The following is a 72,089-nucleotide window of genomic DNA, read 5'->3' as shown; positions in this document are numbered from 1 at the left end:
CATTCCGCCAACGAATGCCAAAGGAAATATACCGCCGATATGGGTCGGCGGGCTTCAAAGGGTCTCAGGGATGAGACTTCGCGTGTCAGTGGACCGCATCACTCTAGTGTTGGGAGCAACCATACCCCAACAACTTTTGATGAATTACCAAGGCTGAGGGATTTTGATTTGAACTTCCCTGCGGAGGTCTATCACTCGCCAAGCTACCATCCGGCATCACATACGCCGAGCTTAAATGGCAGGAACAAAAGAGGGGATTCTTTCTGTTCGCCAATCATTATTCCAGACTCCCAGAGTCTTGATCTTGCTGACTGGGAAAGTGGACTGGAGTCTCTCATATATCCCCAGTATTCGCTTGCTAGTGCGGAAGTGCCGCCCAAGCCAAAGCTAGTAGTGCCTGCACCAAGGCCATGTGGCAATAGATGGACCTTTTGGAGTTCGTCTTCATCAAAGAAATCCAAGTCTTAAAAAGACTGGTGATGTTGTGGAGTCAATAGACTCATGTATATAGTTTCTCAACGCCTAAAGTCTGCCAGTGCGGCATGACGTTTTGTTTAAGGCGATGCTTGTGTAAATGTGATGTATATTAAGTAAATAAGGCTTTTACTTCCTCATATACATCGAGAAACTAAAAACAAGTGCTTGTGTGTGCATAGATAAATGGCTCCTACGACGAGGAGAACCATACCAAGCGAGGAGTCTCATACGCAAGGATTCCTGTTGGAGACACTCAACAACCTGGTTACCGCCATCCGTGAAACGAGGCCAGAACCAGTCGCACCACGAAACGAGCACCTGGGAGGAGTGACTTATGAGAAGTTCCTCAAGCTTGACCCGCCAGTTTTCATTGGCAGAGCCGATCCTGAGCTCGCGGAGAGTTGGATCGAAGAGACAGAACGTGCCTTCTCAGTACTGGGAGTACCAGAAGAGAAGAAGACCAACTTTGGCACGTATCGATTAAAAGATAATGCACGGAAGTGGTGGGATACCACTAAACTTATCCAGTTCTCACAAGTCGAAGTCATTCCTTGGACTGACTTTCGGAGGACTTTTATGGATAACTACTTCCCGTTGCATTCCAGAAACAAGAAAAAGATGGAGTTTCTGGAGTTGGAACAGGGCGGTATGAGTCTAATGGACTATACCACCAAATTTCAGAATCTAGAGCGCTACTGCTCTCGATTGTTCGAAACAGACCAAGAAAGGGCCGACAAATATGTGAATGGTCTGCGCGAAGGGCTGCGATCTCGAGTGATAACAAGCATGCCTTCGACTTTTCAGGCTGCGGTAGCAGCAGCTTCAAAAATCCAAGAGGACTGGGCACGATCTAAAGTGATCGTAGCAAAGAAGCCCATAGTGAATGGTGGGAATCGTAAAAGGACGTTCCCAAGTGGCCAGGGTTCACGACAACCCTTTCAAAAGAAGAAGTTTCAAGGAGGGAACAACACTCAACAAGTAGTGAGGCCAAGACAGAACCCAACTCCGAATGGTCAGCAGTCCAACTTCAGCTGCCCAAGGTGTCGTATGAACCACCCTGGAAAGCCATGTCCTCGTGACATTGGTGGGTGCTTATATTGTGGCAAGATGGGCCACTTTATAAGGGATTGCGCCAAGAAGGCTGCAGATGAACAGAGGGGTAATGCCGGATCTGCCGGATCCTCTCGACCAGCACCACAACGTTCTCAGTTTCCACGACCTCCACCTAGAATAGAACAAAGGCCTGCTGCAGGTCGTGTATATGCTGTAACGACTGAACAAGTCGAAAATGGTGACCTGATTGAAGGCACCGTACCTGTTAATGGACATGCAGCTTACGTCTTGTTTGATTGTGGTGCTACTCATACGTTTATCTCTGACGATTTCACCGAACAACTCCACGCTTCGGTGCAACCGATTGATAAAATGATCGAAGTATATAACCCGTTGGGTTCACGCACCAAATGTATCCGGTGTGTGAAAAATTTGGATATTGAGATAGCAGGGCAACACTTGCCTACTGACGCCATCCTGATCGATATGATACAGTACGATGTCATTCTGGGAATGAATTTGGTTGGCTCAGAATAATGCCAAGATTCTGTGCCGCGAGGGCAGAGTGATTCTATCTCGACCCGGATTGCTTAAGATGGAGTACCGATTATCCAAACCAGTTCCACAGAAAAGGCTCATATCAGCACTTAAGGTACAAAAATACCTTAGGAAGGGTTGTGTGGCCTTCCTGTTGAGTCTCTCGGTGGAAAAATCCAATGACCAAACCCTTGAGAGTTTGGAAGTGGTGCGGGAGTTTCCCGATGTGTTTCCTGAGGAATTGCCAGGACTTCCGCCACTTCGTGAGGTTGAATTTGGAATTCAATCCTTACCTGGAACAGCGCCGATATCCAAAGCCCCGTATCGAATGGCGCCAGCTGAACTCAGTGAGTTGAAGTGTCAGTTGGAAGAACTGATGGAACAAGGGTTCATCCGTCCTAGTGTGTCACCGTGGGGAGCCCCGGTACTGTTTGTAAAGAAGAAGGATGGATCCCTTCGGTTATGCATCGATTATCGGATGCTTAACCAGGCAACTGTTAAAAATAAGTACCCGTTGCCTCGGATTGAGGACTTATTCGATCAACTCAGAACAGCGAGGGTGTTCTCCAAGATCGACCTCAGGTCTGGGTACCATCAACTCAGAGTAAAGGAAGAGGATATACCCAAGACAGCCTTCAGAACGAGATACGGCCATTATGAGTTCGTAGTAATGCCCTTCGGACTCACTAATGCGCCTGCTGCCTTTATGGATCTAATGAACCGGATATTCAGACCATATTTGGATAGCTTTGTCATCGTCTTTATTGATGACATTCTCGTATATTCTGAGAACAAGGAACAACACGTGGAGCACTTGAAAATCGTCTTGGAAACCCTTCAAGATAACCAACTCTATGCTAAGTTTTCAAAATGTGAATTCTGGCTAGATAAAGTGATGTTCCTTGGTCATGTGATCTCGAAAGATGGAATCGCAGTAGATCCTGCGAAGGTGGAAGCTGTGATGGACTGGAAGCAGCCAGAAAATATCACTGAGGTTCGTAGCTTCCTTGGACTTGCCGGATATTATCGGAAGTTCATACAAGACTTCTCCCGAATCGCCGTACCGATGACGAAATTACTTAAAAAGGGAGTCAAGTTTGAATGGACTGACCAGTGTAAGGAGTGCTTTGAGGTTCTCAAACAGAGGCTTACCACTGCCCCTGTCCTTACCTTACCTTCTGGTCAGGGAGGCTTCGTTGCTTATACCGATGCCTCAGGAACAGGTCTGGGTTGTGTGTTGATGCAGCATGGCAAAGTAATCGCCTATGTATCACGACAGTTGAGGGTCCATGAGAAAAACTATCCAACCCACGACTTGGAGCTTGCCGCGGTAGTGTTCGCGCTTAAAATCTGGCGACACTACCTGTATGGAGAGAAATTTGAGGTCATGTCGGACCATAAAAGCCTAAAATACCTCTTTTCTCAAAAAGAACTCAATATGCGGCAACGGCGATGGCTGGAATTCCTCAAAGACTGTGAATTCACGCTTTCCTATCACCCTGGAAAGGCGAATGTTGTAGCAGATGCCCTTAGTCGTAAGACTGTTGGCACTCTGGCCAGCCTAACCGGACAATGGAAGTTGATGGAGGATTTCGTCAAGTGGAAGCCATTTTTGGCTGATTCAGGTAGAATCCAAATGTCATGTTTGACAATCCACATTGAGTTCCTCGATCGCATCGTAGCCGAACAGTTCAAGGATCCCCAGTACTTGGAATTGAAAGCTCGTGCTGAAAAAGATGATACTTTCTTTCATTTGAAAGAAAATGGAGGAATATGGATGGAAGAAAGGATTTGGGTTCCAAATAACCCTGAGCTAAGACAGGAAGTACTCCAGGAGGCCCATAGTAGCAAATATACTATCCACCCTGGGGGTACGAAGATGTTCCGAGATTTGCAGAGAAAGTACTGGTGGAAGGGTATGAAGCGTGATGTGGCTACGTTTGTCTCGAAGTGTTTGATCTGCCAGCAAGTTAAGATCGAACATCAGCGCCCTGGTGGAAAGATGCAACGGATCGAGATTCCAGAATGGAAATGGGAAGGCATTACGATGGATTTCATCGTTGGATTGCCTCGATCCAAGAGACAACATGACTCAATATGGGTGATCGTGGACAGACTCACCAAGTCTGCTCATTTTCTGCCAATCAACACTCGATACTCAACTGAACGATTGGCGAAGAAGATCTACATTCGGGAAATCGTTAGACTCCATGGAGTGCCGATTTCGATCATATCTGATCGTGACCCGAAGTTCACCTCTCACTTTTGGGAGCAGCTTCAGAAAGCCCTGGGGACGAAACTCAAGTTCAGTACAGCATTCCATCCCCAAACAGATGGGCAATCAGAACGAACCATACAGACTCTTGAAGATATGCTCAGAGCCTGTATGCTGGAATGGAAAGGTGATTGGGATTCCCACCTAGCGTTGGCTGAATTTGCTTATAATAATAGCCACCACGCTAGCATTGGGATGGCGCCGTATGAAGCCTTGTATGGACGACCCTGTAGATCACCGATCCATTGGGGTGAAGTGGGTGAGCGAACCTTGGACTCGCCCATTGTGTTGCAGCATTATACTGAGCAAGTCCACATGATCAGAAAGAAGCTACTGACTGCTCAGAGTCGACAGAAGAGCTACGCCGATCAGCGGCGTAGGGAACTCACTTTTGCGGTTGGAGATAAGGTTTTTATCAAGGTCTCTCCAACCAAGAGTGTGTTTCGTTTTGGAAAGAAGGGGAAGCTCAGCCCCAGATTCGTTGGTCCTTTCGAAGTGTTGAGTCGAATCGGAGAGACTGCCTACCGAGTAGCATTGCCACCACAATACGCGCAAATACATGATGTATTTCACGTATCAATGCTTCGTAAATACGTTCATGATTCTTCTCACGTCATTCAACATGAAGACATTGACATTCGAGAAGATATGACGGTAGAAGAAAGGCCAGTGGAGATCATGGACCGACGGGAGCAAGTGCTAAGAACGAAGGTCATTCCACTTGTTAAAGTGAGGTGGCAGCATCATGGAATAGATGATTGCACTTGGGAGCCCGAATCAGATATGCGGGATAAGTATCCTGAGCTCTTCACTTTGTAACCTTAACTGAATTTCGCGGACGAAATTCCTTTAAGGGGGTAATGATATAAGACCCGCAATTTTTCAGAAAATATCTGAATAAAATTCATGAGGCATTCACCGGTAAAAAATAGCATTTTTTCTCATAATGCGAAACAGAGCAATTCCTGCGAGCCAGTTATACTTAGGATATTCGTTGATTCACGAATATATGCTCAAATACTCTGGAAGCCATAACTTCCTACCTGAATAAAATCAAAGGATTCCTGCGAGCCAACTTTCTTAGTTACGTCAATACGAAGGGAATGGCGTACTCAGAATTTTTCGGAAAAAAAAATGCCGAAAAGTCGACATTTTTGCGGGACCCACGAGAATCTTGGTGGGACCCACGAGAATCTTTTCTCAGAAAATATCTGGAATATTCCCAGAATATTCCCAGAATATTCCAAGGAATATTCCAAGGAATATTCCAAGCATATTCCAAAGAATATGCCAAAGCATATTCCTTTTTAAAAAGCATATTCCATGGAATATGCCTTTTAAAAAGATATAAATAGGGGCCCTCCCCCTTTAAAAAAATCGACCCCCCCCTCCTCTTGCCTCCTCTTTCTCTCTCCTACTTTCTGAAACCTCCCCCAGTAGGCTTGAGCCCACTTGACCTGGTCTTAGCCAGCCTGACCTGGTCTTAGCCAGCCTAACCTGGTCCTAACCCACCTAACCTAGGTCTGAACCCACTTGAACTAGTTCAAACCCAGTTGACTTGACTTAAACCTGGTTTGGTTTAAAGTCAAAGTCAAAGCCCTTTTTGGTCCAGATTCCGGTTTGGATTTCTGAACCCAGACTTAGCCTACTTGAGCTGAGTTCGAACCTGCTGAACCCAGTTGACTTGGACCGAACCCTGTTTGGTTCAAACCACTTAGGTTGAGTAGCTTGACCTACTCTACCTCTTTCTCAACTAAGTCAGCTTTATCTGACTTAGTCTGACCTTTCGAAGGAAGGCTCGAAGCCAAAGGAGCACCCCGGAGCCGTTTCTTCCACGATTCGAAGTAAGTTCGCTTCGTTGATCCATCTCCCTCAAGTATTTGACTGTTTGTATATAGAATATACTTTCTGAAGTAGTATCTTGCTTTAGTTCTTGATTGAGCCCTTTTTGGACACTTCGGTGTTCACCCGCTCGTCTCGTAACTATCGTCGGATATATCTATGTTCAAACACGCAGTATATGCGTTCTTCAAAATGGTATCTTGCTTTAGTTCTTGGTTGAGCCCTTTAGGACACTTCGGTGTTCACCCGCTCACCTCGTAACTATCGTTGGATGCGGATCTAGGTGTATATCTGCTGATTCTGCCGACGCGTCTTATATCGCACAGGCTATGTAATTTACCTTTGCCGTCGCGTCGTATGATGCCAAGGCTCCCTGTTTTCTGCACTTCCGATTATGCATTTACTTACGCCGTCGCGTCGAACGATGCCAAGGCTCCTGCTTTCTGCAATGTCTTTACTTACGCCGTCGCGTCGAACGATGCCAAGGCTTCTGCTTTGTTATATATGTAGAATATTTCGTTCAGTTACACACCCTGAACAATAGTATATGCATTTCTTTACGCCGCCGCTGTATAAAGCACAGGCTTCTGCTTATACTACATATATAGCGCATAAATGAGCGTTCAAATGGAGATCAACTCCAAATCGCCCATGCGATTCCTTGACCGCTCCTCGTTCAAGATTCTGCTTGACGAATGAAGCCCCTATTGGAAAGGCTTCGGTTTTTGGCAAAATGCTCTTTACGTAATGACTAAGTCAATTTCGTATGGCCTGGCTATGGCCAAGGGTTCCTACAACCTTGATGGATGCAAAGTACGCACAACGGTGGGCATCCATTTCCCGAATTAAGCGTGGCGATTTCCTACCAAAGAGGGGAGATGCCGCTGAAATGGATAAAAGAAACGCACGCTTTCTCCGTAAAAGAGAGGAAGTGCTGCTGAAATTTCTGAAGAAGCTAAGAATAGCTTAGAAAGAACGTAGCAGGATACTCTGACATATAGCAGAGTGCTACCCAGTTCATGGTTTGCCCTCTACAACGTAGAAGGGTTCGTCGCACCACTGCCGGTAGAGCAGGGGAGGTGCTGACGAAATGGTTGGCAGAAGAGCTGCCGGAACCAATGGAACGGCATAATGATGTCCGTTGATGGAACGATGCCAGATCGGCTCGTATCCTTGTGCCTGCAAGGGCACCTTGCTCGTAAGGGCCGCTGAGCCGGAGTAGAGGTTGCGCCTTGGCTAGGTTTGGACTCGTTGCGTAAAAATACGCCGAGTAGCCGATCTATTTAGATCGAGTCATATGCATGCTCATTGAGAACGGTTACACAACCAGACTCGTAAGGGCCGAAGAGCCAGAGTGTGTTGTTTCCACCCAAAGAGGTGTGATGCTCGTGGTGGCCGAAGTGCCAAAGAGCGGTGTTCTGCATGCATATGAATAAGACTTAAGGTCGCACATACCCCGCGGTTGAAGATCGTGTTAGGGGTACCCCCTCAGTAATGACTGTGTTGGGGAAGACTGAATGGGGTCGGGTACATACTCCCGTAGTGCTGAAAGCACGGGCTGCCTAAATGGCATGCAGATTCTGTCCAAGTAATTGTAAGACTGGCAGACCCCTTCAGGAATTATGCTCACTGTGGAATGGCAGTGATGGTACAGCCTTGAGTGACACGTATTTTACTTTGGACCTGATAGAGTCCACGATGGCCTCAGTCACTCATGGGTTTTGGGGTCGTGGTTATCCTTAAGATCTAAGGATTGAACCCAACTACTGCAAGTAGAGGATGCATCCGAATATGGGCCTAGTAGGGACCTCCCAGTTGAAACACACTGCCCTACTATGGATAGGGTCAACAGGCCTCTGGGGTATCTAAAATACATAGAATAATCAACCCCCAGAACGTCGCGTTGATGCCCGGACAATAGCTCTACCTGCGTACCAAAGGCGGGAGCGGTTAATTATCAAAACAATGCATTAGTTCTAGGTTCAGCGATGCTTTGAATGTATGAGTGGATGACGTGTTGAGTCAGTCCTGCATAACCTTTGTGAAGGTGTCATGTTCGGTATACTACTGGACCGACTGGGCAAAGACCCGTGTTGTATCCGCACGACTAAGCGAAGCTCGAGGAGTTGTCCTTAGATGCGTGGGATACGGATGTGCCAAGTATGAAGACTTGAGCTAGACATCACTTTAAGACCCGGAAGAGGTCATGGCTAAGTCATGGAGACTTATGCGGCTATTCAAATCACAGCTATTGAAAAGGCTTGCTCTAAGTCATGAGGACTCGAGCGGATGTTCAACTCATAGCCCTGAGGAGGCTCTTGCGATATACGCTAAGTCTTGGAGGCTTGAGCGTCGTTATTGCGCATTGCGACCCTGAGTGGTCATTATCGTATTTGAGTTGAATGGATGTATGACTGCATACTTACCAGACCATCAGTGTTTCTGACCCCGTTTTATGGGGATTTCAGGTGTTGGACCTGCGTGGCGATATGCGGAGCAAGGCGGCATCGAGTTCCAGGGTTTCTCTAGACAGAGTTGTACTGCTTCCTTTATTGAACCTACACTGCTTTTCTAAGCAGTAGTGTTGTAATAAACATGAGTTTTCGATAAAATGGAACACCTTGGTGGTCAATGAATTGCTTGGCCACATACCTGCAACGTGCTCGGAGTTTTCTAAAACCGACGACTCATTATCGTCTTATTCCGCTGCTAAAAGCTTTTCTAAGTTCCGCTGCAAAGAAAAAAAAAAAAAAAAAGAAATTCATGAAAATTTTAACTTAGCTTTGTTTTGAAAATCCGGGGCGTTACAGAATTGGTATCAGAGCATGAGTCTGAGAAACCTGGTTCAAGATCCGTCATGGTCCCGATATCGCACTGTAAGTATATGTTTTTATACTTTTTCTGATCTGGGTGCATCTTTGTATAGATGGCAACTCATGACTCGCGTGGATATTGCTATCGCTGCAAGGTCATGCACGATGAGTGGATATGCCCGTATGAAGTCCAAGACTGCCAATATTGTGGCGAAGATGGGCATTCCGCCAACGAATGCCAAAGGAAATATACCGCCGATATGGGTCGGCGGGCTTCAAAGGGTCTCAGGGATGAGACTTCGCGTGTCAGTGGACCGCATCACTCTAGTGTTGGGAGCAACCATACCCCAACAACTTTTGATGAATTACCAAGGCTGAGGGATTTTGATTTGAACTTCCCTGCGGAGGTCTATCACTCGCCAAGCTACCATCCGGCATCACATACGCCGAGCTTAAATGGCAGGAACAAAAGAGGGGATTCTTTCTGTTCGCCAATCATTATTCCAGACTCCCAGAGTCTTGATCTTGCTGACTGGGAAAGTGGACTGGAGTCTCTCATATATCCCCAGTATTCGCTTGCTAGTGCGGAAGTGCCGCCCAAGCCAAAGCTAGTAGTGCCTGCACCAAGGCCATGTGGCAATAGATGGACCTTTTGGAGTTCGTCTTCATCAAAGAAATCCAAGTCTTAAAAAGACTGGTGATGTTGTGGAGTCAATAGACTCATGTATATAGTTTCTCAACGCCTAAAGTCTGCCAGTGCGGCATGACGTTTTGTTTAAGGCGATGCTTGTGTAAATGTGATGTATATTAAGTAAATAAGGCTTTTACTTCCTCATATACATCGAGAAACTAAAAACAAGTGCTTGTGTGTGCATAGATAAATGGCTCCTACGACGAGGAGAACCATACCAAGCGAGGAGTCTCATACGCAAGGATTCCTGTTGGAGACACTCAACAACCTGGTTACCGCCATCCGTGAAACGAGGCCAGAACCAGTCGCACCACGAAACGAGCACCTGGGAGGAGTGACTTATGAGAAGTTCCTCAAGCTTGACCCGCCAGTTTTCATTGGCAGAGCCGATCCTGAGCTCGCGGAGAGTTGGATCGAAGAGACAGAACGTGCCTTCTCAGTACTGGGAGTACCAGAAGAGAAGAAGACCAACTTTGGCACGTATCGATTAAAAGATAATGCACGGAAGTGGTGGGATACCACTAAACTTATCCAGTTCTCACAAGTCGAAGTCATTCCTTGGACTGACTTTCGGAGGACTTTTATGGATAACTACTTCCCGTTGCATTCCAGAAACAAGAAAAAGATGGAGTTTCTGGAGTTGGAACAGGGCGGTATGAGTCTAATGGACTATACCACCAAATTTCAGAATCTAGAGCGCTACTGCTCTCGATTGTTCGAAACAGACCAAGAAAGGGCCGACAAATATGTGAATGGTCTGCGCGAAGGGCTGCGATCTCGAGTGATAACAAGCATGCCTTCGACTTTTCAGGCTGCGGTAGCAGCAGCTTCAAAAATCCAAGAGGACTGGGCACGATCTAAAGTGATCGTAGCAAAGAAGCCCATAGTGAATGGTGGGAATCGTAAAAGGACGTTCCCAAGTGGCCAGGGTTCACGACAACCCTTTCAAAAGAAGAAGTTTCAAGGAGGGAACAACACTCAACAAGTAGTGAGGCCAAGACAGAACCCAACTCCGAATGGTCAGCAGTCCAACTTCAGCTGCCCAAGGTGTCGTATGAACCACCCTGGAAAGCCATGTCCTCGTGACATTGGTGGGTGCTTATATTGTGGCAAGATGGGCCACTTTATAAGGGATTGCGCCAAGAAGGCTGCAGATGAACAGAGGGGTAATGCCGGATCTGCCGGATCCTCTCGACCAGCACCACAACGTTCTCAGTTTCCACGACCTCCACCTAGAATAGAACAAAGGCCTGCTGCAGGTCGTGTATATGCTGTAACGACTGAACAAGTCGAAAATGGTGACCTGATTGAAGGCACCGTACCTGTTAATGGACATGCAGCTTACGTCTTGTTTGATTGTGGTGCTACTCATACGTTTATCTCTGACGATTTCACCGAACAACTCCACGCTTCGGTGCAACCGATTGATAAAATGATCGAAGTATATAACCCGTTGGGTTCACGCACCAAATGTATCCGGTGTGTGAAAAATTTGGATATTGAGATAGCAGGGCAACACTTGCCTACTGACGCCATCCTGATCGATATGATACAGTACGATGTCATTCTGGGAATGAATTTGGTTGGCTCAGAATAATGCCAAGATTCTGTGCCGCGAGGGCAGAGTGATTCTATCTCGACCCGGATTGCCTAAGATGGAGTACCGATTATCCAAACCAGTTCCACAGAAAAGGCTCATATCAGCACTTAAGGTACAAAAATACCTTAGGAAGGGTTGTGTGGCCTTCCTGTTGAGTCTCTCGGTGGAAAAATCCAATGACCAAACCCTTGAGAGTTTGGAAGTGGTGCGGGAGTTTCCCGATGTGTTTCCTGAGGAATTGCCAGGACTTCCGCCACTTCGTGAGGTTGAATTTGGAATTCAATCCTTACCTGGAACAGCGCCGATATCCAAAGCCCCGTATCGAATGGCGCCAGCTGAACTCAGTGAGTTGAAGTGTCAGTTGGAAGAACTGATGGAACAAGGGTTCATCCGTCCTAGTGTGTCACCGTGGGGAGCCCCGGTACTGTTTGTAAAGAAGAAGGATGGATCCCTTCGGTTATGCATCGATTATCGGATGCTTAACCAGGCAACTGTTAAAAATAAGTACCCGTTGCCTCGGATTGAGGACTTATTCGATCAACTCAGAACAGCGAGGGTGTTCTCCAAGATCGACCTCAGGTCTGGGTACCATCAACTCAGAGTAAAGGAAGAGGATATACCCAAGACAGCCTTCAGAACGAGATACGGCCATTATGAGTTCGTAGTAATGCCCTTCGGACTCACTAATGCGCCTGCTGCCTTTATGGATCTAATGAACCGGATATTCAGACCATATTTGGATAGCTTTGTCATCGTCTTTATTGATGACATTCTCGTATATTCTGAGAACAAGGAACAACACGTGGAGCACTTGAAAATCGTCTTGGAAACCCTTCAAGATAACCAACTCTATGCTAAGTTTTCAAAATGTGAATTCTGGCTAGATAAAGTGATGTTCCTTGGTCATGTGATCTCGAAAGATGGAATCGCAGTAGATCCTGCGAAGGTGGAAGCTGTGATGGACTGGAAGCAGCCAGAAAATATCACTGAGGTTCGTAGCTTCCTTGGACTTGCCGGATATTATCGGAAGTTCATACAAGACTTCTCCCGAATCGCCGTACCGATGACGAAATTACTTAAAAAGGGAGTCAAGTTTGAATGGACTGACCAGTGTAAGGAGTGCTTTGAGGTTCTCAAACAGAGGCTTACCACTGCCCCTGTCCTTACCTTACCTTCTGGTCAGGGAGGCTTCGTTGCTTATACCGATGCCTCAGGAACAGGTCTGGGTTGTGTGTTGATGCAGCATGGCAAAGTAATCGCCTATGTATCACGACAGTTGAGGGTCCATGAGAAAAACTATCCAACCCACGACTTGGAGCTTGCCGCGGTAGTGTTCGCGCTTAAAATCTGGCGACACTACCTGTATGGAGAGAAATTTGAGGTCATGTCGGACCATAAAAGCCTAAAATACCTCTTTTCTCAAAAAGAACTCAATATGCGGCAACGGCGATGGCTGGAATTCCTCAAAGACTGTGAATTCACGCTTTCCTATCACCCTGGAAAGGCGAATGTTGTAGCAGATGCCCTTAGTCGTAAGACTGTTGGCACTCTGGCCAGCCTAACCGGACAATGGAAGTTGATGGAGGATTTCGTCAAGTGGAAGCCATTTTTGGCTGATTCAGGTAGAATCCAAATGTCATGTTTGACAATCCACATTGAGTTCCTCGATCGCATCGTAGCCGAACAGTTCAAGGATCCCCAGTACTTGGAATTGAAAGCTCGTGCTGAAAAAGATGATACTTTCTTTCATTTGAAAGAAAATGGAGGAATATGGATGGAAGAAAGGATTTGGGTTCCAAATAACCCTGAGCTAAGACAGGAAGTACTCCAGGAGGCCCATAGTAGCAAATATACTATCCACCCTGGGGGTACGAAGATGTTCCGAGATTTGCAGAGAAAGTACTGGTGGAAGGGTATGAAGCGTGATGTGGCTACGTTTGTCTCGAAGTGTTTGATCTGCCAGCAAGTTAAGATCGAACATCAGCGCCCTGGTGGAAAGATGCAACGGATCGAGATTCCAGAATGGAAATGGGAAGGCATTACGATGGATTTCATCGTTGGATTGCCTCGATCCAAGAGACAACATGACTCAATATGGGTGATCGTGGACAGACTCACCAAGTCTGCTCATTTTCTGCCAATCAACACTCGATACTCAACTGAACGATTGGCGAAGAAGATCTACATTCGGGAAATCGTTAGACTCCATGGAGTGCCGATTTCGATCATATCTGATCGTGACCCGAAGTTCACCTCTCACTTTTGGGAGCAGCTTCAGAAAGCCCTGGGGACGAAACTCAAGTTCAGTACAGCATTCCATCCCCAAACAGATGGGCAATCAGAACGAACCATACAGACTCTTGAAGATATGCTCAGAGCCTGTATGCTGGAATGGAAAGGTGATTGGGATTCCCACCTAGCGTTGGCTGAATTTGCTTATAATAATAGCCACCACGCTAGCATTGGGATGGCGCCGTATGAAGCCTTGTATGGACGACCCTGTAGATCACCGATCCATTGGGGTGAAGTGGGTGAGCGAACCTTGGACTCGCCCATTGTGTTGCAGCATTATACTGAGCAAGTCCACATGATCAGAAAGAAGCTACTGACTGCTCAGAGTCGACAGAAGAGCTACGCCGATCAGCGGCGTAGGGAACTCACTTTTGCGGTTGGAGATAAGGTTTTTATCAAGGTCTCTCCAACCAAGAGTGTGTTTCGTTTTGGAAAGAAGGGGAAGCTCAGCCCCAGATTCGTTGGTCCTTTCGAAGTGTTGAGTCGAATCGGAGAGACTGCCTACCGAGTAGCATTGCCACCACAATACGCGCAAATACATGATGTATTTCACGTATCAATGCTTCGTAAATACGTTCATGATTCTTCTCACGTCATTCAACATGAAGACATTGACATTCGAGAAGATATGACGGTAGAAGAAAGGCCAGTGGAGATCATGGACCGACGGGAGCAAGTGCTAAGAACGAAGGTCATTCCACTTGTTAAAGTGAGGTGGCAGCATCATGGAATAGATGATTGCACTTGGGAGCCCGAATCAGATATGCGGGATAAGTATCCTGAGCTCTTCACTTTGTAACCTTAACTGAATTTCGCGGACGAAATTCCTTTAAGGGGGTAATGATATAAGACCCGCAATTTTTCAGAAAATATCTGAATAAAATTCATGAGGCATTCACCGGTAAAAAATAGCATTTTTTCTCATAATGCGAAACGGAGCAATTCCTGCGAGCCAGTTATACTTAGGATATTCGTTGATTCACGAATATATGCTCAAATACTCTGGAAGCCATAACTTCCTACCTGAATAAAATCAAAGGATTCCTGCGAGCCAACTTTCTTAGTTACGTCAATACGAAGGGAATGGCGTACTCAGAATTTTTCGGAAAAAAAAATGCCGAAAAGTCGACATTTTTGCGGGACCCACGAGAATCTTGGTGGGACCCACGAGAATCTTTTCTCAGAAAATATCTGGAATATTCCCAGAATATTCCCAGAATATTCCAAGGAATATTCCAAGGAATATTCCAAGCATATTCCAAAGAATATGCCAAAGCATATTCCTTTTTAAAAAGCATATTCCATGGAATATGCCTTTTAAAAAGATATAAATAGGGGCCCTCCCCCTTTAAAAAAATCGACCCCCCCCTCCTCTTGCCTCCTCTTTCTCTCTCCTACTTTCTGAAACCTCCCCCAGTAGGCTTGAGCCCACTTGACCTGGTCTTAGCCAGCCTGACCTGGTCTTAGCCAGCCTAACCTGGTCCTAACCCACCTAACCTAGGTCTGAACCCACTTGAACTAGTTCAAACCCAGTTGACTTGACTTAAACCTGGTTTGGTTTAAAGTCAAAGTCAAAGCCCTTTTTGGTCCAGATTCCGGTTTGGATTTCTGAACCCAGACTTAGCCTACTTGAGCTGAGTTCGAACCTGCTGAACCCAGTTGACTTGGACCGAACCCTGTTTGGTTCAAACCACTTAGGTTGAGTAGCTTGACCTACTCTACCTCTTTCTCAACTAAGTCAGCTTTATCTGACTTAGTCTGACCTTTCGAAGGAAGGCTCGAAGCCAAAGGAGCACCCCGGAGCCGTTTCTTCCACGATTCGAAGTAAGTTCGCTTCGTTGATCCATCTCCCTCAAGTATTTGACTGTTTGTATATAGAATATACTTTCTGAAGTAGTATCTTGCTTTAGTTCTTGATTGAGCCCTTTTTGGACACTTCGGTGTTCACCCGCTCGTCTCGTAACTATCGTCGGATATATCTATGTTCAAACACGCAGTATATGCGTTCTTCAAAATGGTATCTTGCTTTAGTTCTTGGTTGAGCCCTTTAGGACACTTCGGTGTTCACCCGCTCACCTCGTAACTATCGTTGGATGCGGATCTAGGTGTATATCTGCTGATTCTGCCGACGCGTCTTATATCGCACAGGCTATGTAATTTACCTTTGCCGTCGCGTCGTATGATGCCAAGGCTCCCTGTTTTCTGCACTTCCGATTATGCATTTACTTACGCCGTCGCGTCGAACGATGCCAAGGCTCCTGCTTTCTGCAATGTCTTTACTTACGCCGTCGCGTCGAACGATGCCAAGGCTTCTGCTTTGTTATATATGTAGAATATTTCGTTCAGTTACACACCCTGAACAATAGTATATGCATTTCTTTACGCCGCCGCTGTATAAAGCACAGGCTTCTGCTTATACTACATATATAGCGCATAAATGAGCGTTCAAATGGAGATCAACTCCAAATCGCCCATGCGATTCCTTGACCGCTCCTCGTTCAAGATTCTGCTTGACGAATGAAGCCCCTATTGGAAAGGCTTCGGTTTTTGGCAAAATGCTCTTTACGTAATGACTAAGTCAATTTCGTATGGCCTGGCTATGGCCAAGGGTTCCTACAACCTTGATGGATGCAAAGTACGCACAACGGTGGGCATCCATTTCCCGAATTAAGCGTGGCGATTTCCTACCAAAGAGGGGAGATGCCGCTGAAATGGATAAAAGAAACGCACGCTTTCTCCGTAAAAGAGAGGAAGTGCTGCTGAAATTTCTGAAGAAGCTAAGAATAGCTTAGAAAGAACGTAGCAGGATACTCTGACATATAGCAGAGTGCTACCCAGTTCATGGTTTGCCCTCTACAACGTAGAAGGGTTCGTCGCACCACTGCCGGTAGAGCAGGGGAGGTGCTGACGAAATGGTTGGCAGAAGAGCTGCCGGAACCAATGGAACGGCATAATGATGTCCGTTGATGGAACGATGCCAGATCGGCTCGTATCCTTGTGCCTGCAAGGGCACCTTGCTCGTAAGGGCCGCTGAGCCGGAGTAGAGGTTGCGCCTTGGCTAGGTTTGGACTCGTTGCGTAAAAATACGCCGAGTAGCCGATCTATTTAGATCGAGTCATATGCATGCTCATTGAGAACGGTTACACAACCAGACTCGTAAGGGCCGAAGAGCCAGAGTGTGTTGTTTCCACCCAAAGAGGTGTGATGCTCGTGGTGGCCGAAGTGCCAAAGAGCGGTGTTCTGCATGCATATGAATAAGACTTAAGGTCGCACATACCCCGCGGTTGAAGATCGTGTTAGGGGTACCCCCTCAGTAATGACTGTGTTGGGGAAGACTGAATGGGGTCGGGTACATACTCCCGTAGTGCTGAAAGCACGGGCTGCCTAAATGGCATGCAGATTCTGTCCAAGTAATTGTAAGACTGGCAGACCCCTTCAGGAATTATGCTCACTGTGGAATGGCAGTGATGGTACAGCCTTGAGTGACACGTATTTTACTTTGGACCTGATAGAGTCCACGATGGCCTCAGTCACTCATGGGTTTTGGGGTCGTGGTTATCCTTAAGATCTAAGGATTGAACCCAACTACTGCAAGTAGAGGATGCATCCGAATATGGGCCTAGTAGGGACCTCCCAGTTGAAACACACTGCCCTACTATGGATAGGGTCAACAGGCCTCTGGGGTATCTAAAATACATAGAATAATCAACCCCCAGAACGTCGCGTTGATGCCCGGACAATAGCTCTACCTGCGTACCAAAGGCGGGAGCGGTTAATTATCAAAACAATGCATTAGTTCTAGGTTCAGCGATGCTTTGAATGTATGAGTGGATGACGTGTTGAGTCAGTCCTGCATAACCTTTGTGAAGGTGTCATGTTCGGTATACTACTGGACCGACTGGGCAAAGACCCGTGTTGTATCCGCACGACTAAGCGAAGCTCGAGGAGTTGTCCTTAGATGCGTGGGATACGGATGTGCCAAGTATGAAGACTTGAGCTAGACATCACTTTAAGACCCGGAAGAGGTCATGGCTAAGTCATGGAGACTTATGCGGCTATTCAAATCACAGCTATTGAAAAGGCTTGCTCTAAGTCATGAGGACTCGAGCGGATGTTCAACTCATAGCCCTGAGGAGGCTCTTGCGATATACGCTAAGTCTTGGAGGCTTGAGCGTCGTTATTGCGCATTGCGACCCTGAGTGGTCATTATCGTATTTGAGTTGAATGGATGTATGACTGCATACTTACCAGACCATCAGTGTTTCTGACCCCGTTTTATGGGGATTTCAGGTGTTGGACCTGCGTGGCGATATGCGGAGCAAGGCGGCATCGAGTTCCAGGGTTTCTCTAGACAGAGTTGTACTGCTTCCTTTATTGAACCTACACTGCTTTTCTAAGCAGTAGTGTTGTAATAAACATGAGTTTTCGATAAAATGGAACACCTTGGTGGTCAATGAATTGCTTGGCCACATACCTGCAACGTGCTCGGAGTTTTCTAAAACCGACGACTCATTATCGTCTTATTCCGCTGCTAAAAGCTTTTCTAAGTTCCGCTGCAAAGAAAAAAAAAAAAAAAAAGAAATTCATGAAAATTTTAACTTAGCTTTGTTTTGAAAATCCGGGGCGTTACAGAATTGGTATCAGAGCATGAGTCTGAGAAACCTGGTTCAAGATCCGTCATGGTCCCGATATCGCACTGTAAGTATATGTTTTTATACTTTTTCTGATCTGGGTGCATCTTTGTATAGATGGCAACTCATGACTCGCGTGGATATTGCTATCGCTGCAAGGTCATGCACGATGAGTGGATATGCCCGTATGAAGTCCAAGACTGCCAATATTGTGGCGAAGATGGGCATTCCGCCAACGAATGCCAAAGGAAATATACCGCCGATATGGGTCGGCGGGCTTCAAAGGGTCTCAGGGATGAGACTTCGCGTGTCAGTGGACCGCATCACTCTAGTGTTGGGAGCAACCATACCCCAACAACTTTTGATGAATTACCAAGGCTGAGGGATTTTGATTTGAACTTCCCTGCGGAGGTCTATCACTCGCCAAGCTACCATCCGGCATCACATACGCCGAGCTTAAATGGCAGGAACAAAAGAGGGGATTCTTTCTGTTCGCCAATCATTATTCCAGACTCCCAGAGTCTTGATCTTGCTGACTGGGAAAGTGGACTGGAGTCTCTCATATATCCCCAGTATTCGCTTGCTAGTGCGGAAGTGCCGCCCAAGCCAAAGCTAGTAGTGCCTGCACCAAGGCCATGTGGCAATAGATGGACCTTTTGGAGTTCGTCTTCATCAAAGAAATCCAAGTCTTAAAAAGACTGGTGATGTTGTGGAGTCAATAGACTCATGTATATAGTTTCTCAACGCCTAAAGTCTGCCAGTGCGGCATGACGTTTTGTTTAAGGCGATGCTTGTGTAAATGTGATGTATATTAAGTAAATAAGGCTTTTACTTCCTCATATACATCGAGAAACTAAAAACAAGTGCTTGTGTGTGCATAGATAAATGGCTCCTACGACGAGGAGAACCATACCAAGCGAGGAGTCTCATACGCAAGGATTCCTGTTGGAGACACTCAACAACCTGGTTACCGCCATCCGTGAAACGAGGCCAGAACCAGTCGCACCACGAAACGAGCACCTGGGAGGAGTGACTTATGAGAAGTTCCTCAAGCTTGACCCGCCAGTTTTCATTGGCAGAGCCGATCCTGAGCTCGCGGAGAGTTGGATCGAAGAGACAGAACGTGCCTTCTCAGTACTGGGAGTACCAGAAGAGAAGAAGACCAACTTTGGCACGTATCGATTAAAAGATAATGCACGGAAGTGGTGGGATACCACTAAACTTATCCAGTTCTCACAAGTCGAAGTCATTCCTTGGACTGACTTTCGGAGGACTTTTATGGATAACTACTTCCCGTTGCATTCCAGAAACAAGAAAAAGATGGAGTTTCTGGAGTTGGAACAGGGCGGTATGAGTCTAATGGACTATACCACCAAATTTCAGAATCTAGAGCGCTACTGCTCTCGATTGTTCGAAACAGACCAAGAAAGGGCCGACAAATATGTGAATGGTCTGCGCGAAGGGCTGCGATCTCGAGTGATAACAAGCATGCCTTCGACTTTTCAGGCTGCGGTAGCAGCAGCTTCAAAAATCCAAGAGGACTGGGCACGATCTAAAGTGATCGTAGCAAAGAAGCCCATAGTGAATGGTGGGAATCGTAAAAGGACGTTCCCAAGTGGCCAGGGTTCACGACAACCCTTTCAAAAGAAGAAGTTTCAAGGAGGGAACAACACTCAACAAGTAGTGAGGCCAAGACAGAACCCAACTCCGAATGGTCAGCAGTCCAACTTCAGCTGCCCAAGGTGTCGTATGAACCACCCTGGAAAGCCATGTCCTCGTGACATTGGTGGGTGCTTATATTGTGGCAAGATGGGCCACTTTATAAGGGATTGCGCCAAGAAGGCTGCAGATGAACAGAGGGGTAATGCCGGATCTGCCGGATCCTCTCGACCAGCACCACAACGTTCTCAGTTTCCACGACCTCCACCTAGAATAGAACAAAGGCCTGCTGCAGGTCGTGTATATGCTGTAACGACTGAACAAGTCGAAAATGGTGACCTGATTGAAGGCACCGTACCTGTTAATGGACATGCAGCTTACGTCTTGTTTGATTGTGGTGCTACTCATACGTTTATCTCTGACGATTTCACCGAACAACTCCACGCTTCGGTGCAACCGATTGATAAAATGATCGAAGTATATAACCCGTTGGGTTCACGCACCAAATGTATCCGGTGTGTGAAAAATTTGGATATTGAGATAGCAGGGCAACACTTGCCTACTGACGCCATCCTGATCGATATGATACAGTACGATGTCATTCTGGGAATGAATTTGGTTGGCTCAGAATAATGCCAAGATTCTGTGCCGCGAGGGCAGAGTGATTCTATCTCGACCCGGATTGCCTAAGATGGAGTACCGATTATCCAAACCAGTTCCACAGAAAAGGCTCATATCAGCACTTAAGGTACAAAAATACCTTAGGAAGGGTTGTGTGGCCTTCCTGTTGAGTCTCTCGGTGGAAAAATCCAATGACCAAACCCTTGAGAGTTTGGAAGTGGTGCGGGAGTTTCCCGATGTGTTTCCTGAGGAATTGCCAGGACTTCCGCCACTTCGTGAGGTTGAATTTGGAATTCAATCCTTACCTGGAACAGCGCCGATATCCAAAGCCCCGTATCGAATGGCGCCAGCTGAACTCAGTGAGTTGAAGTGTCAGTTGGAAGAACTGATGGAACAAGGGTTCATCCGTCCTAGTGTGTCACCGTGGGGAGCCCCGGTACTGTTTGTAAAGAAGAAGGATGGATCCCTTCGGTTATGCATCGATTATCGGATGCTTAACCAGGCAACTGTTAAAAATAAGTACCCGTTGCCTCGGATTGAGGACTTATTCGATCAACTCAGAACAGCGAGGGTGTTCTCCAAGATCGACCTCAGGTCTGGGTACCATCAACTCAGAGTAAAGGAAGAGGATATACCCAAGACAGCCTTCAGAACGAGATACGGCCATTATGAGTTCGTAGTAATGCCCTTCGGACTCACTAATGCGCCTGCTGCCTTTATGGATCTAATGAACCGGATATTCAGACCATATTTGGATAGCTTTGTCATCGTCTTTATTGATGACATTCTCGTATATTCTGAGAACAAGGAACAACACGTGGAGCACTTGAAAATCGTCTTGGAAACCCTTCAAGATAACCAACTCTATGCTAAGTTTTCAAAATGTGAATTCTGGCTAGATAAAGTGATGTTCCTTGGTCATGTGATCTCGAAAGATGGAATCGCAGTAGATCCTGCGAAGGTGGAAGCTGTGATGGACTGGAAGCAGCCAGAAAATATCACTGAGGTTCGTAGCTTCCTTGGACTTGCCGGATATTATCGGAAGTTCATACAAGACTTCTCCCGAATCGCCGTACCGATGACGAAATTACTTAAAAAGGGAGTCAAGTTTGAATGGACTGACCAGTGTAAGGAGTGCTTTGAGGTTCTCAAACAGAGGCTTACCACTGCCCCTGTCCTTACCTTACCTTCTGGTCAGGGAGGCTTCGTTGCTTATACCGATGCCTCAGGAACAGGTCTGGGTTGTGTGTTGATGCAGCATGGCAAAGTAATCGCCTATGTATCACGACAGTTGAGGGTCCATGAGAAAAACTATCCAACCCACGACTTGGAGCTTGCCGCGGTAGTGTTCGCGCTTAAAATCTGGCGACACTACCTGTATGGAGAGAAATTTGAGGTCATGTCGGACCATAAAAGCCTAAAATACCTCTTTTCTCAAAAAGAACTCAATATGCGGCAACGGCGATGGCTGGAATTCCTCAAAGACTGTGAATTCACGCTTTCCTATCACCCTGGAAAGGCGAATGTTGTAGCAGATGCCCTTAGTCGTAAGACTGTTGGCACTCTGGCCAGCCTAACCGGACAATGGAAGTTGATGGAGGATTTCGTCAAGTGGAAGCCATTTTTGGCTGATTCAGGTAGAATCCAAATGTCATGTTTGACAATCCACATTGAGTTCCTCGATCGCATCGTAGCCGAACAGTTCAAGGATCCCCAGTACTTGGAATTGAAAGCTCGTGCTGAAAAAGATGATACTTTCTTTCATTTGAAAGAAAATGGAGGAATATGGATGGAAGAAAGGATTTGGGTTCCAAATAACCCTGAGCTAAGACAGGAAGTACTCCAGGAGGCCCATAGTAGCAAATATACTATCCACCCTGGGGGTACGAAGATGTTCCGAGATTTGCAGAGAAAGTACTGGTGGAAGGGTATGAAGCGTGATGTGGCTACGTTTGTCTCGAAGTGTTTGATCTGCCAGCAAGTTAAGATCGAACATCAGCGCCCTGGTGGAAAGATGCAACGGATCGAGATTCCAGAATGGAAATGGGAAGGCATTACGATGGATTTCATCGTTGGATTGCCTCGATCCAAGAGACAACATGACTCAATATGGGTGATCGTGGACAGACTCACCAAGTCTGCTCATTTTCTGCCAATCAACACTCGATACTCAACTGAACGATTGGCGAAGAAGATCTACATTCGGGAAATCGTTAGACTCCATGGAGTGCCGATTTCGATCATATCTGATCGTGACCCGAAGTTCACCTCTCACTTTTGGGAGCAGCTTCAGAAAGCCCTGGGGACGAAACTCAAGTTCAGTACAGCATTCCATCCCCAAACAGATGGGCAATCAGAACGAACCATACAGACTCTTGAAGATATGCTCAGAGCCTGTATGCTGGAATGGAAAGGTGATTGGGATTCCCACCTAGCGTTGGCTGAATTTGCTTATAATAATAGCCACCACGCTAGCATTGGGATGGCGCCGTATGAAGCCTTGTATGGACGACCCTGTAGATCACCGATCCATTGGGGTGAAGTGGGTGAGCGAACCTTGGACTCGCCCATTGTGTTGCAGCATTATACTGAGCAAGTCCACATGATCAGAAAGAAGCTACTGACTGCTCAGAGTCGACAGAAGAGCTACGCCGATCAGCGGCGTAGGGAACTCACTTTTGCGGTTGGAGATAAGGTTTTTATCAAGGTCTCTCCAACCAAGAGTGTGTTTCGTTTTGGAAAGAAGGGGAAGCTCAGCCCCAGATTCGTTGGTCCTTTCGAAGTGTTGAGTCGAATCGGAGAGACTGCCTACCGAGTAGCATTGCCACCACAATACGCGCAAATACATGATGTATTTCACGTATCAATGCTTCGTAAATACGTTCATGATTCTTCTCACGTCATTCAACATGAAGACATTGACATTCGAGAAGATATGACGGTAGAAGAAAGGCCAGTGGAGATCATGGACCGACGGGAGCAAGTGCTAAGAACGAAGGTCATTCCACTTGTTAAAGTGAGGTGGCAGCATCATGGAATAGATGATTGCACTTGGGAGCCCGAATCAGATATGCGGGATAAGTATCCTGAGCTCTTCACTTTGTAACCTTAACTGAATTTCGCGGACGAAATTCCTTTAAGGGGGTAATGATATAAGACCCGCAATTTTTCAGAAAATATCTGAATAAAATTCATGAGGCATTCACCGGTAAAAAATAGCATTTTTTCTCATAATGCGAAACGGAGCAATTCCTGCGAGCCAGTTATACTTAGGATATTCGTTGATTCACGAATATATGCTCAAATACTCTGGAAGCCATAACTTCCTACCTGAATAAAATCAAAGGATTCCTGCGAGCCAACTTTCTTAGTTACGTCAATACGAAGGGAATGGCGTACTCAGAATTTTTCGGAAAAAAAAATGCCGAAAAGTCGACATTTTTGCGGGACCCACGAGAATCTTGGTGGGACCCACGAGAATCTTTTCTCAGAAAATATCTGGAATATTCCCAGAATATTCCCAGAATATTCCAAGGAATATTCCAAGGAATATTCCAAGCATATTCCAAAGAATATGCCAAAGCATATTCCTTTTTAAAAAGCATATTCCATGGAATATGCCTTTTAAAAAGATATAAATAGGGGCCCTCCCCCTTTAAAAAAATCGACCCCCCCCTCCTCTTGCCTCCTCTTTCTCTCTCCTACTTTCTGAAACCTCCCCCAGTAGGCTTGAGCCCACTTGACCTGGTCTTAGCCAGCCTGACCTGGTCTTAGCCAGCCTAACCTGGTCCTAACCCACCTAACCTAGGTCTGAACCCACTTGAACTAGTTCAAACCCAGTTGACTTGACTTAAACCTGGTTTGGTTTAAAGTCAAAGTCAAAGCCCTTTTTGGTCCAGATTCCGGTTTGGATTTCTGAACCCAGACTTAGCCTACTTGAGCTGAGTTCGAACCTGCTGAACCCAGTTGACTTGGACCGAACCCTGTTTGGTTCAAACCACTTAGGTTGAGTAGCTTGACCTACTCTACCTCTTTCTCAACTAAGTCAGCTTTATCTGACTTAGTCTGACCTTTCGAAGGAAGGCTCGAAGCCAAAGGAGCACCCCGGAGCCGTTTCTTCCACGATTCGAAGTAAGTTCGCTTCGTTGATCCATCTCCCTCAAGTATTTGACTGTTTGTATATAGAATATACTTTCTGAAGTAGTATCTTGCTTTAGTTCTTGATTGAGCCCTTTTTGGACACTTCGGTGTTCACCCGCTCGTCTCGTAACTATCGTCGGATATATCTATGTTCAAACACGCAGTATATGCGTTCTTCAAAATGGTATCTTGCTTTAGTTCTTGGTTGAGCCCTTTAGGACACTTCGGTGTTCACCCGCTCGCCTCGTAACTATCGTTGGATGCGGATCTAGGTGTATATCTGCTGATTCTGCCGACGCGTCTTATATCGCACAGGCTATGTAATTTACCTTTGCCGTCGCGTCGTATGATGCCAAGGCTCCCTGTTTTCTGCACTTCCGATTATGCATTTACTTACGCCGTCGCGTCGAACGATGCCAAGGCTCCTGCTTTCTGCAATGTCTTTACTTACGCCGTCGCGTCGAACGATGCCAAGGCTTCTGCTTTGTTATATATGTAGAATATTTCGTTCAGTTACACACCCTGAACAATAGTATATGCATTTCTTTACGCCGCCGCTGTATAAAGCACAGGCTTCTGCTTATACTACATATATAGCGCATAAATGAGCGTTCAAATGGAGATCAACTCCAAATCGCCCATGCGATTCCTTGACCGCTCCTCGTTCAAGATTCTGCTTGACGAATGAAGCCCCTATTGGAAAGGCTTCGGTTTTTGGCAAAATGCTCTTTACGTAATGACTAAGTCAATTTCGTATGGCCTGGCTATGGCCAAGGGTTCCTACAACCTTGATGGATGCAAAGTACGCACAACGGTGGGCATCCATTTCCCGAATTAAGCGTGGCGATTTCCTACCAAAGAGGGGAGATGCCGCTGAAATGGATAAAAGAAACGCACGCTTTCTCCGTAAAAGAGAGGAAGTGCTGCTGAAATTTCTGAAGAAGCTAAGAATAGCTCAGAAAGAACGTAGCAGGATACTCTGACATATAGCAGAGTGCTACCCAGTTCATGGTTTGCCCTCTACAACGTAGAAGGGTTCGTCGCACCACTGCCGGTAGAGCAGGGGAGGTGCTGACGAAATGGTTGGCAGAAGAGCTGCCGGAACCAATGGAACGGCATAATGATGTCCGTTGATGGAACGATGCCAGATCGGCTCGTATCCTTGTGCCTGCAAGGGCACCTTGCTCGTAAGGGCCGCTGAGCCGGAGTAGAGGTTGCGCCTTGGCTAGGTTTGGACTCGTTGCGTAAAAATACGCCGAGTAGCCGATCTATTTAGATCGAGTCATATGCATGCTCATTGAGAACGGTTACACAACCAGACTCGTAAGGGCCGAAGAGCCAGAGTGTGTTGTTTCCACCCAAAGAGGTGTGATGCTCGTGGTGGCCGAAGTGCCAAAGAGCGGTGTTCTGCATGCATATGAATAAGACTTAAGGTCGCACATACCCCGCGGTTGAAGATCGTGTTAGGGGTACCCCCTCAGTAATGACTGTGTTGGGGAAGACTGAATGGGGTCGGGTACATACTCCCGTAGTGCTGAAAGCACGGGCTGCCTAAATGGCATGCAGATTCTGTCCAAGTAATTGTAAGACTGGCAGACCCCTTCAGGAATTATGCTCACTGTGGAATGGCAGTGATGGTACAGCCTTGAGTGACACGTATTTTACTTTGGACCTGATAGAGTCCACAATGGCCTCAGTCACTCATGGGTTTTGGGGTCGTGGTTATCCTTAAGATCTAAGGATTGAACCCAACTACTGCAAGTAGAGGATGCATCCGAATATGGGCCTAGTAGGGACCTCCCAGTTGAAACACACTGCCCTACTATGGATAGGGTCAACAGGCCTCTGGGGTATCTAAAATATATAGAATAATCAACCCCCAGAACGTCGCGTTGATGCCCGGACAATAGCTCTACCTGCGTACCAAAGGCGGGAGCGGTTAATTATCAAAACAATGCATTAGTTCTAGGTTCAGCGATGCTTTGAATGTATGAGTGGATGACGTGTTGAGTCAGTCCTGCATAACCTTTGTGAAGGTGTCATGTTCGGTATACTACTGGACCGACTGGGCAAAGACCCGTGTTGTATCCGCACGACTAAGCGAAGCTCGAGGAGTTGTCCTTAGATGCGTGGGATACGGATGTGCCAAGTATGAAGACTTGAGCTAGACATCACTTTAAGACCCGGAAGAGGTCATGGCTAAGTCATGGAGACTTATGCGGCTATTCAAATCACAGCTATTGAAAAGGCTTGCTCTAAGTCATGAGGACTCGAGCGGATGTTCAACTCATAGCCCTGAGGAGGCTCTTGCGATATACGCTAAGTCTTGGAGGCTTGAGCGTCGTTATTGCGCATTGCGACCCTGAGTGGTCATTATCGTATTTGAGTTGAATGGATGTATGACTGCATACTTACCAGACCATCAGTGGTTCTGACCCCGTTTTATGGGGATTTCAGGTGTTGGACCTGCGTGGCGATATGCGGAGCAAGGCGGCATCGAGTTCCAGGGTTTCTCTAGACAGAGTTGTACTGCTTCCTTTATTGAACCTACACTGCTTTTCTAAGCAGTAGTGTTGTAATAAACATGAGTTTTCGATAAAATGGAACACCTTGGTGGTCAATGAATTGCTTGGCCACATACCTGCAACGTGCTCGGAGTTTTCTAAAACCGACGACTCATTATCGTCTTATTCCGCTGCTAAAAGCTTTTCTAAGTTCCGCTGCAAAGAAAAAAAAAAAAAAAAAGAAATTCATGAAAATTTTAACTTAGCTTTGTTTTGAAAATCCGGGGCGTTACACTTCACCTTGTACTCTTAGCTGAATTTCGCGGACGAAATTCCTTTAAGGGGGTAATGATGTAAGACCCACAATTTTTCAGAAAATATCTGAATAAAATTCATGAGGCATTTACCGGTAAAAATGGCATTTTTCTCAGAATGCGAAACGAATCAATTCCTGCGAGCCAGTTACACTTAGGATATTCGTCGAATCGCGAATATATGCTCAAACACTCTGGAAGCCATAACTTCCTATCTGAACAAAATCAAAGGATTCCTGCGAGCCAACTTTCTTAATGGCATCAATACGAAGATAATGGCGTACTCAGAATTTTTCGGAAAAAAATCGCCGAAAACCCGAAATTCTTGCGGGACCCACAGAAATATGGGTGGGACCCACAGAAATATTTCTCAGAAAATATTCTAGAAGATTCTAGAATATTCCAGCACCTTCCAGAGCCTTTCAGCTCCTTCCAGCACCTTCCATGAAAGGGATTCTCAGAAAAGCCCAAGGGTAAAGAGGGGATTCTGAAACTTGGGGCCCAAGTTTCAAAACCTATAAATAGAGGACCCCCCCTCCTTTAGAAAATCGCCAACCCCTCTCTCTCTCTCCTCCTTTTCCAAACCTCCCCTACCTAGCCTAGCCCACCTGAGCCCACCTGACCTGGTCTGAGCCTGCCTGACTTAGCCTGAGCCTGCTTGACCTGGTCTGAGCCTGCCTGACCTGGTCCTAACCCACCTGACCTAGGTCTGAACCTACTTGACCTAAGTCTGAACCCAGTTGACTTGACTTGAACCTGGTTTGGTTCAAAGTCAAAGTCCAAGTCCTTTTTCGTCCGAAGTTTGAAGTTGATCCTTTTTCGAAGTCGAGCCTCGTTCGAAGCGTTTGAAGCAATCAGAGTCGTTTCTTCCTCAAATTGAAGTAAGTTCGCTTCATTAAACCATCTCTCTCAAGTATTTGATTGTTTGTATATAGCATATACTTTCTGAAGTAGTATCTTGCTTTAGTTCTTGGTTGAGCCCTCTAGGACACTTCGGTGTTCACGCGCTCGCCTCGTAACTATCGTCGGATATATATGTTTGAATACGCAGTATATGCGTTCTTCAAAATAGTATCTCACCCTAGTTCTTGGTTGAGCCCTCTAGGACACTTCGGTGTTCACTCGCTCGCCTCGTAACTATCGTTGGATACAGATCTAGGTGTATATCTGCTGATACTGCCGACGCGTCTTATATCGCACAGGCCATGTAATTTACCTTTGCCGTCGCGTCGTATGATGCCAAGGCTCCCTGCTTTCTGTACTTCCGATTACTGCACTTCCGATTATGCATTTACTTACGCCGTCGCGTCGAACGATGCCAAGGCTTCTGCTTTCTGCAATGTATTTACTTACGCCGTCGCGTCGAACGATGCCAAGGCTTCTGCTTTGTTATATATGTAGAATATTTCGTTCAGTTACACACCCTGAACAATAGTATATGCATTTCCTTTACGCCGCCGCTGTATAAAGCACAGGCTTCTGCTTATATTACATATATGGCGCGCGTAAGTGAGCGTTCAAATGGAGATCAACTCCAAAATCGCCCATGCGATTCCCTTACCGCTCCTCGTACAAGATTCTGCTTGACGAATGAAGCCCCTATTGGAAAGGCTTCGCCTTTTGGCAAAATGCTCTTTACGTAAAGACTAAATCAATTACGTATGGCCTGGCTATGGCCCAAGGTTCCTGCAACCTTGATGGATGCAAAGTACGCACAATGGTGCGCATCCATTTCCCAAGTTAAGCGTAGCGATTTCCCACCAAAGAGGGGAGATGCCGCTGAAATGGATAAAAGAAACGCACGCTTTCTCCGTAAAAGAGAGGAAGTGCTGCTGAAATTCCTGAAGGAGCTAAGAATGGCTCAGAAAGAACGTAGCAAAAGTGCTACCCAGTTATGGAACGCCTTCTACGATGTAAAAAGGTTCGTCGCACCACTGCCGGTAGAGCAGAGAAGGTGTTGACAGAATGGTTGGCAGAAGAGCTGCCAGAACCAGTTAAGTGGCACAATGATGTCCTTTGTTGGAACGATGTCAGAATGACTTGTCTCCCTGACACCTGTAAGGGCATCATACTTGTAAGAGCCGTTGCGCCAAAGTAGTGGTAGTGCCTTGACAAGGTCCTGAGCTCGTTGCGTAAAGATACGCCGAGTAGCCGATCCGTAGAGATCGAGTCATGTGCATGCTCATTAAGAATTATCAGACAACCAGACTCGTAAGGGCCGCTGAGCCGGAGTGTGTTGTTTCCACCGAAAGAGGTGAAGTGCTCGTCAAGGCCGAAGTGCCGAGAGCAGAGTTAAGCATGCATATGAATAAAACCTTTGTTCCACGGTGAAAACCGTGTGGTTGATTGGGGTCGGGTACATACTTCTCAAAGGCTGCCCTATAGGCATGCAATGTTCGTCAAGTAATTGTAAGACCGGCAGGCCCCTTTCAGAATTTCTCACCGAGGAAGACGGTGATGGCGCAGCCTTGAGTGACATATATTTCACCCGAACCTGATAGAGTTCATTGATGGCCTTCGTCACTCAGAGGTATGGAGGTCGTGGTTATCCTTAAATATCTAAGGATTGAACCCAACTACTGCAGTAGCAGAATGCATTCGGATACCTAGTAAGGATCTCTTCCGGTATGCTGTACCGTCCTACTAGGGGGATGGGGTCAACAGGCCTCTGGGGTATCTAAAATACATAGAATAATCAACCCCCAGATCGTCGACGTGTCGCCCAGATATGAGTCCCCTAAGCCCAGGGGGAGGTGCAATTATCGAAACAAAGCATTAGCTTAGGTACAGCGCTACTTTGAATGTATGAGTGGATGACGTTGTTGAGTCAGTCCTGCATAACCTTTGTGAAGGTGTCATGGTCGGTATACTACTGGACCGATTGGGAAAGAACCCCATTGATATCCGTACGACTAAGTGAAGCTCGGAGAGCTGTCCTTAGATTCGTAGGATACGGATGTGCCAAGCATAAAGGCTTGAGCTAGACATCCATTCGTGACTCTGAGGAAGTCAAGGCTAAGTCGTAGAGACTTGAGAGGTTATTCTAACTCACAGCCCTGAAGAGGCTTATGCGAAGTCATGACGACTTGCGTGGATGTTCAACTCATAGCCCTGATGAGGCTTGTGCGATATACGCTAAGTCATGGAGGCTTGAGCGTCGTATTACGAACTGCGACCTTGAGTGGTCTATGCATTTACTTGAGTTGAATAGATAGGTGTTTGCCTACTTACCAGACCATCAGTGGTTCTGACCCCGTTTAATGGGGATTTCAGGTGTTGAACCTGCGTGGCGATATGCGGAGCAAGGCGGCATCAAGTTCCAGGGTTTCTCTAGACAGAGTTGTACTGCTTCCTTTTTATTGAACCTTCACTGCTTTTCTAAGCAGTAGTGTTGTAATAAACATGTGCTTTCGATAAAATGGAACACTTTGGTGGTCAATGAGTTGCTTGGCCACATACCTGCAACGTGCTTGGAGTTTTCTAAAACCGACGACTCATTATCGTCTTATTCCGCTGCTAAAAGCTTTTCTAAGTTCCGCTGCAAAGAAAAAAAAAAAGAAATCCATGAAAATTTTAACTTAGCTTTGTTTTGGAAATCCGGGGCGTTACACTTAAGGTCGCACATACCCCGCGGTTGAAGATCGTGTTAGGGGTACCCCCTCAGTAATGACTGTGTTGGGGAAGACTGAATGGGGTCGGGTACATACTCCCGTAGTGCTGAAAGCACGGGCTGCCTAAATGGCATGCAGATTCTGTCCAAGTAATTGTAAGACTGGCAAACCCCTTCAGGAATTATGCTCACTGTGGAATGACAGTGATGGTACATCCTTGAGTGACATGTATTTTACTTTGGACCTGATAGAGTCCACGATGGCCTCAGTCACTCATGGGTTTTGGGGTCGTGGTTATCCTTAAGATCTAAGAATTGAACCCAACTACTGCAAGTAGAGGATGCATCCGAATATGGGCTTAGTAGGATTCTCCCAGTTGAAACACACTGCCCTACTATAGATAGGGTCAACAGGCCTCTGGGGTATCTAAAATACATAGAATAATCAACCCCCAGAACGTCGCGTTGATGCCCGGACAATAGCTCTACCTGCGTACCAAAGGCGGGAGCGGTTAATTATCAAACAATGCATTTGTTCTAGGTACAGCGATGCTTTGAATGTATGAGTGGATGACGTGTTGAGTCAGTCCTGCATAACCTTTGTGAAGGTGTCATGTTCGGTATACTACTGGACCGACTGGGCAAAGACCCGTGTTGTATCCGCACGACTAAGCGAAGCTCAAAGAGTTGTCCTTAGATGCGTGGGATACGGATGTGCCAAGTATGAAGACTTTAGCTAGACATCACTTTGAGACCCGGAAGAGGTCATGGCTAAGTCGTGGAGACTTATGCGGCTATTCAAATCACAGCCCTGAAAAGGCTTGCTCTAAGTCATGAAGACTCGAGCGGATGTTCAACTCATAGCCCTGAGGAGGCTCTTGCGATATACGCTAAGTCTTGGAGGCTTGAGCGTCGTTATTGCGCATTGCGACCCTAAGTGGTCATTATCGTATTTGAGTTGAATGGATGTATGATTGCATGCTTACCAGACCATCAGTGGTTCTGACCCCGTTTTATGGGGATTTCAGGTGTTGGACTTGCGTGGCGATATGCGGAGCAAGGCGGCATCGAGTTCCAGGGTTTCTCTAGACAGAGTTGTACTGCTTCCTTTTTATTGAACCTACACTGCTCTCCTAAGCAGTAGTGTTGTAATAAACATATGTTTTCGATAAAATGGAACACTTTGGTGGTCAATGAGTTGCTTGGCCACATACCTGCAACGTGTTCGGAGTTTTCTAAAACTGACGACTCATTATCGTCTGATTCCGCTGCTAAAAGCTTTTCTAAGTTCCGCTGCAAAGAAAAAAAAAAAGAAATTCATGAAAATTTTAACTTAGCTTTGTTTTGGAAATCCGGGGCGTTACAGAATTGGTATCAGAGCATGAGTCTGAGAAACCTGGTTCAAGATCCGTCGTGTTTGCGGTATCGCACTGTAAGTATAAATTTTATACTTTCTCTGATTTGGGTGTATTTGTGTGAATAGATAAAATGGCTCCTAGGACGAGGAGAACCATGCCGAGCGAGGAGTCCCATATGCAGGGCTTCCTCCTAGAGACACTCAACAGGCTTGTGTCTGCCATTCGTGAATCAAGGCAAGCACCAGCCCCACCTCGCAATGAGAACCTTGGAGGAATAACATATGAAAGGTTCCTCAAACTCGACCCACCTGTTTTCGTTGGCAGTGCCGATCCAGAGCTCGCAGAAAGCTGGATCGAGGAAACGGAGCGTGCATTCCTGGTGCTGGGAGTACCAGAAGAAAAGAAGACCAACTTTGGCACGTACAGGCTGGAAGATAATGCACGAAAGTGGTGGGATACCACTAAGATAATCCAGTTCTCTCAGCTTGAAGTCATCCCTTGGGATGATTTTCGGAGAACTTTCTTGGATAATTACTTTCCGATACACTCTAGAAATAAGAAAAAGATGGAGTTTCTGGAATTGGAGCAAGGTGTTATGAGTCTGATGGACTATACCACTAAATTTCAAAACCTTGAACGATATTGCTCCACGTTATTCGATACTGACCAAGAAAGGGCCGATAAATATATAAATGGATTGCAAGAAGGGTTGCGATCTCGTGTGATAACAAGTATGCCCTCGACTTTTCAAGCTGCTGTGGCAGCATCTTCAAAGATTAGCGAGGATTGGGCGCGATCTAAGGTGATTATAGCAAAGAGGCCCATAGTTGATGGTCGGAACAATAAGAGTACGTTTCCCGGTGGCCAGGAATCACGACCAGCTTTTTATAAGAGGGATTTTCGAGAGAACAACTTTACTCCACCGACCGAGCAGCCATTACAGATGGTAGAAGCCAATCAGCTCTACCAACAGTCTAATTTTCGATGCCCAAGGTGTAGCTCAGATCATCCCGGAGGGGTTTGTCCTCGCGATACGGGAGGTTGCCTGTATTGCGGCAAACCAGGGCATCGTGTAAGCGAATGCCGCAAGAAGGCCTCAGATCTTCAACGAAGAAATGTGGGATCTGGAGGACCCTCTCAACAAATACAACAACAACGACTGCCACTATCCAGAATAGAGCAGAAACCTGTGGCAGGTCGTGTCTATGCGGTGACAGCCGAACAACTCACGGATAATGATCGTATCAAGGAATCTGAATACCTTGATAGATAGAGTTGTATTGGGTAAGAAGCAATTGAAAGACAAGATGCAATGAATGCTTGAGACAAGTGGCTTATGACCTTGTGTATGGTCATCTGGATAGATATGTATCCTTGCTCTGTAAAGTAATTTTGGATTTGTCAAATAAAAATCTTAAGTGCTTATGCCCAAAATTTATGGCTATAGACCCCATGATTGAAAAATTAAGTTTGCGTAATTAGAACGTTAAAACTTACTTAATAAAATAAACCATCGAGGAATTGTTCCCAAGAAGAGAGTCCTGTGAGGTTTTACATATTCAAGATCAGTTCGTCTAGCCAGAGTGAGCCTGTGAGGGTATACAGCTCCGTGCGAGTGTATATGTTCCAAAATCAGTAGCTTAGCTAGTATGATTCTGTGAGGGTGTACTGATCCAATATCAGGTGAGTCTGACGAGGGCGAACCTGTGAGGAGGTACGTTTCCATTACCAGGTAGTCTGACAGGGGACTTATTCCAATATGGTTAATCTCTAGAAGAATGATCTATGTGTATGGAATAGTTACACAAGATGGCTATATTGATAGCCGGTTGGAAGAACATTGATTCAACAAAACTATCGTGGTTGTAGCATAATTTGAACTCAGATATGAGAAGCATACCTCAATTGATCGAGAATCATGATATGAGGTTATGATTGAAATAAATATGATGTTGAACTAAGTGAATAACATTATGAATCTAACATATGGGAGAAATATCCCGAGTTACGCACTTAGTACACTTAACTGAATTTCGCGGACAAAATTCCTTTAAGGGGGTAATGATGTAAGACCCGCAATTTTTCAGTATCTTTTTGAAGAAATTCACGAGGCATTTTCAAGTAAAAATAACATCTGAACCCGAAATACAAATCAGATCGATTTGTACGAACCAGTTATACTTGAGATATTCGTCGCTTTGCGAATATATGCTCAAACACTCTGGAAGCCATAACCTCTTAACTAAACAAAAACAAAGGATTTCCTCGAGCCAACTTTCTTAGTTACGTCAATACGAAGAGAATGGCGTACTCAGAATTTTTCGGAAAAAAATCGCCGGAAACCCAAAATTCTTGCGGGACCCACGGAAATATTGGTGGGACCCACAGAAATATTCCTCAAAAAATATCTTGTGGGACCCACAAAATATCCTATGGAAATATCTAGTGGGCCCCACCTCAAAAGGAACCTCCTGGAATTAAAATAAAGCTCAGGGGCAAAAGGGGGATAAAAATTCCCAAGAGGAGGTGGGGTTGGGCTATAAATAGCCCTCCCCATTCTCTCTCTTCTCATAATTTCGACCCCCCCTCTCTCTCTTGCCTTCTCTCTCTCTCCTAAACCTCCCCTAGTGAGCCCAAGTGAGTCTGAGCCCACCTGACCTGGCCTGAACCCACCTGACCTGGTCTGAGCCTGCCTGACCTGGTCCTAGCTCACCTGACCTGGGTCTGAACCCACTTGACCTAGTCCAAACCTAGTTGACTTGACTTGAACCTAGTTGGGTTTAAAGTCAAAGTCAAAGTCCATTTTGGTCCAGATTCCGGTTTGGATTTCTGAACCCAGACTTAGCCTACTTGAGCTGAGTTCGAACCTACTGAACCCAGTTGACTTGGATCGAACCCTGTTTGGTTCAAACCACTTAGGTTGAGTAGCTTGACCTACTCTACCTCTTTCTCAACTAAGTCAGCTTCATCTGACTTAGTCTGACCTCTCGAAGGAAGGCTCGAAGCCAAAGAAGCAACCCGAAGCCGTTTCTTCCACGATTTGAAGTAAGTTCGCTTCGTTGATCCATCTCTCTCAAGTATTTGATTGTTTGTATATAGAATATACTTTCTGAAGTAGTATCTTGCTTTAGTTCTTGGTTGAGCCCTCTAGGACGCTTCGGTGTTCACGCGCTCGCCTCGTAACTATCGTCGGATATATATGTTCGAATGCGCAGTATATGCGTTCTTCAAAAATAGTATCTCACCCTAGTTCTTGGTTGAGCCCTCTAGGACACTTCGGTGTTCACTCGCTCGCCTCGTAACTATCGTTGGATACAGATCTAGGTGTATATCTGCTGATTCTGCCGACGCGTCTTATATCGCACAGGCTATGTAATTTACCTTTGCCGTCGCGTCGTATGATGCCAAGGCTCCCTGTTTTCTGCACTTCCGATTACTGCACTTCCGATTATGCATTTACTTACGTCGTCGCGTCGAACGATGCCAAGGCTCCTGCTTTCTGCAATGTATTTACTTACGCCGTCGCGTCGAACGATGCCAAGGCTTCTGCTTTGTTATATATGTAGAATATTTCGTTCAGTTACACACCCTGAACAATAGTATATGCATTTTTTTACGCCGCCGCTGTATAAAGCACAGGCTTCTGCTTATACTACATATATAGCGCATAAATGAGCGTTCAAATGGAGATCAACTCCAAATCGCCCATGCGATTCCTTGACCGCTCCTCGTTCAAGATTCTGCTTGACGAATGAAGCCCCTATTGGAAAGGCTTCGGTTTTTGGCAAAATACTCTTTACGTAAAGACTAAGTTAATTACGTATGGCCTGGCTATGGCCAAGGGTTCCTGCAACCTTGATGGATGCAAAGTACGCACAACGGTGCGCATCCATTTCCCCGAATTAAGCGTGGCGATTTCCTACCAAAGAGGGGAGATGCCGCTGAAATGGATAAAAGAAACGCACGCTTTCTCCGTAAAAGAGAGGAAGTGCTGCTGAAATTTCTGAAGAAGCTAAGAATAGCTCAGAAAGAACGTAGCAGAATACTCTGACATATAGCAGAGTGCTACCCAGTTCATGGTTTGCCCTCTACGACGTAGAAGGGTTCGTCGCACCACTGCCGGTAGAGCAGGGGAGGTGCTGACGAAATGGTCGGCAGAAGAGCTGCCGGAACCAATGGAACGGCATAATGATGTCCGTTGATGGAACGATGCCAGATCGGCTCGTATCCTTGTGCCTGCAAAAGCACCTTGCTCGTAAGGGCAGCTGAGCCGGAGTAGAGGTTGCGCCTTGGCTAGGTTTGGACTCGTTGCGTAAAAATACGCCGAGTAGCCGATCTATTTAGATCGAGTCATATGCATGCTCATTGAGAACGGTTACACAACCAGACTCGTAAGGGCCGAAGAGCCAGAGTGTGTTGTTTCCACCCAAAGAGGTGTGATGCTCGTGGTGGCCGAAGTGCCAAAGAGCGGTGTTCTGCATGCATATGAATAAGACTTAAGGTCGCACATACCCCGCGGTTGAAGATCGTGTTAGGGGTACCCCCTCAGTAATGACTGTGTTGGGGAAGACTGAATGGGGTCGGGTACATACTCCCGTAGTGCTGAAAGCACGGGCTGCCTAAATGGCATGCAGATTCTGTCCAAGTAATTGTAAGACTGGCAGACCCCTTCAGGAATTATGCTCACTGTGGAATGACAGTGATGGTACAGCCTTTAGTGACATGTATTTTACTTTGGACCTGATAGAGTCCACGATGGCCTCAGTCACTCATGGGTTTTGGGGTCGTGGTTATCCTTAAGATCTAAGGATTGAACCCAACTACTGCAAGTAGAGGATGCATCCGAATATGGGCCTAGTAGGATTCTCCCAGTTGAAACACACTGCCCTACTATGGATAGGGTCAACAGGCCTCTGGGGTATCTAAAATACATAGAATAATCAACCCCCAGAACGTCGCGTTGATGCCTGGACAATAGCTCTACCTGCGTACCAAAGGCGGGAGCGGTTAATTATCAAACAATGCATTAGTTCTAGGTACAGCGATGCTTTGAATGTATGAGTGGATGACGTGTTGAGTCAGTCCTGCATAACCTTTGTGAAGGTGTCATGTTCGGTATACTACTGGACCGACTGGGCAAAGACCCGTGTTGTATCCGCACGACTAAGCGAAGCTCAAAGAGTTGTCCTTAGATGCGTGGGATACGGATGTGCCAAGTATGAAGACTTGAGCTAGACATCACTTTGAGACCCGGAAGAGGTCATGGCTAAGTCGTGGAGACTTATGCGGCTATTCAAATCACAGCCCTGAAAAGGCTTGCTCTAAGTTATGAAGACTCGAGCGGATGTTCAACTCATAGTCCTGAGGAGGCTCTTGCGATATACGCTAAGTCTTGGAGGCTTGAGCGTCGTTATTGCGCATTGCGACCCTGAGTGGTCATTATCGTATTTGAGTTGAATGGATGTATGATTGCATGCTTACCAGACCATCAGTGGTTCTGACCCCGTTTTATGGGGATTTCAGGTGTTGGACCTGCGTGGCGATATGCGGATGTAAGACCCGCAATTTTTCAGAAAATATCTGAATAAAATTCATGAGGCAGTTACCGGTAAAAATAGCATTTCTTCTCAGAATGCGAAACGAATCAATTCCTGCGAGCCAGTTACACTTAGGATATTCGTCGAATCGCGAATATATGCTCAAACACTCTGGAAGCCATAACTTCCTATCTGAACAAAATCAAAGGATTCCTGCGAGCCAACTTTCTTAGTGGCATCAATACGAAGATAATGCCGTACTCAGAATTTTTCGGAAAAAAATCGCCGAAAACCCAAAATTCTTGCGGGACCCACAGAAATATGGGTGGGACCCACAGAAATATTTCTCAGAAAATATTCTAGAAGATTCTAGAATATTCCAGCACCTTCCAGCACCTTCCAGAGCCTTCCAGCTCCTTCCAGCACCTTCCATGAAAGGGATTCTCAGAAAAGCCCAAGGGTAAAGAGGGGATTCTGAAACTTGGGGCCCAAGTTTCAGAACCTATAAATAGAGGACCCCCCCTCCTTTAGAAAATCGCCAACCCCTCTCTCTCTCCTCCTTTTTCAAACCTCCCCTACCTAGCCTAGCCCACCTGAGCCCACCTGACCTGGTCTGAGCCTGCCTGACTTAGCCTGAGCCTGCTTAACCTGGCCTGAGCCTGCCTGACTTAGCCTGAGCCTGCTTGACCTGGTCTGAGCCTGCCTGACCTGGTCCTAACCCACCTGACCTAGGTCTGAACCTACTTGACCTAAGTCTGAACCCAGTTGACTTGACTTGAACCTGGTTTGGTTCAAAGTCAAAGTCCAAGTCCTTTTTCGTCCGAAGTTCGAAGTTGATCCTTTTTCGAAGTCGAGCCTCGTTCGAAGCGTTTGAAGCAATCGGAGTCGTTTCTTCCTCAAATTGAAGTAAGTTCGCTTCGTTGATCCATCTCTCTCAAGTATTTGATTGTTTGTATATAGAATATACTTTCTGAAGTAGTATCTTGCTTTAGTTCTTGGTTGAGCCCTCTAGGACGCTTCGGTGTTCACGCGCTCGCCTCATAACTATCATCGGATATATATGTTCGAATACGCAGTATATGCGTTCTTCAAAATAGTATCTCACCCTAGTTCTTGGTTGAGCCCTCTAGGACACTTCGGTGTTCACTCGCTCGCCTCGTAACTATCGTTGGATACAGATCTAGGTGTATATCTGCTGATTCTGCCGATGCGTCTTATATCGCACAGGCTATGTAATTTACCTTTGCCGTCGCGTCGTATGTTGCCAAGGCTCCCTGTTTTCTGCACTTCCGATTACTGCACTTCCGATTATGCATTTACTTACGCCGTCGCGTCGAACGATGCCAAGGCTCCTGCTTTCTGCAATGTATTTACTTACGCCGTCGCGTCGAACGATGCCAAGGCTTCTGCTTTGTTATATATGTAGAATATTTCGTTCAGTTACACACCCTGAACAATAGTATATGCATTTCTTTACGCCGCCGCTGTATAAAGCACAGGCTTCTGCTTATACTACATATATAGCGCATAAATGAGCGTTCAAATGGAGATCAACTCCAAATCGCCCATGCGATTCCTTGACCGCTCCTCGTTCAAGATTCTGCTTGACGAATGAAGCCCCTATTGGAAAGGCTTCGGTTTTTGGCAAAATGCTCTTTACGTAATGACTAAGTCAATTTCGTATGGCCTGGCTATGGCCAAGGGTTCCTGCAACCTTGATGGATGCAAAGTACGCACAACGGTGCGCATCCATTTCCCGAATTAAGCGTGGCGATTTCCTACCAAAGAGGGGAGATGCCGCTGAAATGGATAAAAGAAACGCACGCTTTCTCCGTAAAAGAGAGGAAGTGCTGCTGAAATTTCTGAAGAAGCTATGAATAGCTCAGAAAGAACGTAGCAGGATACTCTGACATATAGCAGAGTGCTACCCAGTTCATGGTTTGCCCTCTACAACGTAGAAGGGTTCGTCGCACCACTGCCGGTAGAGCAGGGGAGGTGCTGACGAAATGGTTGGCAGAAGAGCTGCCGGAACCAATGGAACGGCATAATGATGTCCGTTGATGGAACGATGCCAGATCGGCTCGTATCCTTGTGCCTGCAAGGGCACCTTGCTCGTAAGGGCCGCTGAGCCGGAGTAGAGGTTGCGCCTTGGCTAGGTTTGAACTCGTTGCGTAAAAATACGCCGAGTAGCCGATCTATTTAGATCGAGTCATATGCATGCTCATTGAGAACGGTTACACAACCAGACTCGTAAGGGCCGAAGAGCCAGAGTGTGTTGTTTCCACCCAAAGAGGTGTGATGCTCGTGGTGGCCGAAGTGACAAAGAGCGGTGTTCTGCATGCATATGAATAAGACTTAAGGTCGCACATACCCCGCGGTTGAAGATCGTGTTAGGGGTACCCCCTCAGTAATGACTGTGTTGGGGCAGACTGAATGGGGTCGGGTACATACTCCCGTAGTGCTGAAAGCATGGGCTGCCTAAATGGCATGCAGATTCTGTCCAAGTAATTGTAAGACTGGCAGACCCCTTCAGGAATTATGCTCACTGTGGAATGACAGTGATGGTACAGCCTTTAGTGACATGTATTTTACTTTGGACCTGATAGAGTCCACGATGGCCTCAGTCACTCATGGGTTTTGGGGTCGTGGTTATCCTTAAGATCTAAGGATTGAACCCAACTACTGCAAGTAGAGGATGCATCCGAATATGGGCCTAGTAGGATTCTCCCAGTTGAAACACACTGCCCTACTATGGATAGGGTCAACAGGCCTCTGGGGTATCTAAAATACATAGAATAATCAACCCCCAGAGCGTCGCGTTGATGCCCGGACAATAGCTCTACCTGCGTACCAAAGGCGGGAGCGGTTAATTATCAAACAATGCATTAGCTCTAGGTACAACGATGCTTTGAATGTATGAGTGGATGACGTGTTGAGTCAGTCCTGCATAACCTTTGTGAAGGTGTCATGTTCGGTATACTACTGGACCGACTGGGCAAAGACCCGTGTTGTATCCGCACGACTAAGCGAAGCTCGAGGAGTTGTCCTTAGATGCGTGGGATACGAATGTGCCAAGTATGAAGACTTGAGCTAGACATCACTTTGAGACCCGAAAGAGGTCATGGCTAAGTCGTGGAGACTTAAGCGGCTATTCAAATCACAGCCCTGAAAAGGCTTGCTCTAAGTCATGAGGACTCGAGCGGATGTTCAACTCATAGCCCTGAGGAGGCTCTTGCGATATACGCTAAGTCTTGGAGGCTTGAGCGTCGTTATTGCGCATTGCAACCCTGAGTGGTCATTATCGTACTTAAGTTGAATGGATGTATGACTGCATGCTTACCAGACCATCAGTGGTTCTGACCCCGTTTTATGGGGATTTCAGGTGTTGAACCTGCGTGGCGATATGCGGAGCAAGGCGGCATCGAGTTCCAGGGTTTCTCTAGACAGAGTTGTACTGCTTCCTTTTATTGAACCTACACTGCTTTTCTAAGCAGTAGTGTTGTAATAAACATGAGTTTTCGATAAAATGGAACACCTTGGTGGTCAATGAATTGCTTGGCCACATACCTGCAACGTGCTCGGAGTTTTCTAAAACCGACGACTCATTATCGTCTTATTCCGCTGCTAAAAGCTTTTCTAAGTTCCGCTGCAAAGAAAAAAAAAAGAAATTCATGAAAATTTTAACTTAGCTTTGTTTTGGAAATCCGGGGCGTTACAGAATTGGTATCAGAGCATGAGTCTGAGAAACCTGGTTCAAGATCCGTCATGGTACCGATATCGCACTGTAAGTATATGTTTTTATACTTTTGTTCTGATCTGGGTGCATCTTTGTATAGATGGCAACTCATGACTCGCGTGGATATTGCTATCGCTGCAAGGTCATGCACGATGAGTGGGTATGCCCATATGAAGTCCAAGACTGTCAATATTGTGGCGAAGAAGGGCATTCCGTCAACGAATGCCAAATGAAGCATACCGCCGATATGGGTCGGCGGGGATCGCTTGGTCTTAGGGATGAGACCTCGCGTGTTAGTGGGCCACATTACTCCAGTAGAGAGAGTAGCCGTACTCCAGCAACTTCTGATGAACTACCATCTCTGGTAGGATTTGACTTGAACTTCCTTGAGGGATTTGGTCAATCGCAAGGCTATCAACAGGCATCATGTACGCCTAGCTTGCACAGTTGGGAGGAGGGATGCAACAACTCCTTCTATAATCCCATTATGATTTCAGATTCCTCGAATCAAAGTACTATTATATGGGGGAACAGAGCGGGTACACCAACGCCGAGTCTGAATGGCCAGGAAGAGGGATACAACCTATATCATCCCGTTATGGTCTCGGATTCTCCGAGCCATGATGCCACTGAATGGGCAAGTGGACCGGCATCACTGATCTATCTACAAGAGTCGCTTGAGAGTGCGGAAGTGCCGCCCAAGCCAAAGCTAGTTGTGCCTGCACCAAGGCAATGTGGAAGTAAACGATACTTTGGGTTCTTTGGGTCAAGAAAGAAATCCAGTTCCTAGAAGAGACTGGTAGTGTTTTGGAGTCAATAGACTCATGTACCTAGTTTCTCAACGCCTAAAAGTCTGCCAGTGCGGCATGACGTTTTGTTTAAGGCGATGCTTGTGTAAATGTGATGTATATTAAGTAAATAAAACTTTGCTTCGATATATACATTGTGAAACTAAAACACGTTGTTTGTATGTGGTAGATAAATGGCTCCTACGACGAGGAGAACCATACCAAGCGAGGAGTCCCATACTCAAGGATTTCTGCTGGAAACACTCAACAATTTGGTTACTGCCATTCGAGAAACAAGGCCAGAACCAGTCGCACCTCGAAGCGAAAACCTTGGTGGAATAACCTATGAATAATTCCTCAAGCTCGATCCACCAGTCTTCGCTGGTAGAGCCGATCCTGAACTGGCAGAAAGTTGGGTCGAAGAGACCGAACGTGCCTTCCTGGTGCTGGGAGTACCAGAAGAAAAGAAGACCAACTTTGGCACGTACAGGCTGAAAGACAACGCACGAAAGTGGTGGGATACCACTAAGATTATCCAGTTCTTGGAAGTTGAAGTCATTCCTTGGACTGACTTCCGGAGAGCTTTCATGGATAATTACTTTCCATTACACTCCAGAAACAAGAAGAAGATGGAGTTTCTGGAATTGGAGCAGGGTGGCATGAATCTGATTGACCATACCACCAAATTTCAAAATCTTGAACGGTACTGCTCCCGGTTATTTGAGACCGACCAAGAAAGGGCCGACAAGTACATCAATGGACTGCGAGAAGGGCTAAGGTCACAGGTTATCACCAGCATGCCCCAAACGTTTCAAACGGCTGTGGCAGCAGCTTCAAAAATACAAGTGGATTGGGAGCGATCAAAAGTGATCATAGCAAAAAGGCCCATAGTTGATGGTGGGAACAAGAAGAGAATGTTTCCAAGTGGCCAGGGTTCACGACAACCCTTTCAGAAGAAAAGGTTCCAAGGTGGGAACAACACTCAACAAGTTGTAAGGCCAAGGCAGAACATGGCTCCAAACAACCTGCAGTCCAACCCAAACTGCCCAAAATGCCATGTTAATCACGCAAGAGGACCATGTCCACGTGACACAGGTGGATGCTTCTACTGTGGCAAAGTGGGCCACATTGCAAGACAATGCAGGAAGAAGCTTATTGATGAGCAGAGGAGGAATGCCGGATCTGCCGGACCCTCTCAACAAGTACCACAACGAACACAAGTCCAACGACCCCCACCTAGAGTAGAACAAAGGCCTGCTGCAGGTCGTGTATACGCTGTAACGACTGAACAAGTCGAAACCGGTGACCTCATTGAAGGCACCGTACCTGTTAATGGACATGCAGCTTACGTCTTGTTTGATTGTGGTGCTACTCATACGTTTATCTCCGACGATTTCACCGAACAACTCCACGCCTCGATGCAACCGATTGATAAAATGATCGAAGTATATAACCCATTGGGTTCACGCACCAAATGTATCCGGTGTGTGAAAAATTTGGATATTGAGATAGCAGGGCAACACTTGCCTACTGACGCCATCCTGATCGATATGATACAGTACGATGTCATTCTGGGAATGAATTGGTTGGCTCAGAATAATGCCAAGATTCTGTGCTGCGAGGGCAGAGTGATTCTATCTCGACCCGGATTACCTAAGATGGAATACCGGTTATCCAAACCAGTTCCACAAAAAAGGCTCATATCAGCACTTAAGGTACAAAAATACCTTAGGAAGGGTTGTGTGGCCTTCCTGTTGAGTCTCTCGGTGGAAAAATCCAACGACCAACCCCTTGAGAGTTTGGAAGTAGTGCGGGAGTTTCCCGATCTGTTTCCTGAGGAATTGCCAGGACTTCCGCCACTTCGTGAGGTTGAATTTGGAATTCAATCCTTACCTGGAACAACGCCGATATCCAAAGCCCCTTATCGTATGGCACCAGCTGAACTCAGTGAGTTGAAGTGTCAGTTGGAAGAACTGATGGAACAAGGGTTCATCCGACCAAGTATGTCACCATGGGGAGCCCCGGTACTATTTGTATAGAAGAAGGATGGATCCCTTCGGTTATGCATCGATTATCGGATGCTTAACCAGGCAACCATTAAAAATAAGTACCCGTTGCCTCAGATTGAGGACTTATTCGATCAGCTCAGAACAGCGAGAGTGTTCTCCAACGACCTCAGGTCTGGATACCATCAGCTCAAAGTTAAGGAGGAGGATATACCTAAGACTGCCTTCAGAACGAGATATGGCCATTATGAGTTTGTAGTAATGCCCTTCGGACTTACAAATGCGCCTGCTGTCTTTATGGACCTGATGAACCGAGTGTTCAAACCATACTTAGACACTTTTGTCATCGTCTTCATTGATGACATTCTCATGTATTCAGAGAATGAGGAACAACACAAGGAGCACTTGAGAATCGTCTTGAAAACCCTTCAAGATAATCAGTTATATGCCAAGTTTTCAAAATGTGAATTCTGGCTAGACAAAGTAATGTTCCTTGGCCATGTGATCTCAAAAGATGGAATCGCAGTAGATCCTGCGAAGGTCGAAGCTGTGATAGACTGGAAGCAGCCAGAAAATATCACTGAGGTCCGCAGCTTCCTTGGACTTGCCGGATATTATCGGAAGTTCATACAGGACTTCTCCCGAATCGCCGTACCAATGACGAAATTACTGAAAAAGGGAGTCAAGTTTGAATGGACTGACCAGTGTAAGGAATGCTTTGAGGTTCTCAAACAGAGGCTTACCATTGCCCCTGTCCTTACCTTACCTTCTGGTTAGGGAGGCTTTATTGCTTATACCGATGCCTCGGGAACGGGTCTGGGTTGTGTATTGATGCAGCATGGCAAAGTAATCGCCTATGCATCCCCGTCAGTTAAGAATTCATGAGAAAAACTATCCAACCCACGATCTGGAGCTTGCCGCGGTAGTGTTCGCGCTTAAAATCTGGCGACACTACCTGTATGGAGAGAAATTTGAGGTCATGTCAGACCATAAAAGCCTAAAATACCTCTTTTCTCAAAAAGAACTCAATATGCGGCAACGGCGATGGCTGGAATTCCTCAAAGACTATGAATTCACGCTTTCCTATCACCCTGGAAAGGCGAATGTTGTAGCAGATGCCCTTAGTCGCAAGACTGTTGGCACTCTGGCCAGCCTCACCGGACAATGGAAGCTGATGGAGGATTTTGTCAGTTGGAAGCCATTCCTGGCTGACCCAGGAAAGATTCGATTGTCATGCCTGACAATCCATATCGAGATCCTCGATCGCATTGTAGCCGAACAGTTCAAGGACCCCCAGTACTTGGAATTAAAAGCTCGTGCCGAAAGAGATAACACTTTCTTCCATTTAAAAGAAGATGGAGGAATATGGATGGAAGAAAGGATTTGGGTCCCAAATAACCCTGAGCTAAGACAGGAAGTACTCCAGGAGGCTCATAACAGCAAATACACCATTCACCCTGGAGGTACGAAAATGTTTCGGGACTTACAGGGAAAGTACTGGTGGAGGGGTATGAAACGGGATGTGGCTACATTTGTCTCAAGGTGTTTAATCTGCCAGCAAGTAAAAATTGAGCATCAACGACCTGGTGGAAAAATGCAACGGATCGAGATTCCAGAATGGAAATGGGAGGGCATTACGATGGATTTCATCGTTGGATTGCCTCGGTCCAAGAGACAACATGACTCAATATGGGTGATCGTAGACAGACTCACCAAGTCTGCTCACTTCCTGCCAATCAACACTCGATACTCAACTGAACGATTGGCGGAGATCTACATTCGGGAAATCGTTTGTAACGCCCCGGATTTCCAAAACAAAGCTAAGTTAAAATTTTCATGAATTTCTTTTTTTTTCCTTTGCAGCGGAACTTAGAAAAGCTGTTAGCAGCGGAATAAGACGATAATGAGTCGTCGGTTTTAGAAAACTCCGAGCACGTTGCAGGTATGTGGCCAAGCAATTCATTGACCACCAAGGTGTTCCATTTTATCGAAAACTCATGTTTATTACAACACTACTGCTTAGAAAAGCAGTGTAGGTTCAATAAAAGGAAGCAGTACAACTCTGTCTAGAGAAACCCTGGAACTCGATGCCGCCTTGCTCCGCATATCGCCACGCAGGTTCAACACCTGAAATCCCCATAAAACGGGGTCAGAACCACTGATGGTCTGGTAAGCATGCAGTCATACATCCATTCAACTTAAGTACGATAATGACCACTCAGGGTCGCAATGCGCAATAACGACGCTCAAGCCTCCAAGACTTAGCGTATATCGCAAGAGCCTCCTCAGGGCTATGAGTTGAACATCCGCTCGAGTCCTCATGACTTAGAGCAAGCCTTTTCAGGGCTGTGATTTGAATAGCCGCATAAGTCTCCACGACTTAGCCATGACCTCTTCCGGGTCTCAAAGTGATGTCTAGCTCAAGTCTTCATACTTGGCACATCCGTCTCCCACGCATCTAAGGACAACTCCTCGAGCTTCGCTTAGTCGTGCGGATACAACACGGGTCTTTGCCCAGTCGGTCCAGTAGTATACCGAACATGACACCTTCACAAAGGTTATGCAGGACTGACTCAACACGTCATCCACTCATAGATTCAAAACATCGCTGTACCTAGAACTAATGCATTGTTTGATAATTAACCGCTCCCGCCTTTGGTACGCAGGTAGAGCTATTGTCCGGGCATCAACGCGACGTTCTGGGGGTTGATTATTCTATGTATTTTAGATACCCCAGAGGCCTGTTGACCCTATCCATAGTAGGGCAGTGTGTTTCAACTGGGAGAATCCTACTAGGCCCATATTCGGATGCATCCTCTACTTGCAGTAGTTGGGTTCAATCCTTAGATCTTAAGGATAACCACGACCCCAAAACCCATGAGTGACTGATGCCATCGTGGACTCTATCAGGTCCAAAGTAAAATACATGTCACTCAAGGCTGTACCATCACTGTCATTCTACAGTGAGCATAATTCCTGAAGGGGTCTGCCAGTCTTACAATTACTTGGACAGAATCTGCATGCCATTTAGGCAGCCCGTGCTTTCAGCACTACGGGAGTATGTACCCGACCCCATTCAGTCTGCCCCAACACAGTCATTACTGAGGGGGTACCCCTAACACGATGTTCAACCGCGGGGTATGTGCGACCTTAAGTCTTATTCATATGCATGCAGAACACCGCTCTTTGGCACTTCGGCCACCACGAGCATCACACCTCTTTGGGTGGAAACAACACACTCTGGCTCTTCGGCCCTTACGAGTCTGGTTGTGTAACCGTTCTCAATGAGCATGCATATGACTCGATCTAAATAGATCGGCTACTCGGCGTATTTTTACGCAACGAGTCCAAACCTAGCCAAGGCGCAACCTCTACTCCGGCTCAGCGGCCCTTACGAGCAAGGTGCCCTTGCAGGCACAAGGATACGAGCCGATCTGGCATCGTTCCATCAACGGACATCATTATGCCGTTCCATTGGTTCCGGCAGCTCTTCTGCCAACCATTTCGTCAGCACCTCCCCTGCTCTACCGGCAGTGGTGCGACGAACCCTTCTACGTTGTAGAGGGCAAACCATGAACTGGGTAGCACTCTGCTATATGTCAGAGTATCCTGCTACGTTCTTTCTGAGCTATTCATAGCTTCTTCAGAAATTTCAGCAACACTTCCTCTCTTTTACGGAGAAAGCGTGCATTTCTTTTATCCATTTCAGCGGCATCTCCCCTCTTTGGTAGAAAATCGCCACGCTTAATTCGGGAAATGGAAGCGCACCGTTGTGCGTACTTTGCATCCATCAAGGTTGCAGGAACCCTTGGCCATAGCCAGGCCATACGAAATTGACTTAGTCATTACGTAAAGAGCATTTTGCCAAAAACCGAAGCCTTTCCAATAAGGGCTTCATTCGTCAAGCAGAATCTTGAACGAGGAGCGGTTAAAGAATCGCATGGGCGATTTGGAGTTTGATCTCCATTTGAACGCTCATTTATGCGCTATATATGTAGTATAAGCAGAAGCCTGTGCTTTATACAGCGGCGGCGTAAAGAAATGCATATACTATTGTTCAGGGTGTGTAACTGAACGAAATATTCTACATATATAACAAAGCAGAAGCCTTGGCATCGTTCGACGCGACGGCGTAAGTAAATACATTGCAGAAAGCAGGAGCCTTGGCATCATACGACGCGACGGCAAAGGTAAATTACATAGCCTGTGCGATATAAGACGCGTCGGCAGAATCAGCAGATATACACCTAGATCCGCATCCAACGATAGTTACGAGGCGAGCGGGTGAACACCGAAGTGTCCTAAAGGGCTCAACCAAGAACTAAAGCGAGATACCATTTTGAAGAACGCAAATACTGCGTGTTTGAACATAGATATATCCGACGATAGTTACGAGACGAGCGGGTGAACACCGAAGTGTCCAAAAAGGGCTCAATCAAGAACTAAAGCAAGATACTACTTCAGAAAGTATATTCTATATACAAACAGTCAAATACTTGAGAGAGATGGATCAACGAAGCGAACTTACTTCAAATCGTGGAAGAAACGGCTCCGGGTTGCTTCTTTGGCTTCGAGCCTTCCTTCGAGAGGTCAGACTAAGTCAGATGAAGCTGACTTAGTTGAGAAAGAGGTAGAGCAGGTCAAGCTACTCAACCTAAGTGGTTTGAACCAAACAGGGTTCGATCCAAGTCAACTGGGTTCAGCAGGTTCGAACTCAGCTCAAGTAGGCTAAGTCTGGGTTCAGAAATCCAAACCAAAAGCTGGACCAAAAAGGACTTTGACTTTGACTTTAAACCCAACTAGGTTCAAGTCAAGTCAACTGGGTTTGGACCAGGTCAAGTGGGTTCAGACCCAGGTCAGGTGGGTTAGGACCAGGTTAGGCAGGCTCAGACCAGGTCAGGTGGGCTAGGCTAGGTAGGGGAGGTTTAGGAGAGAGAGAGAAGGCAAGAGAGAGAGGGGGTCGATTTTTATGAGAAGAGAGAGAGTGGGGAGGGCTATTTATAGCCCAAGCCCACCTCCTCTTGGATTTTCTCATGCCCCTTCTACCCCCTTGGCTTCTTTTTAATTCCAAGAGGTTCCTTGGTGTGGGGCCCACTTGGATATTCCATGGGATATTTTTGTGGGTCCCACCAGATATTTTCTGAGGAATATTTCTGTGGGTCCCACCAATATTTCCGTGGGTCCCGCAAGGATTTCGGGTTTCCGACGATTTTTTCCGAAAAATTCTGAGTACGCCATTTTCTTCGTATTGACGTAACTAAGAAAGTTGGCTCGTACGAATCTATTGATTTCGTTTAGTTAGGAAGTTATGGCTTCCCGAGTGTTTGAGCATATATTCGCAATTCGACGAATATCCTAAGTATAACTGGCTCGCAGGAATTGATTTGTTTCGCATTCTGAGAAGAAATGCTATTTTTACCGGTAAATGCCTCATGAATTTTATTCAGATATTTTCTGAAAAATTGCGGGTCTTACATCATTACCCCCTTAAAGGAATTTCGTCCGCGAAATTCAGCTAAGAGTACAAGGTGAAGAGTTCAGGATATTTATCCCGCATATCCGATTCGGGCTCCCAAGTGCAATCAACGATTCCATGATGCTGCCACCTCACTTTAACAAGTGGAATGACCTTCGTTCTTAGCACTTGCTCCCGTCGCTCCACGATCTCCACTGGCCTTTCTTCTACCGTCATATCTTCTCGGATGTCAATGTCTTCATGTTGAATGACGTGAGAAGGATCATGAACATACTTTCTAAGCATTGATACGTGAAATACATAATGTATTTGCGCGTATTGTGGTGGCAATGCTACTCGGTAGGCAGTCTCTCCGATCCGGCTCAAAACTTCGAAGGGACCAACGAATCTGGGGCTGAGCTTCCCCTTCTTTCCAAAACGAAACACACTCTTGGTTGGAGAGACCTTGATAAAAACCTTATCTCCAACCGCAAAAGTGAGTTCCTTACGCCGCTGATCGGCGTAGCTCTTCTGTCGACTCTGAGCAATCAGTAGCTTCTTTCTGATCATGTGGACCTGCTCAGTATAATGCTGCAACACAATGGGCGAGTCCAAGGTTCGCTCACCCACTTCACCCCAATGGATCGGTGATCTACAAGGTCGTCCATACAAGGCTTCATACGGCGCCATCCCAATGCTAGCGTGGTGGCTATTATTATAAGCAAATTCAGCCAACGCTAGGTGGGAATCCCAATCACCTTTCCATTCCAGCATACAGGCTCTTAGCATATCTTCAAGAGTCTGTATGGTTCGTTCTGATTGCCCATCTGTTTGGGGATGGAATGCTGTACTGAACTTGAGTTTCGTCCCCAGGGCTTTCTGAAGCTGCTCCTAAAAGTGAGAGGTGAACTTCGAGTCACGATCAGATATGATCGAAATCGGCACTCCATGGAGCCTAACGATTTCCCGAATGTAGATCTCCGCCAATCGTTCAGTTGAGTATCGAGTGTTGATTGGCAGGAAGTGAGCAGACTTGGTGAGTTTGTGCACGATCACCCATATCGAATCGTGTTGTCTCTTGGATCGAGGCAATCCAACGATGAAATCCATCGTAATGCCTTCCCATTTCCATTCTGGAATCTCGATCCGTTGCATCTTTCCACCAGGTCGCTGATGTTCGGTCTTAACTTGCTGGCAGATCAAACACTTCGAGACAAACGTAGCCACATCACGCTTCATACCCTTCCACCAGTACTTCCTCTGCAAATCTCGGAACATCTTCGTACCTCCAGGGTGAATGGTGTACTTGCTATTATGAGCCTCCTGGAGTACTTCCTGTCTTAGCTCAGGGTTATTTGGAACCCAAATCCTTTCTTCCATCCATATTCCTCCATCTTCTTTCAAATGGAAGAAAGTGTCATCCTTTTCAACACGAGCTTTCAATTCCAAGTACTGGGGATCCTTGAACTGTTCGGCTACGATGCGATCGAGGAACTTAATGTGGATCGTCAAACATGACATTTGGATTCTACCTGAATCAGCCAAAAATGGCTTCCACTTGACGAAATCCTCCATCAACTTCCATTGTCCGGTTAGGCTGGCCAGAGTGCCAACAACCTTGCGACTAAGGGCATCTGCTACAACATTCGCCTTTCCAGGGTGATAGGAAAGCTTGAATTCATAGTCTTTGAGGAATTCCAGCCATCGCCGTTGCCGCATATTGAGTTCTTTTTGAGAAAAGAGGTATTTTAGGCTTTTATGGTCCGACATGACCTCAAATTTCTCTCCATACAGGTAGTGTCGCCAGATTTTAAGTGCGAACACTACCGCGGCAAGCTCCAAGTCGTGGGTTGGATAGTTTTTCTCATGGACCCTCAAAGTCTCGTGACGCATAGGCGATTACTTTGCCATGCTGCATCAACACACAACCCAGACCGGTTCCTGAGGCATCGGTATATGCCACGAAGCCTCCCTGACCAGAAGGTAAGGTAAGGACAGGGGCAGTGGTAAGCCTCTGTTTGAGAACCTCAAAGCACTCCTTACACTGGTCAGTCCATTCAAACTTGACTCCCTTTTTCAGCAATTTCGTCATCGGTACGGCGATTCGGGAGAAGTCTTGTATGAACTTCCGATAATATCCGGCAAGTCCAAGGAAGCTACGAACATTAGTGATATTTTCTGGCTGCTTCCAGTCCATCACAGCTTCCACCTTCGCAGGATCTACTGCGATTCCATCTTTCGAGATCACATGACCAAGGAACATCACTTTATCTAGCCAGAATTCACATTTTGAAAACTTAGCATAGAGTTGGTTATCTTGAAGGGTTTTCAAGACGATTTTCAAGTGCTCCACGTGTTGTTCCTTGTTCTCAGAATATACGAGAATGTCATCAATAAAGACGATGACAAAGCTATCCAAATATGGTCTGAATATCCGGTTCATTAGATCCATAATGGCAGCAGGCGCATTAGTGAGTCCGAAGGGCATTACTACGAACTCATAATGGCCGTATCTCGTTGTGAAGGCAGTCTTGGGTATATCCTCTTCCTTTACTCTGAGCTGATGGTACCCAGACCTGAGGTCGATCTTGGAGAACACCCTCGCTGTTCTGAGTTGATCGAATAAGTCCTCAATCCGAGGCAACGGGTACTTATTTTTAACAGTTGCCTGGTTAAGCATCCGATAATCGATGCATAACCGAAGGGATCCATCCTTCTTCTTTACAAACAGTACCGGGGCTCCCCACGGTGACACACTAGGACGGATGAACCCTTGTTCCATCAGTTCTTCCAACTGACACTTCAACTCACTGAGTTCAGCTCGCGCCCCGGATTTCCAAAACAAAGCTAAGTTAAAATTTTCATGAATTTCTTTTTTTTTTCTTTGCAGCGGAACTTAGAAAAGCTTTTAGCAGCGGAATAAGACGATAATGAGTCGTCGGTTTTAGAAAACTCCGAGCACGTTGCAGGTATGTGGCCAAGCAATTCATTGACCACCAAGGTGTTCCATTTTATCGAAAACTCATGTTTATTACAACACTACTGCTTAGAAAAGCAGTGTTGGTTCAATAAAAGGAAGCAGTACAACTCTGTCTAGAGAAACCCTGGAACTCGATGCCGCCTTGCTCCGCATATCGCCACGCAAGTTCAACACCTGAAATCCCCATAAAACGGGGTCAGAACCACTGATGGTCTGGTAAGCATGCAGTCATACATTCATTCAACTTAAGTACGATAATGACCACTCAGGGTCGCAATGCGCAATAACGACGCTCAAGCCTCCAAGACTTAGCGTATATCGCAAGAGCCTCCTCAGGGCTATGAGTTGAACATCCGCTCGAGTCCTCATGACTTAGAGCAAGCCTTTTCAGGGCTGTGATTTGAATAGCCGCTTAAGTCTCCACGACTTAGCCATGACCTCTTTCGGGTCTCAAAGTGATGTCTAGCTCAAGTCTTCATACTTGGCATATTCGTATCCCACGCATCTAAGGACAACTCCTCGAGCTTCGCTTAGTCGTGCGGATACAACACGGGTCTTTGCCCAGTCGGTCCAGTAGTATACCGAACATGACACCTTCACAAAGGTTATGCAGGACTGACTCAACACGTCATCCACTCATACATTCAAAGCATCGTTGTACCTAGAGCTAATGCATTGTTTGATAATTAACCGCTCCCGCCTTTGGTACGCAGGTAGAGCTATTGTCCGGGCATCAACGCGACGTTCTGGGGGTTGATTATTCTATGTATTTTAGATACCCCAGAGGCCTGTTGACCCTATCCATAGTAGGGCAGTGTGTTTCAACTGGGAGAATCCTACTAGGCCCATATTCGGATGCATCCTCTACTTGCAGTAGTTGGGTTCAATCCTTAGATCTTAAGGATAACCACGACCCCAAAACCCATGAGTGACTGATGCCATCGTGGACTCTATCAGGTCCAAAGTAAAATACATGTCACTCAAGGCTGTACCATCACTGTCATTCCACAGTGAGCATAATTCCTGAAGGGGTCTGCCAGTCTTACAATTACTTGGACAGAATCTGCATGCCATTTAGGCAGCCCGTGCTTTCAGCACTACGGGAGTATGTACCCGACCCCATTCAGTCTGCCCCAACACTGTCATTACTGAGGGGGTACCCCTAACACGATGTTCAACCGCGGGGTATGTGCGACCTTAAGTCTTATTCATATGCATGCAGAACACCGCTCTTTGGCACTTCGGCCACCACGAGCATCACACCTCTTTGGGTGAAAACAACACACTCTTGCTCTTCGGCCCTTACGAGTCTGGTTGTGTAACCGTTCTCAATGAGCATGCATATGACTCGATCTAAATAGATCGGCTACTCGGCGTATTTTTACGCAACGAGTCCAAACCTAGCCAAGGCGCAACCTCTACTCCGGCTCAGCGGCCCTTACGAGCAAGGTGCCCTTGCAGGCACAAGGATACGAGCCGATCTGGCATCGTTCCATCAACGGACATCATTATGCCGTTCCATTGGTTCCGGCAGCTCTTCTGCCAACCATTTCGTCAGCACCTCCCCTGCTCTACCGGCAGTGGTGCGACGAACCCTTCTACGTTGTAGAGGGCAAACCATGAACTGGGTAGCACTCTGCTATATGTTAGAGTATCCTGCTACGTTCTTTCTGAGCTATTCATAGCTTCTTCAGAAATTTCAGCAGCACTTCCTCTCTTTTACGGAGAAAGTGTGCGTTTCTTTTATCCATTTCAGCGGCATCTCCCCTCTTTGGTAGGAAATCGCCACGCTTAATTCGGGAAATGGATGCGCACCGTTGTGCGTACTTTGCATCCATTAAGGTTGCAGGAACCCTTGGCCATAGCCAGGCCATACGAAATTGACTTAGTCATTACGTAAAGAGCATTTTGCCAAAAACCGAAGCCTTTCCAATAGGGGCTTCATTCGTCAAGCAGAATCTTGAACGAGGAGCGGTCAAAGAATCGCATGGGCGATTTGGAGTTTGATCTCCATTTGAACGCTCATTTATGCGCTATATATGTAGTATAAGCAGAAGCCTGTGCTTTATACAGCGGCGGCGTAAAGAAATGCATATACTATTGTTCAGGGTGTGTAACTGAACGAAATATTCTACATATATAACAAAGCAGAAGCCTTGGCATCGTTCGACGCGACGGCGTAAGTAAATACATTGCAGAAAGCAGGAGCCTTGGCATCATACGACGCGACGGCAAAGGTAAATTACATAGCCTGTGCGATATAAGACGCGTCGGCAGAATCAGCAGATATACACCTAGATCCGCATCCAACGATAGTTACGAGGCGAGCGGGTGAACACCGAAGTGTCCTAAAGGGCTCAACCAAGAACTAAAGCGAGATACCATTTTGAAGAACGCAAATACTGCGTGTTTGAACATAGATATATCCGACGATAGTTACGAGACGAGCGGGTGAACACCGAAGTGTCCAAAAAGGGCTCAATCAAGAACTAAAGCAAGATACTACTTCAGAAAGTATATTCTATATACAAACAGTCAAATACTTGAGAGAGATGGATCAACGAAGCGAACTTACTTCAAATCGTGGAAGAAACGGCTCCGGGTTGCTTCTTTGGCTTCGAGCCTTCCTTCGAGAGGTCAGACTAAGTCAGATGAAGCTGACTTAGTTGAGAAAGAGGTAGAGCAGGTCAAGCTACTCAACCTAAGTGGTTTGAACCAAACAGGGTTCGATCCAAGTCAACTGGGTTCAGCAGGTTCGAACTCAGCTCAAGTAGGCTAAGTCTGGGTTCAGAAATCCAAACCAAAAGCTGGACCAAAAAGGACTTTGACTTTGACTTTAAACCCAACTAGGTTCAAGTCAAGTCAACTGGGTTTGGACCAGGTCAAGTGGGTTCAGACCCAGGTCAGGTGGGTTAGGACCAGGTTAGGCAGGCTCAGACCAGGTCAGGTGGGCTCAGGTGGGCTAGGCTAGGTAGGGGAGGTTTAGGAGAGAGAGAGAAGGCAAGAGAGAGAGGGGGTCGATTTTTATGAGAAGAGAGAGAGTGGGGAGGGCTATTTATAGCCCAAGCCCACCTCCTCTTGGATTTTCTCATGCCCCTTCTACCCCCTTGGCTTCTTTTTAATTCCAAGAGGTTCCTTGGTGTGGGGCCCACTTGGATATTCCATGGGATATTTTTGTGGGTCCCACCAGATATTTTCTGAGGAATATTTCTGTGGGTCCCACCAATATTTCCGTGGGTCCCGCAAGGATTTCGGGTTTCCGGCGATTTTTTCCGAAAAATTCTGAGTACGCCATTTTCTTCGTATTGACGTAACTAAGAAAGTTTGCTCGTACGAATCTATTGATTTCGTTTAGTTAGGAAGTTATGGCTTCCCGAGTGTTTGAGCATATATTCGCAATTCGACGAATATCCTAAGTATAACTGGCTCGCAGGAATTGATTTGTTTCGCATTCTGAGAAGAAATGCTATTTTTACCGGTAAATGCCTCATGAATTTTATTCAGATATTTTCTGAAAAATTGCGGGTCTTACATCATTACCCCCTTAAAGGAATTTCGTCCGCGAAATTCAGCTAAGAGTACAAGGTGAAGAGTCCAGGATATTTATCCCGCATATCCGATTCGGGCTCCCAAGTGCAATCAACGATTCCATGATGCTGCCACCTCACTTTAACAAGTGGAATGACCTTCGTTCTTAGCACTTGCTCCCGTCGGTCCACGATCTCCACTGGCCTTTCTTCTACCGTCATATCTTCTCGGATGTCAATGTCTTCATGTTGAATGACGTGAGAAGGATCATGAACATACTTTCTAAGCATTGATACGTGAAATACATCATGTATTTGCGCGTATTGTGGTGGCAATGCTACTCGGTAGGCAGTCTCTCCGATCCGGCTCAAAACTTCGAAGGGACCAACGAATCTGGGGCTGAGCTTCCCCTTCTTTCCAAAATGAAACACACTCTTGGTTGGAGAGACCTTGATAAAAACCTTATCTCCAACCGCAAAAGTGAGTTCCTTACGCCGCTGATCGGCGTAGCTCTTCTGTCGACTCTGAGCAGTCAGTAGCTTCTTTCTGATCATGTGGACCTGCTCAGTATAATGCTGCAACACAATGGGCGAGTCCAAGGTTCGCTCACCCACTTCACCCCAATGGATCGGTGATCTACAGGGTCGTCCATACAAGGCTTCATACGGCGCCATCCCAATGCTAGCGTGGTGGCTATTATTATAAGCAAATTCAGCCAACGCTAGGTGGGAATCCCAATCACCTTTCCATTCCAGCATACAGGCTCTTAGCATATCTTCAAGAGTCTGTATGGTTCGTTCTGATTGCCCATCTGTTTGGGGATGGAATGCTGTACTGAACTTGAGTTTCGTCCCCAGGGCTTTCTGAAGCTGCTCCCAAAAGTGAGAGGTGAACTTCGAGTCACGATCAGATATGATCGAAATCGGCACTCCATGGAGACTAACGATTTCCCGAATGTAGATCTCCTTCAATCGTTCAGTTGAGTATCGAGTGTTGATTGGCAGGAAGTGAGCAGACTTGGTGAGTTTGTGCACGATCACCCATATCGAATCGTGTTGTCTCTTGGATCGAGGCAATCCAACGATGAAATCCATCGTAATGCCTTCCCATTTCCATTCTGGAATCTCGATCCGTTGCATCTTTCCACCAGGTCGCTGATGTTCGGTCTTAACTTGCTGGCAGATCAAACACTTCGAGACAAACGTAGCCACATCACGCTTCATACCCTTCCACCAGTACTTCCTCTGCAAATCTCGGAACATCTTCGTACCTCCAGGGTGAATGGTGTACTTGCTATTATGAGCCTCCTGGAGTACTTCCTGTCTTAGCTCAGGGTTATTTGGAACCCAAATCCTTTCTTCCATCCATATTCCTCCATCTTCTTTCAAATGGAAGAAAGTGTCATCCTTTTCAACACGAGCTTTCAATTCCAAGTACTGGGGATCCTTGAACTGTTCGGCTACGATGCGATCGAGGAACTTAATGTGGATCGTCAAACATGACATTTGGATTCTACCTGAATCAGCCAAAAATGGCTTCCACTTGACGAAATCCTCCATCAACTTCCATTGTCCGGTTAGGCTGGCCAGAGTGCCAACAGCCTTGCGACTAAGGGCATCTGCTACAACATTCGCCTTTCCAGGGTGATAGGAAAGCTTGAATTCATAGTCTTTGAGGAATTCCAGCCATCGCCGTTGCCGCATATTGAGTTCTTTTTGAGAAAAGAGGTATTTTAGGCTTTTATGGTCCGACATGACCTCAAATTTCTCTCCATACAGGTAGTGTCGCCAGATTTTAAGCGCGAACACTACCGCGGCAAGCTCCAAGTCGTGGGTTGGATAGTTTTTCTCATGGACCCTCAACTGTCGTGACGCATAGGCGATTACTTTGCCATGCTGCATCAACACACAACCCAGACCCGTTCCTGAGGCATCGGTATATGCCACGAAGCCTCCCTGACCAGAAGGTAAGGTAAGGACAGGGGCAGTGGTAAGCCTCTGTTTGAGAACCTCAAAGCACTCCTTACACTGGTCAGTCCATTCAAACTTGACTCCCTTTTTCAGCAATTTCGTCATCGGTACGGCGATTCGGGAGAAGTCTTGTATGAACTTTCGATAATATCCGGCAAGTCCAAGGAAGCTACGAACCTCAGTGATATTTTCTGGCTGCTTCCAGTCCATCACAGCTTCCACCTTCGCAGGATCTACTGCGGTTCCATCTTTCGAGATCACATGACCAAGGAACATCACTTTATCTAGCCAGAATTCACATTTTGAAAACTTAGCATAGAGTTGGTTATCTTGAAGGGTTTTCAAGACGATTTTCAAGTGCTCCACGTGTTGTTCCTTGTTCTCAGAATATACGAGAATGTCATCAATAAAGACGATGACAAAGCTATCCAAATATGGTCTGAATATCCGGTTCATTAGATCCATAAAGGCAGCAGGCGCATTAGTGAGTCCGAAGGGCATTACTACGAACTCATAATGGCCGTATCTCGTTCTGAAGGCAGTCTTGGGTATATCCTCTTCCTTTACTCTCAGCTGATGGTACCCAGACCTGAGGTCGATCTTGGAGAACACCCTCGCTGTTCTGAGTTGATCGAATAAGTCCTCAATCCGAGGCAACGGGTAATTATTTTTAACAGTTGCCTGGTTAAACATCCGATAATCGATGCATAACCGAAGGGATCCATCCTTCTTCTTTACAAACAGTACCGGGGCTCCCCACGGTGACACACTAGGACGGATGAACCCTTGTTCCATCAGTTCTTCCAACTGACACTTCAACTCACTGAGTTCAGCTGGCGCCATTCGATACGGGGCTTTGGATATCGGCGCAGTTCCAGGTAAGGATTGAATTCCAAATTCAACCTCACGAAGTGGCGGAAGTCCTAGCAATTCCTCAGGAAACACATCGGGAAACTCCCGCACCACTTCCAAACTCTCAAGGGGTTGGTCATTGGATTTTTCCACCGAGAGACTCAACAGGAAGGCCACACAACCCTTCCTAAGGTATTTTTGTACCTTAAGTGCTGATATGAGCCTTTTCTGTGGAACTGGTTTGGATAACCGGTACTCCATCTTAGGCAATCCGGGTCGAGATAGAATCACTCTGCCCTCGCGGCACAGAATCTTGGCATTATTCTGAGCCAACCAATTCATTCCCAGAATGACATCGTACTGTATCATATCGATCAGGATGGCGTCGGTAGGCAAGTGTTGCCCTGCTATCTCAATATCCAAATTTTTCACACACCGGATACATTTGGTGCGTGAACCCAACGGGTTATATACTTCGATCATTTTATCAATCGGTTGCACCGAAGCGTGGAGTTGTTCGGTGAAATCGTCAGAGATAAACGTATGAGTAGCACCACAATCAAACAAGACGTAAGCTGCATGTCCATTAACAGGTACGGTGCCTTCAATCAGGTCACCATTTTCGACTTGTTCAGTCGTTACAGCATATACACGACCTGCAGCAGGCCTTTGTTCTACTCTAGGTGGAGGTCGTTGAAACTGAGAACGTTGTGGCGCTGGTCGAGAGGGTCCGGCAGATCCGGCATTACCCCTCTGTTCATCTGCAGCCTTCTTGGCGCAATCCTTTATAAAGTGGCCCATCTTGCCACAATATAAGCACCCACCAATGTCACGAGGACATGGCTTTCCGGGGTGGTTCATACGACACCTTGGGCAGCTGAAGTTGGACGGCTGACCATTCAGAGTTGTGTTCTGTCTTGGCCTCACGACTTGCTGAGTGTTGTTCCCTCCTTTGAACTTCTTCTTTTGAAAGGGTTGTCGTGAACCCTGGCCACTTGGGAATGTCCTTTTACGATTCCCACCATTCACTATGGGCTTCTTTGCTACGATCACTTTAGATCGTGCCCAGTCCTCTTGGATTTTTGAAGCTGCTGCTACCGCAGCCTGAAAAGTCGAAGGCATGCTTGTTATCACTCGAGATCGCAGCCCTTCGCGCAGACCATTCACATATTTGTCGGCCCTTTCTTGGTCTGTTTCGAACAATCGAGAGCAGTAGCGCTCTAGATTCTGAAATTTGGTGGTATAGTCCATTAGACTCATACCGCCCTGTTCCAACTCCAGAAACTCCATCTTTTTCTTGTTTCTGGAATGCAACGGGAAGTAGTTATCCATAAAAGTCCTCCGAAAGTTAGTCCAAGGAATGACTTCGACTTGTGAGAACTGGATAAGTTTAGTGGTATCCCACCACTTCCGTGCATTATCTTTTAATCGATACGTGCCAAAGTTGGTCTTCTTCTCTTCTGGTACTCCCAGTACTAAGAAGGCACGTTCTGTCTCTTCGATCCAACTCTCCGCGAGCTCAGGATCGGCTCTGCCAATGAAAACTGGCGGGTCAAGCTTGAGGAACTTCTCATAAGTCACTCCTCCCAGGTGCTCATTTCGTGGTGCGACTGGTTCTGGCCTCGTTTCACGGATGGCGGTAACCAGGTTGTTGAGTGTCTCCAACAGGAATCCTTGCGTATGGGACTCCTCGCTTGGTATGATTCTCCTCGTCGTAGGAGCCATTTATCTATGCACACACAAGTACTTGTTTTTAGTTTCTCGATGTATATGAGGAAGTAAAAGCTTTATTTACTTAATATACATCACATTTACACAAGCATCGCCTTAAACAAAACGTCATGCCGCACTGGCAGACTTTAGGCGTTGAGAAACTATATACAAGAGTCTACTGACTCCAAAACATCACCAGTCTCTTTAAGACTTGGATTTCTTTGATGAAGACGAACTCCAAAAGGTCCATCTATTGCCACATGGCCTTGGTGCAGGCACTACTAGCTTTGGCTTGGGCGGCACTTCCGCACTAGCAAGCGAATACTGGGGATATATGAGAGACTCCAGTCCACTTTCCCAGTCAGCAAGATCAAGACTCTGGGAGTCTGGAATAATGATTGGCGAACAGAAAGAATCCCCTCTTTTGTTCCTGCCATTTACGCTCGGCATATGTGATGCCGGATGGTAGCTTGGCGAGTGATAGACTTCTGCAGGGAAGTTCAAATCAAAATCCCTCAGCCTTGGTAATTCATCAAAAGATGTTGGGGTATGGTTGCTCCCAACACTAGAGTGATGCGGTCCACTGACACGCGAAGTCTCATCCCTGAGACCCTTTGAAGCCCGCCGACCCATATCGGCGGTATATTTCCTTTGGCATTCGTTGGCGGAATGCCCATCTTCGCCACAATATTGGCAGTCTTGGACTTCATACGGGCATATCCACTCATCGTGCATGACCTTGCAGCGATAGCAGTATCCACGCAAGTCATGAGTTGCCATCTATACAAAGATGCACCCAGATCAGAACCAAAGTATAAAAACATATACTTACAGTGCGATATCGGGACCATGACGGATCTTGAACCAGGTTTCTCAGACTCATGCTCTGATACCAATTATGTAACGCCCCGGATTTCCAAAACAAAGCTAAGTTAAAATTTTCATGAATTTCTTTTTTTTTTCTTTGCAGCGGAACTTAGAAAAGCTTTTAGCAGCGGAATAAGACGATAATGAGTCGTCGGTTTTAGAAAACTCCGAGCACGTTGCAGGTATGTGGCCAAGCAATTCATTGACCACCAAGGTGTTCCATTTTATCGAAAACTCATGTTTATTACAACACTACTGCTTAGAAAAGCAGTGTAGGTTCAATAAAAGGAAGCAGTACAACTCTGTCTAGAGAAACCCTAGAACTCGATGCCGCCTAGCTCCGCATATCGCCACGCAGGTTCAACACCTGAAATCCCCATAAAACGGGGTCAGAACCACTGATGGTCTGGTAAGCATGCAGTCATACATCCATTCAACTTAAGTACGATAATGACCACTCAGGGTCGCAATGCGCAATAACGACGCTCAAGCCTCCAAGACTTAGCGTATATCGCAAGAGCCTCCTCAGGGCTATGAGTTGAACATCCGCTCGAGTCCTCATGACTTAGAGCAAGCCTTTTCAGGGCTGTGATTTGAATAGCCGCATAAGTATCTACGACTTAGCCATGACCTCTTCCGGGTCTCAAAGTAATGTCTAGCTCAAGTCTTCATACTTGGCACATCCGTATCCCACGCATCTAAGGACAACTCCTCGAGCTTCGCTTAGTCGTGCGGATACAACACGGGTCTTTGCCCAGTCGGTCCAGTAGTATACCGAACATGACACCTTCACAAAGGTTATGCAGGACTGACTCAACACGTCATCCACTCATACATTCAAAACATCGCTGTACCTAGAACTAATGCATTGTTTGATAATTAACCGCTCCCGCCTTTGGTACGCAGGTAGAGCTATTGTCCGGGCATCAATGCGACGTTCTGGGGGTTGATTATTCTATGTATTTTAGATACCCCAGAGGCCTGTTGACCCTATCCATAGTAGGGCAGTGTGTTTCAACTGGGAGAATCCTACTAGGCCCATATTCGGATGCATCCTCTACTTGCAGTAGTTGGGTTCAATCCTTAGATCTTAAGGATAACCACGACCCCAAAACCCATGAGTGACTGAGGCCATCGTGGACTCTATCAGGTCCAAAGTAAAATACATGTCACTCAAGGCTGTACCATCACTGTCATTCCACAGTGAGCATAATTCCTGAAGGGGTCTGCCAGTCTTACAATTACTTGGACAGAATCTGCATGCCATTTAGGCAGCCCGTGCTTTCAGCACTACGGGAGTATGTACCCGACCCCATTCAGTCTGCCCCAACACAGTCATTACTGAGGGGGTACCCCTAACACGATTTTCAACCGCGGGGTATGTGCGACCTTAAGTCTTATTCATATGCATGCAGAACACCGCTCTTTGGCACTTCGGCCACCACGAGCATCACACCTCTTTGGGTGGAAACAACACACTCTGGCTCTTCGGCCCTTACGAGTCTGGTTGTGTAACCGTTCTCAATGAGCGTGCATATGACTCGATCTAAATAGATCGGCTACTCGGCGTATTTTTACGCAACGAGTCCAAACCTAGCCAAGGCGCAACCTCTACTCCGGCTCAGCGGCCCTTACGAGCAAGGTGCCCTTGCAGGCATAAGGATACGAGCCGATCTGGCATCGTTCTATCAACGGACATCATTATGCCGTTCCATTGGTTCCGGTAGCTCTTCTGCCAACCATTTCGTCAGCACCTCCCCTGCTCTACCGGCAGTGGTGCGACGAACCCTTCTACGTTGTAGAGGGCAAACCATGAACTGGGTAGCACTCTGCTATATGTCAGAGTATCCTGCTACGTTCTTTCTGAGCTATTCATAGCTTCTTCAGAAATTTCAACAGCACTTCCTCTCTTTTACGGAGAAAGCGTGCGTTTCTTTTATCCATTTCAGCGGCATCTCCCCTCTTTGGTAGGAAATCGCCACGCTTAATTCGGGAAATGGATGCGCACCGTTGTGCGTACTTTGCATCCATCAAGGTTGCAGGAACCCTTGGCCATAGCCTGGCCATACGAAATTGACTTAGTCATTACGTAAAGAGCATTTTGCCAAAAACCGAAGCCTTTCCAATAGGGGCTTCATTCGTCAAGCAGAATCTTGAACGAGGAGCGGTCAAAGAATCGCATGGGCGATTTGGAGTTTGATCTCCATTTGAACGCTCATTTATGCGCTATATATGTAGTATAAGCAGAAGCCTGTGCTTTATACAGCGGCGGCGTAAAGAAATGCATATACTATTGTTCAGGGTGTGTAACTGTTATCATCGCAAAATTTTTCCCCTCCCTTGCGAGAGAGAAATGAATTTCGCGAGTCAAACTCGACCAAAGTTTTGAAAATGGTTTTGAAAATTACTCGCCTCCGTTTTGAAAATTTGCGGGAAAATTCCGTGGAATGGGATCCGCCTGTCGATACGAGGTTCAATCGTTCCTGGCGCCTTTACCAGGGGTAATTGAACCAAGGATCAATTATGTGCTTTAACTCGACTCAAATAGCTAAATTATGCTCTATTTTTCCTAGAATGCACAAAGAATCAGGCTTGTGCTATGGAATTTTGAAAATAATGCAAGTTTAAAAAAAAATATGATGTTTGCTTTGGAAAATTGAAATATGCTGGAAAAATGATTGAAAAAGTACTTGAAATTGAATCCTTGGGAAAATCATTGAATTTCATTGGAAATCAGAAATTTGCATTGGAAAATGATTTCTCAGGAAAACTTGAACTTTGGAAAATCGATTTTGAAATTTGGAATTGCTTTTCTGAGAAAATGGATTTGAGAATCTTGAGAAAATCTAAGAAATTTATTGGAAAATGACTTTTGAAATGGAAAATGAATTCTCAAGAAAACTGGAAAATATGAGAAAATCGATTTCTGAAAACTTGGGATTTTGAAATTTGAGAATTTGAAAACATAGGAAAATCTTGATTTGAACTTGGGAAATACTTTGAAATGTCATTTGAAAACTTAGGATTTTGAGAAAATCAAATCCTGAGAAAGACTTGGTAAATCCTTGAGAAAATTGATTTTTCTGGAATTTAAATTGGAAAATGAATTTGAGAATAATGCAATTTGAATGAATGAATGAATGAATATGAATTTGAAAATGGAATTTCAATTGAGAAATTGGGAAATCCTTTTAAGACTTTGAAAAATGCAGTGCATTTTGAAGTTAGCCTAAGTGTGTAGGCTGATTGTGGCTAATATGAAGATCATAAATCTTGGTTTTCTTCGTATTCTGACTATGGCCATAAATACAAATCCCACCGAGTTTATAAACTCCATAAGAGCTTGTGCACGTGCCATTCGTGTAAACCATAGTGAATTTGAAATAATGTGCATGAATCATACATCACATATTAAAATTTTCCAGAAATTTAACTATATGCAATGCAACCCTATTCTAAGCAGAAATGTAACTCTTATTCCAAATTATTACATTTGATGTTACATTGAATTGAAATAAAAAGAAAAATAAAATCTAAGTCTTCTTCTTGAATGTTCCTGCAAAACTAGAAAACCAGGTTAGCACAAAAATGTAGGTTTTTCTGAATTTATCCGAAAATATGGGAAATTATCGGATATTATTCAGATATAAACCCCAAATCATACCCCATTTGATATAAACATGATAAATAATGAATAAATTTTGAAAATAAACTTGAAAATTCGAAATTGGGGTCAAAATGACCAAAATACCCCTGATGACCTTGAAATCAGGGTTTTCTGAAAGAATTTTTATAAATCTTGGAATTTTGAAAATCAAATGAAATAAATCAAACATAATATGATAAAACATGATGATATGCATGAAAATTTATGAAATTAGAAATTGAAATTTCGAAATTATGGTCAAAATGACCAAAATACCCCGATAACAAGACTATGGCCTTGAAACCAGGGTTTTCTGAAATAAATTTTGCAAAATTGAAAAATATGAAATGCAAAGGAGATTAAAATTAACCCTAATATGATTCTACATGCTTATGTACATGATAAAAACCCTAAAATGGCGAAAATATCATAAAATATCGAATTTAACCTGATTTTCACTTGATTTTCGCTTCTGAATTTAAAGATAAACTAACACATGGAGCAAATGAACTTGGAATTAAACCAAATTTGGCATGGACACCCAAAATAACCCTAAAAACAGAATGGAGCTCAAAAATCTATTTTTTTTGTATTTTTAGACATAGAAATTTAAGTAAAAACCCTAAATTTTATGATTTTTGCCTAAAATATTGATTCTAAAGGGGATTTAGGATATCAAACTTCCATAAAAATTTTCCAAATTTTATGGGGTGACAGAGGACAGTAAGGCAAGGATTTTTTCCTTTTACACTTTCTGTTTTTGACCTATGGTCGGAGCTGTAACACTCCGGCAAGTCGGATCGGAATCCGGCGACTCTAGTAAATGAAGGAAACAGACAGGTTTCGGTAGAAAATGTGGTAAAAATGGTAGACAGATGGGAAAATGGCTGAAATTGTGGGAAAATGTCCCTGACAAACAGAGGAAGATTTGATATTTTGACACTATTAGGATTCGGGTTACGGTTTGGAAAAGGCCATACTGTTATCAGAGACCTAAATCTCTGAGATTTCTGGACATTGGAATCTGTTAGACAGAAATAGAAAATCCGGGAAAACTACTGCAACAGATCTAAAAATTCCCAAATTTTGGGAAATGACAGGAAATTATGTTATGAACAACTTTCGTGTTGAAAGTTTTTGCAGAAGAGTTATAGATTGGATGGACTTGGTGCATTAAGGTCTGTCTATACCCTGACGAAAGAAAATCGATATTTTCCCAGGGGTCTGAGAAATCCGATTTTTTACAGAGGTCAAAATTAATTGGAAAAATCTCAAAATTTCCAGATCATTAGTAGATTCAATCATGAATCTACTGTGATTTTTGGAGAATGATCCAAATCTCCCACGATGGTGGTGCCGGAGGTTTATGTCTGCTAAAGCAGAAATTGAAATTTTTGGAAGTGTGAAATCTCAGATCAATCTTTTATTTTTTTTATGAAACTCCGAATTTCAAACTAATCCAATTTTTTTACAGAAGTTTAATGACACATGAGTCTAATGATCACGAAATTTACAGAATTTATGAATGAAAAATCTTGCATGAAATCCTAACTGGATTCTACGCATATACATAAAATTATAAACCACCAATGGAACTTCAACAAAGTTAAATTAAATAAGCAAAATGAATATGAACACAACGTAATAAAACTAAACCTATTGTCTAAAATGTGAAAGCTATATAAGAAATGAAAATGAAACCAAAAATCAATAGGGGGCATGATTCATCTTGATATGGGCCATTGCAAGGAGGGATCCGATCCATCTTTTGAATGGATCCCTTCTCTCACATGGCCAAACATCCATCTTCATAAAAGGGAAAGAAGCATTTTAGCTTGCTTGAACCTAGTTTGGCTTTCTTACGATCATCATACGGCTTGGATTCAAGCTAAAACTCATGAAAGAAAATGAAAAATAGGCTTTACCTTGGTTTGCCTAGATTGATTGAAGGTAGGTTGCTGCAAAAGATGGCCAAGTCATCTAAAGTGGCTGGAACAAGTAGGGTGCTGGTTGCTGTGGTGGATGAAGAAGAGCTGCAAGGCAATGGAGTTGCTGTGTGAGGAAGGGCTGCTGCTGTGCTGCCAGGAGGTGCCGGCTGGAGTGGATGGTGGCGCGCCGGCTGGAACTACGGCTTGAGGAAGTGGCTGCCGACTGGTGCCTCAAGGTGGAGCAATGGCTGCTACAAAAAAAAGAGTTGTTGTGGGGCTGTTTCAATGGCTGGAAGCTGCAGCCAAGGGGTGTGTGTGTGTGTGTGTGAGAGAGAGAGAGAGAGATGAAGGCTGGCTGTGTAATGAAATGAACCGGCTGGTAGGTTGCAGCCAAGGGGAAAGCTGCTGTGGTAGGGCTGGAGCAGCAATGGGGAGAGCTAAAGGGAGAGAGAGAGAGAGAGAGGAGAGAGAGAGAGAGAGAGAGAGAGAGAGAGAGACGTGAGGTTAGAAGATGGGGGCAGCCGTATGGCTTTTTTCCTCCTTTTTTTTCTTTTTGTTTTAGAACTTAGGTTTTAATTCCTTCCATACTTAGGTCTTTCTAGGTTTAATGAAAAGAAATCTCCAAGAGGTTTACGTGAATGGCTGGGCAAGAGGGAAAGGAAGGGAGGAAGGAAGGGAAGAAGGAAAGAAGAAAGGGAAGAAAAGAAAGGAAAGAAAGAAGAAAAAGAAAAGGAAAGAAAGGAAGAAGAAAGGGAAAGAGAAAGGGGAAAAGAAAAAGGAAAGGAAGGAAAGGAGAGAGGGCTGGAGGTTTGGGTGACCACCTTGCGGGTCCCACCTCTCTAAAAAAAATAAAAATAAAAATAAAAAATAAATAAAAATCAATAAAAACAAAAATAAACAAATAAAAAGAAGCATCTTTTTTTTTTTTTTAATAAAATAAAAATGCAAATGAATGGGCCATCTCAGAGCGGGTCCAAATTTTGATTTTGAAATTCATTTTGACGATTAGAGGGGCAAAATAGTCTTTTTAGAAAATTTTTAGACGAAACGAGCTATTTTTGGCAGTTTTTGAAACAAACTCGGATTTTGAAGTTCAATACCCCGTTGCGAAGCAAATCCAATGTAGAATTTAAAAATATAATTTTGAAAGAAATCCAGATTGTTTTTCTTGAGAAAATGCTTCCAAATCTATTTTTAGACAAAACGAGCTATTTTTGGTAGTTTTTGAAATGAGCTCGGATTTTGAAGTTCAATACCCCGTTGCGAAGCAAATCCAATGTAGAATTTAAAAATTTGATTTTGAAAGAAATCCAGATTATTTTTCTTGAGAAAATATTTCCAAATTTAGACTCCTGGGGTGAAAATGTCAATTTTGGAAACCTGAGGTTTGAAATTGATTTCTGAAAACTTTTAAAACTCAATCTGGATTGAAATTTATAAAGCTGGAGTTCTGGACTTCGAAAATGAAATGAAATGTGATGAAATGTTATGAAATGCTGAGAAATGATATGAAATGATGAAAAATGACATGAAATGCTATGCAAAATGCTAACCCTGAATGAAGAATTTTGGATGTTAGACCCCGATTGACACTTGTACCAGTTCAAAAAGTGTTAAAATTGACAAAATTTGCAAAAATGGTTGAAGAAATGATTTTCGAGCTCTGCCAAGCTAGAGTAACACTGAAAATTAGAGTTTGAGCTGGATTCAACTGAAATGAACTGGATTGAGCTGGGTTTTAGAGTTTCAGAACTCAAATGAACTCAACAAACACTGACTCAACTGACCTTTCCAACTGAATTTTCAAGAAAAGCTGCCATTTTTAGAGAAATGGTATGGAATGGTCATTGGAATGAAGTGAATTACGAACCTGAACTGGGTTTGAGCTAAAACAAAGGTCAGTAATACTGAGATGAACTAAAATCAAGTCTCAAACACTAACTCAACTGACTGAACTCAGCTCAATTTCAGCTGAAAGAACTGAAATGGACTAAAATGGGCTCCTAGACACTTGGAAATGGTTTTGAACTAAAATTGGAGCACTTGAACTTCTGGTGAGCTCAAGTTAGACTCTGGGGAACATGACTGACTTTGAGACAATTGGCTTGGATTCGAGTGAGAAATGAGCTCATTTTTGAAGAAATGATTCCATTTTGGCAGGAATGGTCAGAAATGAAAATGGTCTGTTCATTGTGAGCTCAGATGAGCTTGAGATGACTGATATTCTAACTGTCTTGAACTGACCAATGAGCTTGGTTGACTCCGACTGACTGGGGTCCGGGATGACCTAGGGGTAAAATGGTAATTTTCCTAATAAAAATGGGTAAAATGGTGCTTTTCTGAAACTGACTCGGGGTTTGACTCCTACACTGACCTAACAAGGTTGGCACTGAACAAGGAGGATTGTTTGAGAATGAGTGAGGAAAATTTGGGGTGTTTACAGATGCCCCTCTTTGCTACTAAGCCGGCTTGAAGACGAGCTTAGTGGCAAAGAAAAACACACCAAATTTGGTTTATAAAAATGCCCCAGTTAGAAGGATCTGACTGGATATGAAGAGATTTAGCCCTGATGAAAATGGTAGATATGAAATGGAGAATGAAGAGGAAAGAATTTACTTCAAAAGAAGTGATATTCAGGTTTTGCCCTTAACCTGGATGGGACAGGAAATACCTCGTGTAAAAGCGAAGCTCAGGTTTAACCCTTAACCTGACCAGGGAATGAAATACCTCATCAAAGGAGGCTCAGGTTTGTACCCTTATCCTGATTGGGAGGAAAAATGAAATACCTCATCAAAGGAGACTCAGGTTTGTACCCTTATCCTGATTGGGCAGAAAATGAAATACCTCATCAAAGGAGGCTCAGGTTTGTACCCTTATCCTGATTGGGCAGAAAATGAAATACCTCATGAAAGGAGGCTCAGGTTTGTACCCTTATCCTGATTGGGCGGAAAATGAAATACCTCATCAAAGGAGGCTCAGGTTTGTACCCTTATCCTGATTGGGCGGAAAAATGAAATACCTCATGAAAGGAGGCTCAGGTTTGTACCCTTATCCTGATTGGGCAGAAAATGAAATACCTCATCAAAGGAGGCTCAGGTTTGTACCCTTATCCTGATTGGGCAGAAAATGAAATACCTCATCAAAGGAGGCTCAGGTTTGTACCCTTATCCTGATTGGGCAGGAAAAATGAAATACCTCATCAAAGGAGGCTCAGGTTTGTACCCTTATCCTGATTGGGCAGAAAATGAAATACCTCATCAAAGGAGGCTCAGGTTTGTTCCCTTATCCTGATTGGGCAGAAAATGAAATACCTCATCAAAGGAGGCTCAGGTTTGTACCCTTATCCTGATTGGGTAGAAAAATGAAATACCTCATCAAAGGAGGCTCAGGTTTGTACCCTTATCCTGATTGGGTAGAAAAAATGAAATACCTCATCAAAGGAGGCTCAGGTTTGTACCCTTATCCTGATTGGGCAGGAAAAATGAATAGAATCCTCGAAGGAAGAAACCATGATGGAACCTTCGGATTTCCGCACAATGAATCCGATATGGGTTTTGCAAAAGGATGAAATTGGGGTCCCTAAAGCTTGAAAAGGGGTTGATTTTGGGTGTCTCATTGCTGAGACTAAATAGCTTTTGAAATTATCTTTTGCGACAAATGATTGTTGGTTCGACCTCGAACCGAAATGGGACTGTCTATGATGGGACAGTGGGGACACAGGGAAGTGTGCAATCTGAGAGTTCATGCTCTCAAAGAAGGGAAGGAATCAAGTCCTTCAGAGGGATTAAAATTGGTGTCAGGATGCATCAAAAACGGACATCAAGCTCTCACTTCACGTCCTTGAAACCAAAATACCCCCGATAACAAGACTATGGCCTTGAAACCAGGGTTTTCTGAAATAAATTTTGCAAAATTTTCCATAAAAATTTTCATGGGGTGACAGAGGACAGTAAGGCAAGGATTTTTTCCTTTTACACTTTCTGTTTTTGACCTATGGTCGGAGTTGTAACACTCCGGCAAGTCGGATCGGAATCCGGCGACTCTAGTAAATGAAGGAAACAGACAGGTTTCGGTAGAAAATGTGGTAAAAATGGTAGACAGATGGGAAAATGGCTGAAATTATGGGAAAATGTCCCTGACAAACAGAGGAAGATTTGATATTTTGACACTATTAGGATTCGGGTTACGGTTTGGAAAAGTCCATACTGTTATCAGAGACCTAAATCTCTGAGATTTCTGGACATTGGAATCTGTTAGACAGAAATAGAAAATCCGGGAAAACTACTGCAACAGATCTAAAAATTCCCAAATTTTGGGAAATGACAGGAAATTATGTTATGAACAACTTTCGTGTTGAAAGTTTTTGCAGAAGAGTTATAGATTGGATGGACTTGGTGCATTAAGGTCTGTCTATACCCTGACGAAAGAAAATCGATATTTTCCCAGGGGTCTGAGAAATCCGATTTTTTACAGAGGTCAAAATTAATTGGAAAAATCTCAAAATTTCCAGATCATTAGTAGATTCAATCATGAATCTACTGTGATTTTTGGAGAATGATCCAAATCTCCCACGATGGTGGTGCCGGAGGTTTATGTCTGCTAAAGCAGAAATTGAAATTTTTGGAAGTGTGAAATCTCAGATCAATCTTTTATTTTTTTTATGAAA

Source organism: Nuphar pumila, chromosome 4, assembly GCF_984573655.1.
Source record: "Nuphar pumila chromosome 4, dmNupPumi1.hap1.1, whole genome shotgun sequence".
In the NCBI taxonomy this organism is placed as follows: domain Eukaryota; kingdom Viridiplantae; phylum Streptophyta; class Magnoliopsida; order Nymphaeales; family Nymphaeaceae; genus Nuphar; species Nuphar pumila.
Note: the sequence above shows the minus strand (reverse complement) of the source record.